Source organism: Zingiber officinale, chromosome 3B (genome assembly GCF_018446385.1).
Source record: "Zingiber officinale cultivar Zhangliang chromosome 3B, Zo_v1.1, whole genome shotgun sequence".
Taxonomy (NCBI): Eukaryota; Viridiplantae; Streptophyta; class Magnoliopsida; order Zingiberales; family Zingiberaceae; genus Zingiber; species Zingiber officinale.
The window spans coordinates 84,389,821-84,461,909 of NC_055991.1; the positions used below are offsets into that span (position 1 = coordinate 84,389,821).

Below are 72,089 nucleotides of genomic sequence, written 5' to 3' on the forward strand. Positions count from 1 at the left end.
CAATAGATTGGGATTGGATCGTTGATGCAGGTTTTAGCCGTTAGCGTGCGATTGCTTCGACACTTCTTCATCTCCTCTCTACGGACGATCATAGCATCTCTCCACAGTGATCTTTTCTTCCTCACCGCCAGTTCTTGAAGGTTCTTGGAGGCACATCCAAGTCAAGAAGCGAGTTACAATAAGAAGAAGAAGAAGCTAGGGTTTCATTGTAATCTTGTAAGATTTACTTGTATTTTGCTTCTTTCTTTCTTATTGTTGTATTGTGAGCTTGTAAGGCTTCTCCGCCTTCGGTAGTTACCGTAAAGGAGTGTTTTCACAATGGAGGATGCGCGAGTGTGTGAATCCTTGGATTAGTCACCTCTTCTTGAGGTGGATACCAAGTAAATCCTTATTGTTAGTGTTGTAGTTTTTGTTTCTTATATTATCCGCTGCACATCATCATCAAGGTGCAAGCAATGACAAGCACGAAGAGCGCGATGAGCTATTCACCCCCCCCCCCCCTCTAGCTACTTTTCGACCCTAACAATCTACACTCGAGCTGGAGGCTTTTGTGGGCTCTGCCTGCCCTTGGATTTCCCCCCAGGCTTAGTCGATCGGAGGAGGTTACCCGCCAAATCTTACTATAGCTGATAAAGTTTGGCGATTATGCTAAGTCACTTCATAGTTTAGACGTGTTGGAAGTTATTGACGCTCCAATGCCTCCATTTTGAAGGTATGCATCGTATCCTAGTCATTTTTGTTGGTGCGGTTAGCACTAAACGGTCTAACCCAGGTTTTGATGAATGACAAAATAGGTTAAGTTAGTTTTACTGTTAATCTAACACTCTGACCGAGTGTGTAGGAAAAGCCTAGACAGGTCAACGGGTTGATCGGATGTTTGGCACGAAGCCCAGCTAGGTCAACGGGTCGACCGGATAGCTGGCATGAAGTCCAAACTGATCGATGGGTTGACCGGACGTTTGGCACGAAGTCCAGCTAGGTCAACGGGCTGACTGGATAACTGGCCCGAAGTCTAGACGAGTCGAAGGGCTGATCGGACGTCTGGCAGGTAAGTAAAGGTAAGTCACTGGAGGGGAGTGGCTATGAGGACGCATTCCCGGGAAGGGAATTTAGGTGCTGATCCGACTTAGAACCATTTCAGAACTCCAAGTCGAGATCGTGACTAGATTCCGGTCTCGAAAAGACGGAATCTAAGTCATACTCTTTCCATTGAATTATTAACTGTGCTAATGATCTATTTTGCAGGAGATATAATTGCCTCGGACTGAAGTTTTTCTTGCAGGAAGGAGTCTTCTGGAAACTTGGGTTTGGGCGCTCGGTAGGTACCTAGGCGCCCGGAGGTCCGGGCGCCCGGGAGGTACCCAGGCGCCCGGAGGTCAGAGCGCCCGGGAGGTACCCAAGCGCCCGGAGGTCCGAGCGCCCGGGAGGTACCTGGGCGCCCTGAGGCGGAATTTTATCCCCAACATCGCTGTGTCACGTGGAGCTCGCTGGTTGGGTTGGCTACATCATGGTCGAGGTACCCTGAAGGTTCCAGGCGCCCCGAGCCTCCTATATAAGGAGGGTCAAAGCTGAAGTTCCAACAACAACTCAGCATTCAAGATCTGCTCTCCTGTGCTCCCGCAACGCTGCGAAAGCTCTCCGACGACGCGCTTTTCTTTTTAGTTCTTAGTTTCTGTCGGTATTCTCTTTTCTAATAATTCCTGTAGTCAATTCTTGTAATCACTTTCCGAATTATTAGTGAATTGTCCGTCGAAAGCACCCTTGTGTGCGGGCCTTGGAGTAGGAGTCGTCAAAGGCTCCGAACCAAAGGCTCCGAACCAAGTAAAAAAGAACTTGTGTTAGCCTTGCAATTCTCTTCCTTATTCTTTTTCCGCTGCTTAACTCGCTTCGAAATATTTGTTATCGATATTCACCCCCCCTTCTATCGATTCTTCACGATCCAACAAGTAGTATCAGAGCAGATACCGCTCTGATTTGGTGCAACCACCAATCAGGCAAAGGGGGTGTTTTTTAAAGAAAAATTTAAATATCGTTGATCTTTAAAATAAAACCTTACACCTTTCATTTTTTTTTCCTCCAAAATTGTTTTTGAAAAATACATCGTCATCTTTTCACCATTGCTTAATATTGACAAAATATTATATTTTCAAAATTTTGAAATAATATTTTTTTATTAATATTTTATTATTTTTCTCGAAATTAGTGTAATATTATAATTTTTTTCCAGCACTGCTAATCCAAGACCAAGTCTTGGCACCACTTTTTAGTTTTCCATCTTCAGCATTCAATGACTCTTCAAGAAAGACGGAACCCCCACGAACCACCACCATACGATCAAGAAGATTTCAACTACTGGAAGCGATTAATGGAATGCTTCTTATGAAGCTTAGATTTTGATTATGTGCTAATATTGAGAAAACCTTTTCAGCACATGTGTTGGACTACCTCAAATCCGAATATGCTTCAGACTAGGCTTACACCCATTCTACAATTCTATGGGAGTAGAGGGTTCTGACTTAGAAGGTACTATGTTCACTGTCATTTCTAGTGTATATCCCCAAAATGAATTTAGTAATTTTGAATAACTCATCATTAATCTAACCATTTCCATAAGAGTCATGTTCCTTCGTTCTGTCACACCATTCTGTTAGGGTGTACCCGGTGCAGACAGTTGGGATTGAATCCCGACTTCTGATAAGTGACTCCTAAACTCTCTTAAGAGGTACTCGCCACTACGATCTCACCGTAGTGTCTTGATACTTTTACCTTGATGTTTCTCCACATCAACCTTGTATTCTTTGAACTTATCAAAGTACTTAGACTTGCGGCGTATTAAGTAAATGTACCCGTATCTCGAATAGTCGTCTATAAAAGAGACGAAATATTCGAAACCACCTCTTGCCTAGATAGTCATATGTCCACACAAATCAGAATGAACCAATTCCTACACATCTTTGGCTCTATACCCCTTAGACTTAAAAAGTCTCTTGGTTATTTTTCCTTACAAGTAAGATTTGTAGGTTGGAAAATTTTCCAACACCAATGAACCCAAAAGTTCATCAGCTATTATTCTTTGAATCATACTCAAATTAATATGACCTAGCCTTAGATGCCAAAGATATGATTGGTTCATTTATGAAGGTTGCTTTCTCTTATTAGTGTTAGAAGATGTATTATTAATTTTCATTTGTTGCATCGTGAGAGTTTTTGAATTTAGAATATATAAATTGCCAACTAACGTACCAGAACAGATAACTTCCCTATTTTTCTTGATAATAACTCTGTTATCAAAAGAGACAGAATATCAAGTTCTTTGAATAGTTTAGAAATTGAAATCAATTTCTTTCTAAACTTGGTACGTAAAAATAATTTCTCAAAATCCATGTTTTATTCCTATCAGAGAATAAACTTCTCCCACTGCAACAACTGCTACTTTTGCAGCAATGCCCATATGAACGGTGATTTCCCCTTCATATAGTTGTTGGGTTTCCTGGAGCCCCTGCAATGAATTGCAGACATGATTAGCGGCTCCCGTATCTACACACCAGGTACCGGTAGATAATACCACTAAACATGCTTCAACAATTAATGAATAAAATACACCTTTATTGTTCTTAGTTCTGAAAGGACAGTCCACCTTATTGTCCAAGTTTTGTTTTCAATCATTATAATTGGGACTACTAAGTCTATTCTATAGTATAACAGCTAGGGGATTCAAAAACATTTGAAATCCTAAGAATCACAAAAATATTTGGTCAAGACCAACACCTCAAAATCCCTATGAATTTTGTATGCCACGTTAGTGTGGACGTATACAAATTCAAACAATTTTAGAGGAGATTTTATCCATTAATTTTATTATCTTGTCAACCTATCTTTATGACAAATAAAATTAATAGTTAGTCTGTCTTTGATCAAATATTTGGTCAAAACTTTAGAATTTAAAATAATATTGATTTCTCAAAACATTTAAATTCACCAACACCTCAAACATCGTGATTTTGTATGCCACGTTAGTGTGGACGTATACAAATTCAGACATTTGTAAGAGGAGGGTATTATCCATTAATTATCTTGTCAACCTTAAATTATCTCAAACACCATGAATTTTGTATGCCACGTTAGTGTGGATGTATACAAATTCAAACATTTGTAAGAGGGGGTTTTACCTAGCTTTATGACAAATTAATAGTTGGTTTTCCTTTGGTAACACAAATAATAGCAGTGACTCCGTTGGGGAGGATACTATTAAATACGCCTAAGTATATACCATTACTTGATACTTAGTCCATTAAATAAGATTGTGCCCCTTTAGTTGGAGAACATCACACGCTCCTAAATAATTTTCTATAACCATCCATAAAGGAAGTTTGATCTAGTGATTCGCAAACAAACTCATCCATTGTGGAGGGAGGCACTCAGAGCCAACACGTAAGTTTGTTGCATCACTTACAAACCAGTAATGGAGACCATGGAATTTATTTACTAATCTCTCTCCCACTTAGTTTTTTTAAGATGAGGATTTTATCATGCAAGCACACATCACAACAAATAAAAAGCAATAAATATGGAAAAATAATTTTTCAACAATTATGACCTCTTCTATCACAATCCTCTGTGTGTCATCAGCCCTAGCAGTCGTCAAACTTGCCGCCAGCCCTAGGGCACATGTCGTCGCGTCCATCGAGCTTCCTTTTCCGTTGTACCTCTGGTCCTCAAATAGCACCATGTCTCGCAATGATACAATCCACGACAAAAATAGAATTTTACATATATCGATCCTATATTCCACAAGGAAATGTACATGTAATCTAGATCGAAACAAAAATGTAAAATCCTAAAACTAACACAGCTCCTGCTGTATTTAATACATATAATCATGCACACACATAAAATGCCCTCGACATGTCCGAGGGTCCAATCACACACAATCACATTAGGGCCATAATAGTTGGATCTAGGATGCCTGCAACCACAGAGTTAAATCTATTTGCACATCCTACTATTATCATGTCTAAAATATGTATGACATGTGCATAATTAAACTGAAAACCAAACACACAGAGGCAAACCCTAGCTCTGATCCAATTGTTGGTTGCTACTCAGAATATCGTACTGGTTCCCCTGTACAAAAATTTTGTACAAGTCCCAAACCTTCCCTAACAACCTATTGTGTTCTTTAGAAATTAAATTTGAAATCGCAAACAGAACTTAACATTATTGATTTCAAATTCAACTTATCTGTTCTTAGAGGTTTAGACTTGGATCACAAACGATGCTTAACAGTATTAATCCAAATCCACCCATGTTACAAATTTGATTAAATATTTATTCCAGAGATCGACTTCCAGGTTAAACATGGCGAGGCACTAGGCCTTCTTGGTTATGGGAGTATCCACCACTTCCTAGATAAAGCCTTTTAACGAAATTCAATATTTAATCTCCTTATAGTAACCCTAAGTTTAACCACTAAGAACAATCAAATCACAAGATAAAAAAAAAACACAAAATCGAATCATAAATTCGAAACCTAGAATCCTTAGTTTCTTGTATTTGGTATTTCAAAATCCATACAAAGAAAACTAGTATGATGCGGAATAAGACAACTAGTTATACCTTTCTTTGTAGCTTATGGACCTCACGATCTTCTATTGTATTCCTCTTCTTATCTTGGACATCGTGTGGGTGACGATCTACCAAGATGAGACTCCACCAAAACCTTCTTCTTCCTTCCAAGTTTCAGCCACCAACAATCTCCTAGAGATGAAGAACTTCAGCCACCAACCAAGCTCCAAGGGATGCTAAGAAACAATACCTCCTATCTCTCCTTCTTCCTCTAACAAGAATCGGCCACCTTGAACTCCTTGAGATGAGATGCCGCCGGCCACCAAGGAAGAAGAATAGGAGGAAGAGGAGGGCCGACCACCACCAAGAAAGAGAGGAGAGGAATAATAGATGTGTTGTAAGGTGAGGCACTTCTACCCTTTCTTTTATATTCCTTGGTCTTGGCAAATAAGGAAAGTTTTAAACATAATTAAAACTTCCTTATATTCCTTGCCAATGTCTAAAAAGGAAAATTTAATTAAAAACTTCCTTATAAACCTTTAATGGTCGGCCTCTACCTTGTCCTCCAAACAAGGAAAGTTTTAAACAAAAAATTAAAACTTCCATAATTATTTCCGATAAAAAATTTTAATTAAAAAATTTCTTTCTTTAAATCCCTTCATGGTTGGTTATAAAAGGAAAGTTTTATAAATTAAAATCTCTCTTTTAAAACATGTGATGGTTTCAAAAATGAAAGTTTTATAAAAAATTAAAATCTTCCTTTAAACTACAAATAAAGAAAGATATCAAACATTTCTCTTAATCCTTTGTAGAAAGCTATAAAAGGAAATATTTATAATTGTAAACTCTCTTTTTAAACCATGGCTTCCACATAAGGAAAGATTTAAAATTTATCAAAAAATTAAAATCTTCCTTTTAACTACAAATAAGGAAAGATATCAAACCTTTCTCATAATCCTTTATAGAAAGATATAAAAGGAAAGATTTATAATTTTAAACTCTCTTTCAATGTGAATGTGGTCGACCACCCTTGCTTGAACTCCAAGCTAGGGCCAGCCACAAGTTGAACCCATCTAACCTTGGTTTGGCAGGCCCTAGCTTGGGCTCCAAGCTTGGCTTGGCTGGCCACCTTAAGGTGGGTAAGAAGTTGGGTTTGGTGGATATAAGACTTTATAAATAAAAAGATACAATAGGGACCGAGAGGAGGAATTGGTTTTGGTCTCCCGATGAGCTTGAGCTTCCCCTGTTCGCCCCGAACACCCAACTCAAGTTCATCAATAATATCTCATTCCATTAAAGAGTTATTATTGTACTACCGCACCAATCCCATATTACTATATGGGTTCCTTCTTATCATGAGTGTGTTAGTCTCCCTGTGTTTAAGATATAGAATGTCCACTAATTAAATGAGTTACTGACAACTCACTTAATTAATATCTAGCTCTAAGAGTAGTACCACTCAACTTCATTGTCATGTCGGACTAGGTCCACCTGCAGGGTTTACATGACAATCCTTATGAGCTCCTCAAGGGAACATCATCAACCTAGATTACTAGGACACAGTTTCATTTTATAATCAACAACACACCATATAAATAATATCATTTCCCAACTTATCGGGCATATTGATTTAACAAGCTAAATCACACCCTTTGATAAATTAAAGAAATAAATATTAAGTATATGTGCTTGTTATTATATCATGATTAAGAGTACACACTTCCATAATAACAGAGGTATTATTCTTTTATATAGTTAATATAAAAAGAAACTACCTCAAATGATCCTGCTCAATACACTCATAGTGTATTAGTGTAATTTATTAGTCAAGATAAACTAATACCAAATTACACTACAACCACTCCAATGGTTTGTCTCATTCCATCTTGGTCGATAGCAACTATTTATAATTTATAAGGAACTGATAACATGAACTTCTGTGTGTGACACCACACACCATGTTATCTACAATACAAATTAATTAAACAACTACACTTAGCATAAATGTAGACATTTAACCAATGTGATTCTTATTTCTAAATAAATGTTTATACAAAGCTAGGCTTTTAGTATACACTCTAACAGGAAACACGTGGTGATTCTGAAGGATAGCCAGAGTGGAAGACTGCTTGAGAAGGCTGGAAAAGGGGTTCGACTGAGCCCTTTTCTAGATGACCGAAATCACCCAGAGCGGAACTGGAGTGGAAGACCTGGACAGGAAGTCAATTCTATGTTGACCCTGGTCCGGGCACCCACAGCTATTTTGGGCGCTTGACCCATACCAGAAAACTTATCAAAATGTTTACTGTTTCAATTCGGTTCAACGCGGATAAAATTCTATCCACGTCCAAGTGCCTAGAACCCTTCCAGGTGCTCCGATCAGGGCTATAAATACAGTCCTAATCCCACAAGCAAAAAAATTAACACTTGTAAATGATCTATTTTCAGTTTAGCTTTATAATTAAGTGCGTTAACTACTGTAAGAGACTTCTTAGCCTAAAGGAGACTTTAGTGGACATTTTCAATATCTTGGATTAGCAATCTTCTGATTGTAAACTAAGTAAAATCTCTGTGTCTCTCTTCTTTTAATTTGCTTACTATTTTTGTACAAGTGTTTATGTTCATTAAGCTATAAAGTTCGAGAAAGGTATTTGTTTTTTATTTCAGGCTATTCAACCCCCTCTAGCCAGCCACAAGGGACCTTAAAGTGGTATCAGAGTCATGATACTTCAGAAGGACTAACCTCCGACGGAAGCGAGATGGTCGGACCAAGTATCTATCCACCGAAGTTTGAGGGGGAGTTCAGAATTTGGAGAAGAAAGATGGAGGTATTTTTCAAAATGGATTTTGATTTATTACTAATATTAAAATATGGTTTTGAGCTCCAAAAGATAAAGAAGAATATCAATGGACCAAGAAGGAGCAAGCAGAATATCTGGAATAGGGCTCACCCGAACTTAATTTCCGGCCTTCTCCTTGAGTAGCCTTCCTCCCCGGCTTCTCGTCCCTCGAACGTCGCATACGTTCTTCTCATCCATCGGTGTACTCTTCCGCGACACCTCATCCCTCGGACGCACCGAGCTCATCGGCTCTCTTCTGTGTCGTCCTTCTCACTAGCCGCGTCTTCCGCTTGGCTTCCTGTGCTCCTAAGCTCCTGCACACTTAGATATAGGAGTTAAACCAAACAGGACCTAAATTAACTTGTTTGATCACATCAAAATAACCTTGGGGTTCCAACACCTATGTTCCATGTTCCAAATCTTAGATTATTAATTTTCCTATCATATTTGTTCTTATCCAACCTATGGTGTGAGAACTCTTGCCTATTTAACACTACACTCAAGTTCTCATGGAGATGTAGTGGGCATTGCTGAGACTTTACAATTGGACCATGTACCATGTAACGCGAACTCTTGCATATTTAGCACTACACCCGAGTTTAGGAGATGTAGCGGTCCTTGTCGAGACATTATAGTCGGACCCTGCAACACGTTCTTTCCGGAGAACAACCTTGCATTAGCACAATAGTTTAATGGATCCATTCGTTGAATATTTGTCATAGTTTTGACACTGGCTAGCAACCTAACGCAACCCTCATCCTTTATCCGGGCTTGGGACCAGCCATGACCGATCGTCATGGGTGGAGTTTGACTCAGGGGGAATAAATAAGAAAATTGTTCAACCAACTTGATTAATCAACTATGCATGCTTAAGATTAGATTTACTTTTCTGCTTAGTTTAGAACTGTTAGTTAAAAAGGTTTACCAAACCCTCATAACATAGTATCGGAATAAATTGGGATGATAGTATGCCAAGGAAGTCTTGTCGAAGGCATGTCTACACTGAATCTTGTGTATTTTACCTGGTGCACTAAACTTAGTAGATCTGACCGAAGCTACCTCAGTCAAACATGGGCTAGTTAGATCAAAATCTAGTATTAAGTTTTTTAGGTAGGACTAATTTGGAAAGTATTCGCAAAGTGGTCCATTGTTGATATACAAGAAAGTCAAATTTCTCGCCACTGATTGAAAACTTATCCTTAGGAAACTTGATTGATTAACCAAAATTAAGTTTGAATCTAACATGCGCTAAACAATCTTTTTAATAAGTTTTAAAATTAAATTAAGTAAACCTAATCAAAACATTAATTCTATATTTAATCTAAATTAATTAAAACTTTTTTTAAAATCTTTTTAAAACTTAATATTTTTTCTTTTTTTTTTAAAAAAAAACTTAATTTAAAAACTTTTTTTTTTAAAAAAAAAATCTTAATTAAAAATCTTTTTAAAAACTTAATTAAAAAAATATTTTTTTAAAAAAAAAATTAATTATTTTTTTAACTTAATTAAAAATCTTTTAAAACTTAATTAAAATAAAAAACTATTTTAAAACTTAATGACAAATATTTTTTAAAAAGGGTAATTTAAAACTTAATATAGTCATTGATAACTTAATAATTAACATAAAACATTAATACTTAAGAAGAAAATCGACTCAATCGACCGTACGCCCGATTCGGTCGACCAAACTCATCATTTAACTTTGAATCGCGTCCCGAATCGACTAAGTCGAGCAATTATTTGTTAGGTCGACCTAAAAATTTGTTTGGTCAACCGAAAACATAAGTTCACCCGTGAGAATTCAACCTATCTTTAATTGTTCGGTCGACCGAACACCATATTCAGTTGACCAAAAACCTAAATTCAACCTCATCTAGAGCTCAAAAAAATCTACCATGATCAATTTATCAGTCGACTGAAAAATCAGATCGATCGATCAAAAACCAATCGCCTACATATGGTTGGTCGGAAACGCGGCGTTTTAAGGGACGGTCGACCGAACCCCTTATCGGTCGACCGATCGAGGTCTATAAAACAAATACTTAGACAGAAGCTGAGTCTCATCTGGACCTCTTCTTACCTTCTTCTCCTTCTCCACCTTCCAATCTTATTTCGCCGCCTACAACATTTCTCATACCACGATTATGCCTCATTAATCTCTATCCAAACTTCCTTTCTTTTTTAAATTATCATTTGTTTATTTCATGTCTTTAACTATAGTGAAAAGAGTCGTACAATTGTACAAAGGGAGACTAGCTCCTTAAATCCCAACCAAGACCCTAGATTTTCAACTAAGGATCTAAGTTAATCATTTTCAAATATAAAAAATTTAAAGTGATAGGAACTCGTTGTCTTGACCTTCAATTCTATCAAACATATTGTCCAAAGGACATCGACATTACGCAACATTTTTAACTTGACAGTATTGTCTTCTGTCGACATGCACATAATCCTATTCTGTGTTCTAAGTTTTACCATAACTTATGTGAAATTGATCTTCATCACTATAGGACTAGAGTCACAACTAGAGAAATGCTATTTGACCTTGATATGTTTCTCAGATTTTTACGAATTCGACCTTTTGTTAATCCCATCTTTTTTAGTGCTTCCCTTCCTGACATCCTACCCACCCCTTTCGCTCATTTGACTTTTGATCTCATGTGCGCTAACTTCTTTGAGGAGACGCGTCCCAAAAAGATGTCAACCGTACCACTAAGTTCACATGACAATGCCCTTTACAAGATGATTGTGTCTTGCATTTGCCCTCTATCTTCTAGAGATCAGGGGGTTCTACGTCCAGTGCATCTTTTTCTAGTGTATGCACTGAGGCATCGACTTGACTTTGACTTGAGTTACTGGGTGTTCAAATATATTATCTATTATTCGGGGTACAACACTTCGAATAAAGTTCATATGATCTAGCGCCATGTCCTCACTACTTACATTGCTTCTCTAGGGGCAGTTCATCGGGGTGAACTAATTGAGTTATCTGATTTTGATCTTGTTGGGATTCGACAATTGTCCTTGGTTGGGATTAGGACTAGTGAAGAGGGACTTGTGTACAAGCGAACCCATCCACGATATGTTCCACCTATAGCCGAGGAAGATGAAGCTGAGGATGAGCCGATTGCAGTTGAGGAGCATCATCAACCGCCCTTTAATCCAAGATTTGCATTAACACCTTTTTTCGATGCTGCTCAGGGCAGCTCTTACACACCTTCCTCCACCAACCAGTGATTTCTTTAGTCATCTTTGAGACAATATTTTTGGATGGTTCAACTCCTTAGAAACCAAGATAATCGATCAGTATAACTCCTCCAAGGACAAATTGCAAATTTTCGGCAAGAGATGACTGATCGAGCTGATGCTTTTGATAGGGAGCAGTGTAGAATGTTTGATTATCTTCGTGCTACAGATGATGACGAGGACAAGTGACTTTTGGGACTAGATACCTATTTTGATACACTTATGACTATGCATGTATTTGATATTTGTTAGTTATGGGTACTTTTTATTTATGTGACTTTTAATCTACTCTTCAATTGATTTATGCATATGCTTTATAGAATAAGTTTCTTTATTTTCGAAAATTTTTAATTAGTTTTTCAAAATTATGTTTTCAAAATTCTCATTTCAAAATTTATTTTCAAAATAGTGTTCAAAATATTTTATCTTTTCGGAGTAGCCTAGGACTTACCATAGAATTGCATGTTCCTATAGTCTTAGAAATTAACATCTCACAAGCACAGTAGGGTACCTTGCTTGTGTTTGTTGAAACATAGAACGGTGTAAGATACTTAAGATTTAGCCTAAGATTTCAGATGCTTATGTTAATGCATCACTATAAATATGAGCTTTAAACAAAATACATTGATCAATTTAAGTACTCTAGCTAGTAACAAACTAGTTAGACCAAACGCTCAAATTGACCATCTTGAATCAGCAGTTGCTATCTTGTGGTAGTTAGTTAAGTATGATGGTTAGATATTTCATCATAAGAATATTTTTTTATTTTTAAAATCATGTTTGGACTTTTAGGTACTCTTCAATTTTAGGGGGAGATTTAATGTCAATTTTAAAATTTTCAAGAATAAGAAAATTCAAACTTAATTTTTCAAAATTCTTCTTTTTTAAAATTTTTAAATTCCAAAATTATTTTTACCCTTTATCTTTATAAAAATTTTCAAAACTATTTTCAAATGATTTTTACCCTTTAAATTTCAAAATTATTTTTACCCTTTATTATATATTTAAAATATTTATATAATAACCGAATAGAAGAAGTTAATAGATGATTAAATATATATCCTATTGAAATTGTATTATAAATCTTTTAGAATTTATCCTTATAGAAACAATTATCTTGTAGATAAAAATAAAATTAAGATCTTTATTTAAAGAGTTAAATAAACATCTAAAAATTAAAAATATTACTTTTCCTATTAATTGGCAATACTAATCAATAAAAAAAAGGAAAAAAGATAACTAAAATCTAATAGAAGAAAACCTATATATCTTGAATGATCATAGTGAAAAGTTTCGTCTTTAATAGAATTTTAAATGTTGTCGGTACTTTGGACTTTTTCTTAAATGCTTATAATGGTCGAAACAATGTCGAGAATTTTAGAACTGCCCAAACAATGATTTACAACTAACCAAAGTATAAAACTTTAGTTTTAAGGATGTTTCACCCTATCGTATGATTTGAGCACTGACATAAAAAAAGAACATACCTAAATTTCGCTCGACAATTCCAATCGGAGATTGCCATGAGGAAGGTCGTGTTTCGATAGTTAGGATTTCGATGGTGGAGAGGGGAGGGTCGTTTATCTTTGTTGAATTGCTACATTGTACTGGGAACCAGAAACACAATGTTGAAAATGGCATGGTATTTAGATTTATGTTTGAGAAGAAGTTGCACTGTTATGTTTGACGAAGAAGTTGCACTGTTACCGACTGTTAGCATTGGTTCGAATGCCCATCGTGAAGAGAAATCAAACATGACTCAGATTTCTATTTCAATTCGGATACACGCGACAACCACAAGATAAAAGACAGGAAGGTAAAATTGTTATCCCATACATCATTTGATAATTTTTAATACATGAAATGGACATTTGGCAAACTTAGTTACGCGGTTAGGTAAAAACCTGTTCTTTCAACGAAAGAGATCCTAAGCTAGAAGTCTTCTTCTTTCCCCATGTCCCCTCATCATCCTCTCCAACAGCAACCTTCCCCCTCTCTTTCTCCTCTCCTCTCCCTTTTCTGTCTCCTTCCCTGAACCCACTGCTCGTCGTCGACCATCTTCCCTCTTCCCTGATGTGTGGCCAGATAGTCAACATCAAATACAGTCCAAGTTGAATATAAAATGCAACAGATCGATCGATTTCGACCATCTCCGAATCAAATCCCTCTTCGTCGTTTGCATCTTCGCCATGTCCTCGTTCCTGGTACACAACAGCGGCGTCGCCATCTTCGGCTTCTGCATGTTCCTCTGCCTTCTCTACGCTCTACTTTTCAGGAGCTGCGTCCGCCACCGGCGCAGCGCCTCCACCGGCGAGGTCGACGACTTGGCGCTTCGCGAAGCCGGACTCAGTCAGCCGACCATTGACGCGCTGCCGAGCTTCGTGTACCGCGGCCGCGGCGAAAGCAAAGACGGCGCCGCTTCCGCCACCGTCGACTGTGCGGTCTGCCTAGGCCAAGTGGCGGAGGGGGAGATGGTGAGGCAGCTGCCGACCTGCCGCCACGCCTTCCACATCGAGTGCATTGACAAGTGGCTGCGCTCCCACTCGCTCTGCCCGCTTTGCCGTGCCGACACAAAGCCGCCGCCGCCGCCGCTGCCGGAATAAAAGACGGCGTCTCTTGGTTGTCGTGGAAGGCCAAACGACGGGACAAAGAGGCTACTTTGACCCCGCCTCAGGGAATTCTCATGTTAGCTCACAGAATTTGGAGAATTATATTTTAGTCCTGTAACTTTGTAAATCATGCCGTCTTATTTGTTAATATTGAATCCTGGGTATTTTTTTTAAAATTCTGGGTAGAAATGTCAAATGTACAAACGACTTGAGAAAGAAATAACGTCGCTGTTGGTGATTGTGGCAGCTGTAGTGGAATTAAATAATTTCAGCTGAGTGATTTGCATGGGTTATTATTATTATTTTTCAAGTTAATCTTACGATCCACATCTTTTCAGTAATTCATCTATCAAATAAATTCAAAACATATTCAAAAGTCAATCTCTAAAACATTTATTTAAAAATTCAAACTTGATCCTCGTAATTCCATTAATTTTGATTGAAATCTAGATTTAACGCAATGATAAAATTATTATGAGGACTTCGAATTATGAAAATAATCATTATATATAATAGGCTTACTATGACCTGACTTTTCTGAATCTCATATTAACCAGAGCTTCATATAATGGATTGTTTTTTTTAATTAGCATCACGAATCAATCTGATTAATTCTGAACGATTTATCTCGTGAAAATTTTCTATTAACCATCAACTAAATAGAAAAAGTGCATAGATTGATCATCCTGACAGCCAATATTCTTACGTTGGCTATCCATTGAAAAGAAAATCCCTCGTAATAAACCACAACAACTGAATTTCAAACTGCATATGACCATATGCCTAATATATTGTTAGAGGATCTAACTGTACACCTTGCCCCAGGGGCAAAAGCAATAATATTTATGGTAAATGATATTTCCTCTCAATTTATCTATTTAGTAAATTTAAAATAATATTTACAAGTTAATTTCTGAGATATTTATTTCATTTGCAATTCAATTTTTTTAATTATTATTATTCCTCTGAATACTTTGTCAACTATCCGACACGCCTGAGGGGGTGTGATTGCATGTCTTACTAGATTCATATACAATAACATTTAAATTTACGGCAGGCTTAAATTCTGCCAGGTAACGATAACATATAGCTAAAAAGAACTCACAAAATGACTCAAGATTGATCTAAATTCAAATGGAATTGAGTTTAAGTGCACCTGCTGCCTGGAAGTGGTGAAGCATTTGCCTGCTTCGTTGCCTTCTTTACCGGTGTTTACTCTTCCCTGCAAGAATGGGCATGATATGCAATTGTCTGTTAAACGCCTGGTTGAATAGGACGCGAGTTTGTATCGCAGATATGACGGGCATCCATGCCAAGGCTGCTATCGGTGCGAAAAGAAGACAGCCCATTGCGTAGTCATAAGCATAAGCGACTACTTGGATAATGTTCCATAGACCTGAATACTCGAGTTTCGACCTGAATACATGAGAGATCTGCAACGAAAACAACCGCCACTATTTGAGCAAAAGGTGGAACCGTCACCCTAGCGGCCCCCTGAGCTTGATTCGACCAGAATACATGAGAGATCTGCAACGAAAACAACCGCCACTATGAATGAACAAGAGGAAGATTTCATGAAGCAGAAGTTTGACTTGACTTACCAACAAGAGTCCCCAGCCAGTGGGTATAAATGCAAGACAGCATACAAAAAGATCCATAAAAGAGAGCTGGTTTATGGTTGAGAGAATGATAATGCAGCTTATGACGCTCAGGAACAAGACCATTTTGAAAAGCCTGAAAAAAAGATGATGCTTCGCGCTGAGTTGGCTACGTCCTACATCGACCAACTGCAATGTAGCAATGCTGATGTGATTAATCAATTCAAGGATAGCTATGAATTTGGGATTGTGTATACCTTAACGAGTGAAAAGACGACGACGATGACAAACCAGGAAAGCACATAAACCAGGATGGTTTTGTTATCTTGTGAGATGTCTAGGTGATAGACAAGGCCATATTGATAGATGAAAAAGCGAAGGGAAATGAGAATTTCCATTATGGAAGAAGTCCACCCGGAATGCTTAAGATGACTGTATTCAGCATTCCACCATGATTCCCAGCACTTGTTTGGTTTTATGCCGATGCCGCCCTGATTCTTCATCCATTTGTTCCAGTCCATCCAGTCCTCGACGATCTTTCTCCAGGCAAATCCGGATGGATTGAAGAGGAAAGGTGTGAACAACCAAGTTCCTGCCATGAACCAGGAAGAGTATGTGATCATGAAGTAAGCCATTGTGCTCTGGTATGATTTCCTGAATAGGTTGTAGACAGTCAGGAGGCAAATTAACTCAAATCCTTTGACGAAATGACTCCGCGAGTACAATTGGTAGTTCTCCGAAAAGCTAGCATGGAAAACTACAAATTTACGGCCTGTCGGTCGATATTTGGCGCCACCATGGAGAATAGTTCTTCCAAAGAAATGTGCCTTTGTCCCAAGTGAAAACGTGAAGAAAATGGAGGCCAATTGCAATTGCATGAGGATGAAGTCACTCAAGGCAACACGGATCCCCTTCTCTAAGCCAAGCTCCACCACCATCGGCAACCCTGTAAGAAGTCCCAGTTGGAGGAAAGACTGGGATGCAAGTGCAGTTTCTAAGGACTTCACATTTCGCACTCGAGCCTCAGTGATGAGTGCCTTCTCCAGCCCACTGAGAACAAGGTATAGTTGCCCGTAGAGGAAAACATAAAGCCCAAAAATAGATATCTGCCAAATTGCAAAGTATATTAAACCAAATTGTTAAAATTTTCAGATATGTATTGTTACACCAGTTCAGTATCATTCTAACAAATATCAAATCTATCAACCAACAAGATGTTTACAGAATATGATCTAAATAGCATGAGGACATAGATCAACAATAATAATCTAAGTCTTATTTCATTAGATGGACTGGTTATATGGATCCTTATGTGTCATTGGGCTCTATCCCCTACTATATTATTATTTATATTTAAATAAATTTTATCTATTATTACTAATAGCCTTTTTTTTGTCTTCCTCTTCTTCCTCATTTGATGTGCATATTTGTTATAATTTCATATCGTCTAACTGAGTATTTATTAGTGTATATGTTTGTACCATCTTAAACATATCTTCTGGAACTTTCTCTCAATAGATGCAACCTTTACTTTTTCTCTAATATTTTTATTTCTTATTTTGTCCATATATCCGCACATCCATCTTAACATCTTCATCTCTACGGCTCTCATCTCCTATTCATGTGCTCGAGTCATAGCTTAACATTCAATTCCATATAACATAATAAGATTTTTTAAAAACTTTGTTTTAAGTCTTAGAAGTACGATCACAATGAGAGCATGCATCATGGAAGACAAATATGAGGGACAGTAAACTACCAGTAGTAGAGCATATTGATATTGAGTATTTCACCAAAGCAATTGTCGAAATCTCCACAGAAGAAAAGGAAAAGGAAAAGGAAAAGATGGATTAAGTAGTAAAGTTATGACGTACCAAGCTATTGAAGTAAAACCCAACTGTTGTGAAATAACACGAAAGCATCCGGAAAAAGTCGAAGCGTCGTCCAAGCCGGTATATGTCACGGCTGAGAGATTGCTCACTGTTTCCATTTGCTACCTTAGCTTCAAATTTTGATATCTGATTAAGCCCAACGTCGCGTCCTTTGCCAACCTGCATATACTCTTTGTAAGTTATATAACCCCTGCGTAATGTGGAATTAAATCCTGCAAAGAAAGAACAGCAAATTAGTTATTAACGATCATTGGAGCAAGAACTTGACCGAGAAAAGAATTCAATTACCAGCAAAGACATCCTCGCTTAAGTTAATAGTTTTAGAAGCTTTGCTTACACCACCTCTCGTTAGATGAAACAACCGGTCAAACAGATCTGGGTGTCCATAGTGAAACCGTACCCTGAATAATATCAGATCCATTACGTGCTGACTGACAATCCGAGAAGATAAACTATGATCCTTACCTGAGCGGATTTGCAAGAAACCTCTGCCCGATAGTGACAAAGCTAGTCTCTTGATAAGACATAAAACCAGCAAGAGATGATACACTACAATTATTAAGAACAAACTATAAATATAGATACTTTTATGTTGAATTATTATTGCTCTCTGAGTTTTCTTTGACCTGCCAGTAAATATGTGCTCTCTGAGACCAACTATAGTTGGTGGATGTTTTCCACGACGTCTCAAAAATTCTTGAAGAACATTTCTAATTTTGTAAGCTTCTTCTAGGTAATTATCCTGAGAAACAATAACATTCAGTGAATAGAAGAAATTGATAAGTAATATTGGAAAGTGTATATCACATACTTGGTTCATATCAATTGTTTGAAGTGCTTCACCACGAGTGAAAATAATTGCATGGTTCTGATTCTCAGGTTTCCCTTCACCAATAATTGGAGGACCAGGAAGCTTGATGCGATAAATCTCCTATAGGTGTTAAAGCAAATGAAATCTTGTACTCAACAGGAAAAGAATCAAATGAAATCCATATTATAGTTATCACAGTTCTTAACAAATTATTAGCAGAGGTTAACATAAAGACACAAAAATCTTAAGGCCCTACATTTTGAAGCATCATTCTTAATGGTAGTCATAGTTGCCAACAAGACAAATACCTGATCCGGAATTATTATCCGCCTTTACCAAACAGAAGAATAAATTTTTCTGAGAAACTTTTTTCAATACATTTGAAACATCCATAAGAAAGTTGGGTTTTCTCACCATAAGGTACACTCAAACTGATATTAGTCTTAAATACAAATTGAAGATGGACATTGAACAACCAAATCAGTCCCAGTATCTATTATTTAGGACCACTTGCACTAATGGATCCCAAATGGAATGTTGACGCAAAACAATAATATAAATATCAAAATGAATCTTGGCTAGTAATTTTTTTAATGGATTCTCAGGATACCTTTGAGTTGCTTCCATCCTATGCAGATCTCTTCTTCCTATTGTAGATGTTAGTCTTGTAGAATTACTTGCTAAACAATCTCTGGTAAAATATTTGATCCATTAATTCTTATTGCATCAACCAAATCAGAAGAATTTCACAATTTTAATGTTACAATTGTAAGATATATGAACATGTTCGCAATTGTACCACAGGAAGGGCACCCCAATTTTAATGCAACAACTACAGGAAGGGAGCCTTAGAGCAATGATAAAGTTGTCATTGTGTGATCTTGTAATACAGGATAAGGTTGCATACAATAAACCTAATATGGTTCGCCCCTTCTCCGAGATCCTACATCGATGGGAGTTTTGTGCACCGAGCCACTCTTTTTTTACTAGAGTTAGTTTGAATTTGGGATTTATTCTAAGAACCACTTGGCTTGAATTTGATCTGTTTGAAGTTTTTGCTCCCAAGTGTTCCAGTAAAACCAAAATCTAGCAGCAAGGATGAAACTTTACCCAATCATATACCTCAACACTTAATAAATTATGTACTATCTAGTACATCACATACTGGAACACTTGCACAACGCAGGGTATATCTCAGTAGTATTTTGCCTTGAAGCATATTAATGCAGAACTATTTACTAGAAGTATCAACTCTCGGTGGCTAAATTATAACATAGCGCATTGGAGGGAAACACAACATACTTTCCTAAAACAAAAGATGATTATAGCATAGATACCTGAATGACAACATATTACGAACTTTAGGAGCACAAGGCATATCCATAAATAGAGATGTTGCAAAGAATGAAATACGTCGTCTAGCCTCCAAATTAGTTGGAATGTCCATAGCTTTTTCTTTGACAGTGAGCAACAGATATATTCGTTTAACCTGGCAAAACAATGCTCTCAGAAAAAGTAATTACATAATGAAGATCAGATATGCAAATCAAAATTAACCTGTTCTTTTAAAGCACCATTATCTGGAAGGGGAAAACATATTGCACACATAGGGAAGTTTGAAGCAAACAACTCTGGTGGATGATCTTGAAAAAATATGTTCCCATCTGAGACATCATTCTCAGCGCAATTGATCATATCTAAGATTCTGTCAATAAAAATCCATCAATAATAGTTCAACAAAATGACGGTAAAAACTACTGATGTACCTCACCTCGAACAATTTACCATCATATCTTTTGTCAATATATCTACAATATCTTGAAGTATTATGACCACTTTCTCTCGATCATCTGGTTTATTGTTAAACTTCACGAGGATAGGTAACAGATATAAGAAGCAACTTCTGATGAAGCATTAGAATCATGGTTAAAGAATTTAAGTACATGATGAAGTAGAATACCAGAAGTTCAACCAGATGGATAAACTTATCATGTAGAACAGGAAGCTCATTCATCTGAAAATCCACCAGAAGTCTTGATTTTTTAAGACTTGATTCGATCTCATCAAATATTGTCTCCAAAACCCTAAAAGAATAAGTATAGATGTTTTGGTAGATATAAGAATTTGTCAGACTGATAGTTGAGAGAAACATTAAGAGAAATAATGTGCAGAGCAAACTCCTTACCGTTTTTCTAGGTCACCAACAACAAGGAACTTGAAGATAGTTTTGAGTGAATTGTAACACTCTTTAATAGCACTGACCATATATCTATCTTTGTTTATTTTCCAATGGAGTTGTTCGTATTCTCCCACAAACTCCTTAGTCATATTCACTGCAGTTGAAAACTAAAACAGAAAGGACTCCCAAGTCATAAATTGGATGTTAAAAGATATGCTATTCCAAAAACAAAGGTTACCTTACTTGTCAGAAGAAATAAAGGCCACCTAATGGATTGGGAAGTCAAGTTTGAAGAAAGTGGCATGATCATTAAATCCATGTCCCTATCATCACAAGTTAAACAGTGATAAAATGGGGTAATAATAATTTCAATTTTAACTGAATAAATTAACATGTACCTGTTGCTTATTAAATCCTCAGAACGGAAGCTACTGACAATTTGATTCCACACAAAAGAAAATCTAGGAATGTCGGCCTTTACAAGTTTTAAATCCTAAGCAAAAGATAGATACAAGTAAAAAAAACGGAAAATCAAATTGATAATTAGTATGAAGAGAGTTGCAAAGAAGTCATTCACCTTGAAAATTTTGTTTTGCAAAAATTTTCGGAAACTTCCCTTATCTTCTTTTTGTGATTGTGATGAGTGAGGAACAAAAAAGGCATTGAACCTAGAGGGTAACAAGTGGAACCGACTTCTCACCATTCCCATTGTACGAATCTGAAATTAAATGACATAGGCAACGGGTAAGCATTAGGACATTCAGAGTGAAAGAGAACCAGAATCTCACCTCGCCAAGATGATGGACAATGCCATAAACACCACCAAAGATTGTACAAAATATAGAATACCAAATCTGTGTATCCATAAAATAGACCTGAAATGATAATCAAAAATAGAGAATCAAGTTCAGAAATTCCAAGTGTTAGTTAGAGCCCTAGAGCCAATCATATGATGATTGTTGTATGGACTCATTGTATCATATTCCTATGTATATAAAGGCATTTGTTTTGGTTATTATACTTACTTGTATTGGTGTCAAATAACTAAGTATAATAGCATCCTTGAGTAGAAGGTTCCTATCTATATCAATCGATTGGTTGAATCGATAGTGAAATGATATAGAGAACACTACTATTAATCATTCCTAGTCAAGTATTAACATTCAGGGATAATGTTAATGCGACGAGACTAGCATGTAGGTCAACTCGATGACTTGATCTCACAAGTCATGGATATAGAGATATCAAGTTGACACATGGGTATGCATTGGAGAATGTATACTGAATGACCCGCCATGAGAAAGTATCATGGATCGTTATATGAGTGTCATATACTTTCTCATGTGGCTATTAGTATGACTATTAGTCCTGGACCTGAAGTTACCATGGTTCCCTACATAAGGAGTTACATACTTTGGCTTCGTCAAACGTCACCCGTAACTGGGTGGACTATAAAGGCGATTACTGGGTATGTAACAAATTATGCGGAGGGATGTGAGTGATGTAGATGGGATCTATCCCTCCTATATAACGGGAGTGACATCGTTATTCTTGATAGAGTGAGACTACTAAGTGCATGGTCATGCCCAAGTGAGTCAATATGAAATATTGAGCTCATTTGATTATAGTGAGTCTACTTGGAGTTCAAGATTTAGATTGATCAGAGGATGACACCGTCTATGCCTCAAATTGATCAATCTAGATGTCAAGGATAGAAGGACACTTGTCATATATTGTGAAAAGTCACAATTAGTAGTCACAAGGTGATGTTGGATCTCAGCATTCTTGTAACTTGGGTAACAATGATGTATTGCTAGATGCCACTCATTGTTTATGTTTCTAAATAAGATTTAGAAACATTGCCAACGTTACAAGAACTTATTGGGTCACACACAAAGAACGAGTGGATGGAGATTAGGTTCATATGATGAACCAATTGGATTAGGTTCATATGAACCAAAATTGGATTAACAGTAATCCGAATTAGACTTATTGGGTTAGACTCAATTGAATTCAATTGTTGAATAAGTCTAATTTATAGTTGATTCATTGAGTCAATTTATATTAATGAATTGTGATTCATTAAATTGAAATTGACTTGAATCAAAGATTGGATTTAACTCAACAAGGAAGATGTGTGGTCAAGTTTGACTTGACCAAATGGGAAGTTGAAACATCAAGTTTGACTTGACTAAATGCCACTTCATGAAGGATGACTCATCCTACATGGCATGCCAACAAATACATTCTTGCCACATCATCTCCACATCATCAAGGGAGAGCAAGAGGCATGGAATGTCCATGTGTGGCCGGCCATATGAATGCAAGATTCATTGGCATTGAATGTAATTTATTGGCATTCCATGTGTGGCCGGCCATATGTTAACATTGAATGTAATTTATTGGCATTCCATGTGTGGCCGGCCAAATGAATATGAGATTCATTAGCATTGATTTGGGTGTGATGATTATTGTCTTCTTCCTCCTTAGCTCCTTCTTGTTCTCATTCTCTTCTTGGCCGAGAGTTTCAAGCAAGGGAGAATAAGGTGAGTGAGTTTAATCCAAGAAGAAAGGTAAGTGAAAGTCACATAGAGAGTTTTAGAGGAGTGTATCCTCTCTTCTTTTTCCCTCCTTTCTTCTTCCAATCCCACCCGAGAGCCCTAGGGAGTGCTAGCACACTTGTGGTGCTCTCTTCTCCATCCTTGAGTGTTAGAGAACACTTCTTGTTCGTGTGGATACTACTAGAGGTGTGTACGCTTGAACACACTCGAGATTCGAAGGACCTTGGACGAGCGGGATTTGCAAAGGGCTTCGCTTCAAAGGTATAACACTCACCATGTAGATCTAAAGTAGATCGATCTAGAGTAGGAAATAAGTACAAGAATTTTTAATTTTTCGCACGGATCCGTGGCTAGCATTCGGGGTTTCCGCAACGCAAAAAGCGATTTTTGCAGCTCGAATTGCTAACACCAAGTAAATTTATTGAGACAAATAATGAAAAAAAATTAAACAATAGATGACGTATATTTAATTTCTAAAAGGGAAGATCTGTACAAGAAGTACTGGGGTCCAAACTGCAAGAATTGCACCGGCATTGCTTTTGGCTGCAAATGAAGAAAATTTTTAGTCTTAAACATAAGATTACGTTTTATGTACTCAAAATGAAAAGACACCTTTTGGAAAAAGTTCATGCCAATCATAGTTATTAACGCTAACTTTCATTATTTGCTTTGTTGGTTGTACAAGAGGTTTTATCTGCATTGAACAATGTCACAATTAGATAGAGACTCAAATGATCATGGAAGCAAACTGAGTGAACTAGAAAAGAAAATAATAATAATAATAAAATCAGAGTTAATAGTAGTTGAAACAAGTTACTATGTTGACCATTAGTGCATTTATATAACATTGGCAATAATCCAAGACGTTGGTACTCAAATAATCATTAATGTATTATATACCCCCCAAGTACTATGCCAAAAATATTTTGAAATTAAAAACTTTAATGAAGTAGAATTGAAATTGAATAAATGAAATGTAATTTTAATAATTAAAAGGAATAAAGAAAATAGCCAAGATGGATGGATATGAAATTCCCCTAAGAGTTTGGATATCATGATCTATTATTCAACAGGGAGATATTAATAAAGATCTAGTTAATAGGATAGAGTAAGGGGAGAAGATAGATGAAGTTTTGTGAATTTTATATATCATGGTAAGACTCACCAGACCTTGTAGATCAAAATGTTGCATATTTTAGGAAGCATGTAATAGAAAAGAGTGACTTACTAGGCAAAATTAAATTAAAAAATACTAATATTTGCAAGTGATATAATAAGTTTGACGGAATGTTAATATTATTTATCCATGTATCCATGAAGGAATGATATCCATGTACTATTCTATACCACCGAAATGCAAACAAATCAACAACAAAAAATAGACAAGATTTTAGAAATCAACATCCAGTGGTTTTCAAAAAATTGAAACTAAAACAGATATTAACTGTGCTTTCTATTGTCGCCATTTGATTATCAAGACAAAATGTGGGAAAAAAAAATTGCACCGAGGAAAGAATCTATTGACAACAAACATAAGTTGGACAGTTATTGTAAGACAAAAAGATGTCTTAACTTATCGTGTGCAGGAAAATATTAAATTCTACTTTTTTTTAAAGAAATCCAAAGAGTTTTTTGGCCCCAGCCTTTCTGCTCAAAAATAAAGTTCAACAACAACTATTGTCAATAAACTTTCTTTGGCATTTTTTAAGAAAAATTTGATGATAATAAAATATTAAATTTTCCTGGAATATTCAAGATTTGGATTTGCTTCAAAAAAAAGATGATAACTGTAAGGTTCATATTAAAAAAATGATTCAATCAAATTGCATGCATCCAAAAGTAGAATTATTCAAAATATCTTGCAAGAATGAAAGCACACAGAATTTTTTATAATTGTACCTTCACCAACCTAACATGTTTGGTAAATTTTTTCACTTTCATCGAAACATAATAACAACATTTTTATGCACATTCTTTTCTGCATGGAAATCTTGAATCTAATTTAAGTCAGCATGGGCATCAACAATTTAAGTGTGCACTTGACATCTAAAGAAATTTAGATGGAAATTCAATGTTAATTTTTCATCAAGTTGCAATAAGGATATAAATGAATTCCCTGATTTGACTCAATAAGAAAACAAAACCATGAAGGTATCACAATCTAGATTGCATAAAGCATAGTTACACTTCTTAGTATTGCCGCATGAATAACTACTAAATTAAATGTTCAAACAATGGCATTCTTTAGATGTGTCAGTCAATCTCAGCCTCATATTTAATTACCTCAAAATGATAGCTGAATAAGAACTTGCTGAACAATAGAATAGACCAAAAGATTGTATACCTGTATGTGTGGGTGAAAGAGAGTTAGTTGATGGATCTAATACTGTTATATAAACTGATAGGTCAGAAAATTACTTCAGAAGAGACACTTGGCCCTCTTGCATCCCTCGTCCAACATATAATCGAGGCTACAAAAGAATATTTTCATCAGCATGAATAAATAGGCCAGTGGGATTGAACAACCAAGTCTAGTCATCATGATCTATTGAATGAAAATGTGGTGAAGAAAATAGGAGTAAAATGGTAGGTTAAGCAAAGGATTGTGCTGTAACAAACAAACCTTGTGAATATAAAACAAAAAGACTTGCCAAAAACTATTTAATATAACCGATGGTTTGAGTTACATAACCAATTAGGTTTTTAGTTTGGCAATTATCATTTTTCTATCAAGTTCAAACATTAAGTCAAACTGACATGACAGAGCTCCCAAATTCTACTCAGAATCATAACTTTTATGTGGGAAACCTCCATCAAAATAATAGTTCTGAAAACAAAGAGCAAAATAATACTTGCCCATAAAGTTTGGAGTAGAGGATTTGTTATCTATTGCCAAAATAATTTTTTTATTTTAAATTAATAGTTCCAACCCCACCTAGTGGGATAAGACTTGGTTGTTGTTGTTGTAATATTTTAAATTAATAGTTATTTTTTATGGACAATGAAGATTTTATCCAATATGTAGGTATTCAAGTGAGGAAAATTACTAGGATCTAGTGCATGCAAATCCATCATGTGGATAAGAAACGAGCATGGTAAGACTAATGAATAAAGCTCGATATCGATTAGCATTGATCTAATACCACAAATAAAACTCATATAAATGTTCACTTAGCAACTTGAGCATGTCCTTTGAACAAAGACATTTTTTATTAGATATTGAGGAGAAATCATGCGTATTATATTAGATGGTGAACTTACTTGAGCCCACCAAGAAAGAAATTTGCAGATCCGCCAATTTGAGATTTCAATATAAGTAATTACAGCAGGAAAGAAAAATAATGTCATTCCTAGAACGTTGCTGATCAAATAAATTGCAACCACAATCATGTACGGTGATAAGCAGAATAGATAAAGATTGCTCTGAGATAGTTTTGTTGAGCAAACAGAATTTCTTTGAGAAGTAGAATAAGCTGTTGGAAGTGTTATCGTCCATATTCCACAAATACAGAATTTAAGAGCAAATCTTAGTTTCTGATAGAAGCCCAGTGTATGCCTTGCTTTCCATGTAAATGCAATGTCAAGAGTCACTGAAATTAAAATATGATTAACAGAACCAGTCAGCACAGCATCTCTGATATTGACAAAACTATTCAATCAATGGACAGTATTTTATTCAAAGTTAATTCAGAGAAGGAAAGCACAACCTTGCATAAGCCTAAGCACTGCATTTGTCACAAAAATACTTAATATATCCTCAAAAATTGAAGGATCAAGTAATTCTAGAGGAGTTTCTAAGTCATGCCACGCCATGATTATCATAACCTGCAAATAATGTCAAATGTGTATTGAGGAAAAAAAAAAATCTTTCTTCAAACAGCTAAATTTAGAAGTCACATAAAACCTGGAGAGCAAGTACAAGAAATGTCCACATTCGATCAAAACTTCTGAATAGATGCCAAAATGATCTAATCTCTACGAAGTTAGTCTTGCCCACCCATTTCTGTGTTGAAAATGTAGTTGGCATCTCCTGAATGACACATCAAACTTAATATTAATGTAGAATAGCATATTAATAACAAAAATCAAATATAATTCAAACCATCACTTAAGTCAAACTACAATGATATTTGTCCCATAATAAAGCAAAATTGAGTTTGTGAATAACTTCGGCGATTACCATCATCCCTAGCCAGAGCAAAGAATAATAAGTATAATTTATATTTTTCAAGTACTTCCAAGAAAAAAATATCTATAAAACTTTTTATTGTTGTCTATTGTAGTTGCCAGCCCAACTCACAGGTAAAGATGTAGAATATGAATTAAAGTGCATATTTTTTATTCAAGAATATGGAATTACCATTAAGAAACTAATGTTATATATTCCAAACTACAAAGCAGAATGCAAAAAACTATAGCATTTGATAAAATCTTAATGGCATGATAAAAAAAGTCCTACAACTCGATTTAGATAGAACATAGTCTTTGTGTAGTAAAACTTCAAATTGCCCAAATAGAGCAAGCAACTCTTGAACACTAAGTTAGAAGTGAAGTGGAAACTTTTGCAAGACCTCGGCAGTATTTTGACTACAGAAATTTGGTGGTGTATAAAAAAAGTCATTATCAAGACGCATGGGCCAACCGATCTTAAAACAATCAACAGACCTGCAGTAGAGAAGAAAAGAGGATTAGCAATTCCTCCTAACACTCTTTTATGCACTGGATGAAAACTTTAACAAATATTGCTTACCAAAAGAATTCATTCAAATCATCATAGTTTCTCCATGTAGAATGATCAGCGTTCCCATTTTTACTATTCTTGGCTTCCTTAAATAATAAGGAAGATATAAGAATAATTAAAGGAGGACTACATAACAAGGAACATGAGAACAGATATGTGAACCTCATGTATGACTTTGTAAATAGGAGTGACTACGTTGCTGAGAAAAGATTCATGCTCTCCTCCATATGCAGGTATGGCTTTCTCTCCAGTATTCAAGTCAATAGCACCAGATAGCACCCCGTATAAATCATATGCCATCTGAAATGAAAAAATTATGAAATCATATAAATTAAAAAAACATATAAAAGTAACAAACGGATGTGTAAAGAAATAGGAACTTATTTGATCCAATGTTACACTTATTAAGCCCAAGTACTAGATACTATTGCTCTGCTCCATGTATTTTCAAAAACTGCATGATGTTAGTATTGCCACCCTAATTGTTAATGACTACTTTCTCATGTTAACATTTTTCTGTTTCCGAAGCTATAAACCATGAAAATTGAACAACTGAAAGAATTTACATGAAATTTGGACAACTTTAAAATGAGAATCTAGAACACTTATAGAACGTAGAAATACAAAATGAATAAAACGGATGTATGGAACATCTTGCCAGATGAAATATGTAGCATAGGCACTCTGGCATTAGCCGCAAGTTAGCAGCTTCACCCCATATAAGCAGATAAAGAGCAATATATAACAATTTATATTGTTGTATTTCCTGCTTGACAGATGGCAACCTGAGGGCATCATGAAAGTAGAAGAGACATAATGTTAGCACAAGTAAAATAAGCTTATGAATATCTTAGTGTCAAGAAAGTCAACAGGAGAGGATTCAGAATGTCTTACAAAATGTTGCTCCGTCGCCCTAAAAACTTACACCATTTCCGATAATTTTCAAATATTTTCAACATAAGTTCATGTACTGCTCTATCATCAAGCTGAGAAAAAATATAAATATTGTAACAAATGCATATTCACGAAAATAAAATAGTTGAGAATTAGATTGAGAAGATGGTACCTTCAACATGGATGTTGGCTTTGGACTGAGCCTACCATGTATATTAGCAAGTAGTAAGATAAGATGTTCCCGCTGATTAGCTACATTGCCTTTCTAGAAAACAGATCAGCAATATAAGCTACAGCACATCGTTGAATTAAGATGTAAGGATACTTAAAAGAAACCTCAAACTATCCACATAATGCATGAACTAAACCTTGTGTTAGTATTCTACCTGAAAGCCAAACCAACATTGGAGCCACTCTAGTATATCTCTGCTGGCACCCATCTCCTGAGAATCCTTTGCTATTGGAAGACCTCGAACATTAAGAACGGCAGAAACTGCAGCCTCAATCTATAAATATAAATATATAAGTTAAAAATGTATTCTGATAGGAGCAGAGGACATTAGATTAAAGGTTAAAGTGTTGGAAGTCAAAATGTATTTGTTAGTTGTAGCGCCCATGTGGCCATGTAAGATGTAGAGGTACATAGCCGCCGACACCTTCCTCTTCTTAACTTTCTCCCAACCCCTCTCCCGCGACGTTCTTTTCATCGTCTTTTCGCGAAGCCCACCGCAGAAGCCTGGTGCGAGCGTCTCCTTTGTTAGGAGCACCCGAACACCGCGAACTCTTCTGCGCGAGTATATCCTTCTTCCGCATATCATCGGCGAAGTTGAAGGTCCTTTTTGAGTCACACACGGAACCTGCTCGCATGCATTTGCTCGTTTGTCGCCTCGCATTCGCGTCCTTCCTCATAATCGTGTTCCAGCAACATAGGGCAACCGTGACATTATCTGGACCTTAAGAAATAGCTTGACCTGTGTTCACACTCCATCCAACAACAGTCTGCTTTCTCTACCGGCAGATTGTTGTGTCCGGATTGCTGTTAGGTTTTGGCCCAAAACAGTAAGTCCAGACCACAGCAACAGCCATTAGCACAATCTGAAGCCCGAATCTCTCTTTGTTGGACCAATTGTATTATTGGCGTGAGTAGTAATGTCAAATTTTTCAAGGAAGACAACACTAAGCTCATTGTGGTCAATCCAATGGACCATTTCTCCAAGCCAAGTCCCTTCTTCTTATTCAATTCTAGTTATACCTCAATCTAGTTCCATCTGTTGAGTATTCAATGCTCCTTTGGGTCCAAATGACTGTCAGTGTTCCAAGTATTTTATATCTAAAGTTTTCATCAAATCTATTGTTTATGAGCAAGCTTACTAGATTACTAAATTAACACTATTTTTGTTTCTATTCAGGTTTAAAGGACAGACAAGATAATTGGCATCGGAAATGAGTTAGCTACAATGTTAGAGGTTATTTCTCTATATTTCCCTCACAATTTGGCATTTTTATCAAATGTCTATACAGTAATAATACTAGGAAAAAGGTGTCTCATTCTTTTGAATAGTTTCTATTGTCATGGAATATAAAACAAACCTCAAACTGAATTGCTATCTAACCTCTGGAAGATGCATAATTGATTGTTGTCCGCTTCCAGGATCAATTGGAAGAATATTATATGGAGCGTAAGAGCCAATCTTTTCATCAATGTCAATGGCAGCCACAAACTGTGAATTTGTAAGGTATAATTAACACAGAAAAAAAATCTGAGTGTTCTTTCTAGTTTATCGTAGGCTAAGGTATTGAGGTTTTATAAAGGGCAAAGCTTGAAACCTCAGGGCCAGCTCCAGATACGACTGCCTTCAACACTTCATGCAACACAGATGAAACTTCACCTGCTTTCATGTTTTTCCTGGTGATGAAAAAGTTAATTGGAAATTAGAAAGATATTAACAAACAAGATACAACATAGAAAAATCACTGAGAATGGTGATCTTTTTAGTCAACACTCAACAATAACTATATATATTCATACGTATTGTAGAAAGATCTCAGTTCCCGAGCATCACTTTTCTCCTTCCTCAAAAATTTGGTGATTTTTTCATCCTGAAACGAAGAGCCAAAGATACATATTTTTTAAATTGAAACGGGTTAAAGGGGAAAAAGAGTTCAGAATATTGCAAACAAAGTGCCATCAGTTCCTCAAAATATGCACAAGAAAATCAAATAATGTGACGATCGTCTTTAAAAGTGAAGAATGTTGGAAATATTTGAAAAAGAAACGAAATCTCCAATAATGTAATGCGAATTTATCAAATAGCTTCAGATCAAATCTAAAGATCCATTAATACGAGCACCTTGACCAATTGTTTTGAACAAAAGGGAAGTCTCAATCGCACCAAAGACGGACATCTTGTTAAGATAAATAAAAGATCATGAGCATCAAGGTCTTCCTCTGTAGATGTTGTTATTGCTTTCATTCCAAATCATCCAAATTCTTACAAAACTGAATATCTGTGATAATTTTCTTATTGCTTTCCTACCAACCAACCAAGCTTGGTTTCAGAAACAACCTACACTGGCCCTAAGTGGCTGTGCTTCAATGGAAGGAGATGTGGACTGAGGTTCCTAAGTCTCTTTGGAAAAGGGTGATAAGACTTGAAGGAAGTTGATTTGGCGCAAAATCTCCATGCCAAACTCCAGTGCCTCCATCAGTAATACAATTGCAGTTACATTTAAAAGAGAATGAACCTGAGTTAGTCATATACCGAAAAAGAGGACAGAAATGGGAGACTAAATTTATTTTGTGAATCTAAAAATTCTATAGCAATTTATTAGAGTGAGCTTCCCAGGGATTGTCACCAACTAGTGCTAGATCGATTTATGTTCACTAAATTTTGAGAAAACTTTAAGCAACTGAATCATTTTCCTGCAAATTTTAAGAACCTGTTCAAGTCTCTGAAGAAGTGCAGTTTTGAACTGTCGAACACCTCGTCCGCTTGATTTGGGATCCAGATTGTGTGCTTTCTCAAACGCATGAAATCGGCCTGTTATGGAAATTCCAATGCCAATCTTTCATTATTTTCTTCAATTTTTTCAAAAATATCGAGAGAGAGAAAAAACTACGCCCAAATTATGGAGGCGGAAGAAAGAAGGTATCTGTTGCTTACAAATGTACGCGACGCGGGGGGACTCGGCCTCGATCTGGTTGGCCACTCGGAGGAAGCGGCGCACCTCAGAGACAAGAGTGGGAGGGATCTTCTCGCTGTCGAAAGGCTCAGGCGCGTAGTCTGCGAGCGACCTCGATCGGATCCTCGGCGGACGGTAGGACGGCCCTTCGGCGGGCACGATCTCGTCCGCCATGCCAAGTCGCAGGACGAGGAGGAGGAAGGAGCTGATAATGGATTCCGACTGCGATCGATCCCCATGGATGCAGATCCGAGGAGGTAGATATATAGGAGGTGAATCGAGAAGGATATGCGTCGTCTACTGCTACTGCTGCTGCTTTTGGAGGGTGGAGTGCTTTTGCTTTTGCTTTTGATTTCTTAACGCTGTTGTTGTCGCAAGGGATGGGGGAAGAAGAAAAAGGGCGGAAAAGGAAAGGTTTTTTTTGAATGCCCAGATTTATTTTATTTTATTTTATTTATGGAAAATTTTAGCGCATTTAACAAATCACCCCCTCAGATTTAAAAATAATTCAAAACAGGTACAAAATTTGGATGTTTATTAAATGATATACGTATTTTTAAAAATATCTCTATTATAAGTATATTGCAATGGTTTATTATTATTATTTTTTAACCAGGTTTACAGTAACTAATTTGTGAGATGGACGATCCAGCCTTATAGATTGGTGATTGGATAAATTTGAAAAGTACAGATAGATTTTAATATGGAGGTTTAGTATCACGAATGGTTCAAGTACCGTGAGCATATGATATGTTATATACGAAAATTGAATCCTTGTTATATAATATATCATCCTACCACTTACCATTGCATTGTACTCCGAGAAGCTATAATGATTTGTTCTTGCTGGAATCAAATTGAATCAAGTTAAAAAATTAAAATTTTAATTATTTAATCAACGACTTAGTTTTAAAAGTATGGATTCATGTTTCATGAACGTAATTGTACTAGCCTCCGGGTAAGTTGATTAGTACGGAGCAGAGTTACTATCTTAGGACAAGGGTTCGAATCTCGATAAAATCGAGGAAAAAAAGTCCTTTGGTCAATTACAATTTCCTGATTTATCTTCTCATAAATGATAATGGAGCCGATCGTGGATGACGAATTCCACTTTTTTTTGTTTTGCTACCATACCATAAACGTAATTGTACTATGTTTATATTCATATATATTTTTAACATTTTGAGATTTTTAAACCATCTAACTGTTGCATTATCCTCTAAATCTATCCATATTTAAAGTTTATTAAAATAATTAAAGATTTTTTACTAAAAATGTTTAATTTTCCTTTTGGCAATCAGAAATCTTTAGGACCTTAAAATGTTTTTTTTTTATAAAAGTGTTTAATAAAATCACTAAAAATTATAATTTTTATGGAGATTTGGGAGCATTTTAAATACACCGTTCAATAAATATCAAAGTTGCATGTAGATTTTAGGTATGTTTTAAAATTTAACGTATGATTTGATAAATTATCAATAAATTTATTTTTTAAATATATATTTTAAAATTATTTTTTTAACTAATGATCACTTATTCAAATTAAGAAAATAATTTTTATGATAATCGTATTAACCTCATTGATTATTCCTGAAATGATTAGGAAATAAGAAAATAATCTTTTTAAATTGAGAAGTACAGAAAAATTCTTATAAATACATCGTAGTTGGTGTTCGAATTATGAGTACCTGGATAACAACATGAATATCCAACACCATGACCCCAAGGACCAAAAAAAAAAAAATAGTCTTTTATGTACAAAGAATAGGTTGTATACAATAAATTCATTCTAAGTGTGCTCAACCATTAGCACTTGTTTGAAAAAGGAAAAAAAAAAAATAGTCTCTAATAATTCTCCAATATTATATACTCCAAGATGTCATGTGCCAAACCAATGGGACCGTTAAAAGGGAGAAAGAACTTGAATTGAATTGCTTTTGTAAATAATGGCATTGCCACTATCCTCATTCTTTTACTCATGATCCCAATCCCATGAATCTTTTGATGCATGAAGGTAGATTGTGTGGGCCAAGGCATACCAAATGGGAGATTGTCTCTCTTTGCTTACTTTACTGTCTTTGGCCACTTCCTTAGCGCTTAAGTCATCAATTTTCATTGCGCTTCCATGGGTTGTTTGGTCTTTTCGCATGGGACTTATGAGGCGAACTAGCATGAAGAGGGCTTCGCGTGGGAAGGTTTTGTTGTCGTCTCGCTGTAGGGATTCACGTAGGAAGGCAGCGTGGGAAACTCCTGGTAAACAAGGGCGACCTAGAGGGAAAACATCTAGACTTCTTGGCAAGGGCGAGGTTTCTTGACAAACGAGGAAGAACTATAGATGAGGTCTCCTGACAGACAAGGAAGATTCAGAGATGACCATTTTTTTGGGGTTGTTGTCAATGATCTAATTGACTGGGGTCAATACAAGTCGATTTAAATGTTGGTCGACTAGGAGTCAAGCGAAGATATTTTGCTCACAAATAAAAGGATAAAGCTTACTTAATCGTCTTTATGGGATACTCAATTAGTTAGAGGATTATAGATTTAATATAATAAGATAGAGATTAATTTTTGATGAACACATATTCTAAAAAAAATCTTTTTTCATCCTCTAATCATTTAACGATGAATTATAAATTAATCATGTAATTTCTCTTCCTCCATATAATCTTCATTAAAATAAGCATAGCCACCTTACTGTAATAAAACTTAATCATATAATACTAAATTGAAACTTGTTTAAAGCCAAGTTAAAGGCAATAAATAAAAGGTTAAGGGGAGATAGTCAAATTTGGCAAAAAGGCTTAAGAAAAGGAGAACGTGTTCATTGCTCTCTTTGTTTTATCTTTAGTTGTATTATTATTATTTGCTTTGTTGTTTCTTTGTTTGAAATTTTGTAAGTGATTGCTAGACAATTTATTTTCAGAGATATTAGGAAAATTATAAAATTAAAATTATATAAAAGTAATTCTAACTTATATGTTAAAATGACCTGAGCGAATAATCTTAGATTGCCATCGGGGTTGGTTCTACCAAGCTTCTGGTGGTCCGAGTTGCAGAGTTGATGTGGTGCGTAGCAGAATTGAGAGTCGATCATCGAATCGAGAAGAAAATTCGCTAACTAAGATACCGAGGCATGCATTCAACGCAATTTCCTTGAAACTGATTCGTCCGACCTCCAGCTGTGCTTCGGGTTCTCTCAGGTCCTCTGTTTTCCAGAATACAACGGTAAAACTACGCATGCAACCAAGTACCGGTTGTTCATAGCAAACTGAGGATGCACCCGAGTGCTATCACTAGTAGTTTAGCCAAACAGATGCACGACTAAGAAAAGAATCGGGGAATAAAGGTGGAGGAATTCTTTTACTTTCGCTTTCGCTCTCGCTCTTTCTTCGCTCAAGATCTAGTCTCCTTATATAGGAGCTCTCACCTTATCTGCAATGAATGACCAAATTATGGTCATTTAAGGCTAGATTTGATGTCACCATTAATGAGTTTAATGTCTTCATTAATGTCGAGATATTAAGGAATCATTATTAATGAGTTTAATGACGTCATTAATGTCTAGACGTTACAAAGTCACCATTAATGAGTTTAATATCACCATTAATGTCGAGATGTTACAGAATTGCTATTAATTTTATATTAATATTTCTATTACACTCTTGAGCTGGTAGCAAAATGTTAGTTCATTCACTTGGGCAAATCTTGCCTCGACCGGTCCAACATTCAACATGCGTAGGTCATGCTCGCACACGAGTCAACCTTAGTTCAATACAATTCAGGCCCTGAATTTACACCCACCCATACATACCCATGCGTGAGAGAGTCTCTCCCCATGCATATGTTTACGATATTAATGTATGTACCATAATTTAAACCAATAATAAAGCCAAGTGACTTCTAATGTGGGACTAAGAACTCATGCACAATAGAGTCTCTTCGTCTCCACCTCTTTATTTCATTCACATTTCCAACAATCCTCATATGAATGCAATACATGGTATGTGATAGTATTCAACAGTTGAGTCAAGTATAGGATAAATAATTTTACCCTTTGAACCTTCCCTTATGAAGATTTGTTTACTTACTAGCTGACAGTAGACATGATGTCTTTAAACTGTTCTACCGTTTATGTAATCATTGACAAATCTCACCGAAGAATCTCCCTTATACAACTCAGTTCTCATGAGTGTGTTCGTTCTTAGCCATGAACACGTCTAGTTTTGTGAGAAGCTCTAAGAATTGTGACTCCAATTCTTTTCGAAACGACCCCACTTCTTTCTCACATAGGTAATCCCTCGAGAGTAACCATCTACTCTTCTTGATCATTAAAAGTCCATCGGCTTACCCTAGTCTGGTCACTATTTTATTATATTATCCCCCACAATGTATCTAGTCAATGTAAATTAGTTATCCTTTTGAACCTAGTTCTTGGGATCTCCAGTCAACATAGGTTGGGTGTCCTCTGCATTGATCGCTAACAACGGGATCATACCCATTCTTCGTGATGAGCTTCCAACTAACTCTTGATTTAACTCTTTGGTTACCGGATCCGCTAGGTTATCCTTTGACTTCACATAGTCAATAGTGATAACTTCCATTGAGAGTAGTTGTCTAATGGTATTATGTCTACGACGTATATGTCTAGACTTACTTTATTGATTGACTATCACAATGTATGGAAATTGCCAACACAGGTATTGACCATCTTAGAATATCTTCTAAGAATTATCATAGTCATTCGGCCTCTTTACCGCATTTGTCAAGAGCTATAAACTCAAATTTTATCGTGGATCTGGTTATTACTATTTGCTTAGAAGATTTCTAGGAAATGACTACACCTCCCAGAGTGAATACATATACACTCATAGACTTAGAGTCTTTTATATTAGATATCCAACTTGCATCGATGTATCCTTCGATCACAGTAGGATATCTAGTATAGTGCAGTCTATATTCACGAGTATACCTCAAGTATCTCAGCACTCTTGCTATCTCTTTCCAGTGCTTAATACCTAGATTACTCATGTATTTACTCAGTTTACTTACTACGTAGGTCAAGTGTGGTCGTGTACAACTTATCAGGTACATCATATTGGTACAATATCCCTAGGTTAAGGTTGACCTGGTTGACTAAGCTTGAGTTGGCTCAAACTTGAGTCTTGATGTTTGGGTTTCGATGTTTGATAATACATAGAGACTGCAGATGCAATCATCCGATTGGGGAGATTGGATTCAATTCTCCTCTGGTCAAGGACTGACCAGTTAGGTGTGAAGAAGAGTCAAGTATGTCAAAAGGTTGATCGAATACTTGACTAAGAAAGTCCTAACTAGAGGTTAGGTAAGGAAAAATCCTGGTGAGTGGAGCCAGGTGAAAGACCTAGTGAGTGAAGTTAGATAGGTGAAAATTATGGTGAGTGAAGCCAGGTGAAAAACCTAGTGAGTGAAGCTAGGCAGGTGAAAGTCTCGATGAGTGAAGTTGGGTAGTGGAAAAATCCTGGTGAATGAAGTCATGTGAAAATCCTAGTGAGTGAGCTAGGTGAAAGTCCTGGTAAGTGAAGCCAGGCAGATGGAAAGTCCTGGTGAGTGAAGCCAAGCAGATGGAAAGTCCTGGTGAGTGAGGTCAAGCAAATGAAAAGTCCTAGTGAGTGAAGGTAGACAGATGGAAAGACTTGGTGAGTGAAGCCAGGCACGTGAAGATCCAAGTGGGTCAAGGTTGACCGGACACCTAGTGTTGAGAAGCCCAAGTAGGTCGAAGGATTGACCGGATACTTGGCACGAGGAAATCCAAATGGGTCAAGAGTGACTGGACATCTGGTGGAAGTCCAAGTGGGTCATGGTGGACCGGACACTTGGCACGAGACGGTAAGTTCAAGTGGGTCAAGGTAGACCGGACACTTGGCACGAGGAGAAAAATCCAAGTGGGTCAAAGGATTGATCAAACACTTGATGAAGAAGTCCCAGCAGGTCAAGGTTGACCAGATGCTAGGCAGAAAGAGTCCCAACAGGTCACGGTTAACTAGATGTTAGATTTGGAAACCTTGGACTTGAGTTTAGGCCAGTCAAGGTTGGGGCAATCGATCGGTCGATTGATTGACCCAAGCCTAATCGATCAATCGATCGATTGGGAGAGTGTTGTGACAAGCAGCGGCCCAATTGATCAGTCGATCGATTGGGAGCAATTGTCGCGAGCACAGACAACTTCCCAATCGATCAGTTGATCGATTGGGCAACGCCAATCGATTGACTGATCGATTAAGGCTGGGTTTATCGCGCGAGTCGCGATAAATTCTAAATCGATCGATCGATCGATTCAGGATTCTACAGTAGAGCACAAAGGCACTCTAAATCGATCAACCGATCAATTCAAGCCTCCCCAATTGATTGGGTTGTGACCGTTGCAAAGAAGCGTCGGGTTTAAAGCCATCTTCCTCGCAACGATTCCACACCTCTTCCTCTCCACTTCTTGCGATTACTCTCACAAGTTCATGCCAGGTTTTGAAGCTTTTTAGAGCAAAGTGTTGCTGCACTTCCAAGGTCAAGAGTTGTTCCACACAAGGAGAAGCAAGCTAGGGTTTTGTAAATCTTGTAAGATTTGTATTGTGTAAGCTTGTTTTTCTTTCTTCTTGTATTGAGAGTTTGTAAAAGGCTTCTCCATCTTCAGTAGTTACCGTAAAGGAGTGTTTTCATAGTGAATGCGTGAGTGAGGGTCGGATCCTTAGATTAGTTACCTCTTCTTGAGGTGGATACCAAGTAAATCCTCGTGTTAGCATTGTGAGTCTTGTTTCGAGTCTTTTCTCTGCATATCAACAACAACGAAGCAAGCAAACGAAGTGCGACGAGCTATTCCCCCCCCCCCCCCCCGCCTCTAGCTACAAATCGATCCTAACACATCAGACTTCTAATCACTTGAAAGTACTCTATCTGAAAAATACTTTCACCTTGATTTTACGATAGATATTGACTCATATCTATCGATATTCATGCCAACGCAATATTATCTTTGGTGAATTTCTCAAGAATTTTATCCATGTAATGGGACTAACTAAGAACAAGTCCTTCTGTCATTCTAAGAATTTTGATTTCTAGAATCACATCAGCTAGGCTCATGTCTTTCATGTAAAATTTTGAGTTTAACATATCTTTAGTGGATTTGATTTTCTTATCATTACTTCCAATGATAAGTATGTCATCTACATATAGGCACAAGATGACGTAATAATTCTTTATAACTTTCATGTAAACACATTATCACAATCATTGATCTTAAATCCACATTTTATCATGGCATTATCAAATTTCTCATGCCGCTACTTTGGTGCTTGTTTCAAGTCATATAATTGTTGGTGCGGTTAGCACTAACGATTTAACCCAGGTTTTGATGAATGACAAATCAGGTTAAGTTAGTTTGTTGTTGTCTGACACTCTGATCGAGTGTGCAGGAGAAGTCCAGACAGGTCGACGGGCTGACCAGATGTCTAGCACGAAGCCCAGCTAGGTCGACGGGCTGACCGGATAGCTGGCACGAAGTCCAAGCGGGTCGACGGGCTGACCGGACGCTTAGGTACGAAGTCCAGCTAGGTCGACGGGCTGACCGGATAGCTGGCACGAAGTCTAGACGGGTCGACGGGCTGACCGGACGTCTGGCAGGTAAGTGAGGTAAGTCACTGGAGGGGAGTGACTGCGAGGACGCGTTCCCAGGAAGGAAACATTAGGCGTCGATCCGACTTAGATCCATTTCGGATATCTAAGTCGAGATCATGACTAGATTCCGGTCTCAGAAAGACGGAATCTAAGTCATACTCTTTTCTATTACTTTGTTGAACTTTAACTGTGCTAACAATCTGTTTTACAGGATATATATTTGCCTCGGACTAACTCTATTTTGCAGGAGAAGGAGTTCCTGGAAATAGGAGGTCCGGGCGCCCGGAGGTAAGTTTTATCCAAACTCGCGCGTCGCCACGTGGAGCTTGCTGGTTGGACCTGCCACGTCCCATCAGGGCTCCCGGAAGGGATCCGGGGCGCCCCGAGTCTCATATAAAAGGAGGGTCAGAGGGGAGCTTCAAAGAACAACAAAAAGAAAGTCTTCTACTGCTTGCTCTACTGCTCTGCGCTTCTGCGACGCTAACAAAGCTCTGACAATACGCTCCTTTCCTTTTTTATTAAATTCTTGTCGGTATTTGTTTTAACTTTCATTAGCATTCATTGTACTATTTTTGTAATCATTATTTCGAATTGCTAGTGAATTGCTCAACGAAAGTACTCACGGAGTACAGGCCTTTGAGTAGGAGTCGTCACAGGCTCCGAGCGAAGTAAAAATCCACTGTGTTCAATTTTCTTTTTCCGCTGCATTTATACTCTCTTTAACACTATTTTTCGAATCGATATTCACCCCCCCTCTATCGACGTTTCACGATCCAACAAGTGGTATCAGAGCAGGTACCGCTCTGATTTGGTGCAACCACCAATCAGGCAAAGGGGGGACTTTTTGAAAGAAAAATTAGATATCGTTTGTCTTTAAAATAAAACCTTACACCTTTCGTTTTTCTCTCCAAAACTATTTTTGAAAATTGCATCGCCATCTCTTCACCATTGCTTAGTATTGACAAGATATTACATTTTCAAAAATTTGAAATAATATTTTTTATTAATATTTTAATAATATTTTTGTAATACCCCGGTTTTGAGATTCTGGTTAAATATGGCTTAAAAGGTTAGATGGTACTATCCATATCACCAAGGTGCACCTTCCTTTTCGGAAGCCCAAGTATAAGAACTCCAAAGTTAAGCGTGCTTGGCTTGGAGAAATCTAAGGATGGGTGACCTCCTGGGAAGTTTTCCAGGGTGCGTGTAAGTGAGGACAAAGCACGCTGAAAATGATTTCTGGTGGTCTGTGGAGTTAGTCGTCAACCTGATGGGCAATTCTGGCGGCATTCCTGGTTTGGTCCGGGTGGGGCCGGCCCGGGCCGGGGCGTTACAGATGGTATCAGAGCAACCTTGCGACCGTGAGTGAGCCTGTGGCAGGAGCACCCAGGGCACCACCTAGCGAGGGAGATTCTGGGATTTGTTTGTGGTGTGATTCTTCGTTACACAACGAGGACGTTGTGTCTTTAAGTGGGGGTGATTGTAATACCCCGGTTTTGAGATTCTGGTTAAATATGGCTTAAAAGGTTAGATGGTACTATCCATATCACCAATGTGCACCTTCCTTTTCGGAAGCCCAAGCATAAGAACTCCAAAGTTAAGCGTGCTTGGCTTGGAGAAATCTAAGGATGTGTGACCTCCTGGGAAGTTTTCCAGGGTGCGTGTAAGTGAGGACAAAGCACGTTGAAAAGGATTTCTGGTGGTCTGTGGAGTTAGTCGTCAACCCGATGGACAATTCTGGCGGCGTTCCTGGTTCGGTCCGGGTGGGGCCGGCCCGGGCCGGGGCATTACAATTTTATTAGTTTTTTCGAAAATAGTGAAATATTATTTTTTTCAGCACTGCTAATCCAAGACCAAGTCTTGGGATCTTTTGTTTGTTTCTCTGTGTGCAAGAAATTATGACTCTTCTAGAAGGACGGAACCCCTGCGAACCACCACCCTACGATCATAAAGACTTCAACTACTGGAAGCGATTAATGGAATGCTTCTTAGGAAGCGTAGACATCGATTATATGCTAATTTTGAGGAAACCTTCTCAAAATTCGGAACTGAACAAAAAGGTAAGTAACATTATTTGTAATGTTTTACCTAACAATATTTTATGCAGATTAGAAAAGTACAAGAATGCATATGAGCTGTGGACCCAGTTGATCAAGCTTCACGAGACGCCGATGGAGCTAGAAGAACAAGTTAAAGTCAAATATGAACTCGAGTCAAGTCCAACAGAGAAGCCTACTGAATTAGGGGTTGCGCTCAAGGTTAGTAATATTTACCAAAATACCCCTGCTAATAATAGTTTAAATAATCAGCATGATGATAAGTATGAAATTAGTCCAAGTATGGTGCATGATAATCTAGATTTAAATGATTTAAATTCAAAATCATAAAATAATCTAGACTCTAATCAAGTCAATCAAGACTCTGATCAATTTGGCATCAACATTGACTTGGTCAAATAGAACAATGACCAAATCACTTCAAATAATTTAATTAATTCAGAAAATTTGAAATTAGGTGAGTATTTAGACATAAATAAGTCAAACATTAAAATAAATTTGAATTTAAATGCTAAAAATGAGAAAATGGATAAAATCAATAAATACCTTGATAAAATATTTAATAATCAAGATAAAATCAGTCTAGAAAATGCTATCCAAAACTAAGATAATTTAATTAATAAAAAATTAAACTTTAAAGATAAACTGTTAAGAAAATATAATTCAAACAGTTTAGTTAATTCAAATTTAAAAATAAATAAAAATTTAAGCTTTAAAAATAAGCTATTAAAGAAAGATAATTCAATTAACCCAATAAATTTGAAATTGAAAGAAAATTTAAATATTAAATACACTCTCTTAAAGAAAGATAATTTGACCAATTTAATTAATTCAAAATTAAAAACTTAAATTTAAATTACAAATTAAATATTAAAACTTAACTAAAACCAACTCTAAATCTTAAATTAAAGGCCAATAATTCAGGGGAGACTCCAGAATAGCTGGCACCTCCAAAACTAACTCACCCGACAGGATAACCCAAATAAACTAACCCGACAGGGTAATTATGATTAGTTAAAAAGGGACCCAGTTTAACTTGAATCATGGTACTGGTGAAATTTTTTGATGATAGTACGTTGGGGAAACTTGGGCATCGCATGTCTAGAAAGATATGACTTCAATCTGGTGCATTTGGCCAAGTGGAACAGACTGAAGCTACCTTTAAACGGATCCTAACTAGTTAGACCAAGGTTTAGTACTAAGCTCCGTGGATAGGACTATTCGAAAAACCTCGAAAGGTTGGTTACTTCTAATGACGTCCAAGTGACTCACCAAGCTTAGAAGTTTATCCGAATAATGCCTATTTGTTGAGACCAAAGCTAAACCTGAATCTAACACAAGTTAAACCAAACTCTATAAGTAAATCTAATTCATCTCACAAAATCATAGGATTCCCTGATTAAAAACTTAGATCAGGTGAGATGACTAAGGATTAAATTTAATTAAATTTCATATTAAAATTAATTAAAATTAAACTTTGAATTTTAAATTAAAATTAAATTTCAAATTAAAATAAAATTAATTAAAATTAAATTTCGAATTAATTAAAAATTAAATTTCTAATTAAAAACTAAATTATTTTTTTTAACTTTAAAAATTATTTTATAAATTAAATTAACTTTAAAAATTATTTTAAAATTAAATTAACTTTAAAAATTATTTTAAAATTAAATTAACTTTAAAAAATTATTTTAAAAATTAAACTAACTTTTAAAAAATTATTTTAAAAATTAAATTAACTTTAAATATTATTTTAAAATTAAATTAACTTTAAAAATTATTTTAAAATTAAATTAACTTTAAAAATTATTTCAAAATTAAATTAACTTTAAAAATTATTTTAAAATTAAATTAACTTTAAAAATTATTTTAAAAATTAAATTAACTTTAAAAATTATTTTAAAAATTCTTTAAAAACTATTTTAAAAATTCTTTAAAAATCTATTTTGAAATTTTTTTAAAAACTATTTTAAAAATTCTTCAAAAAATCTATTTTAAAAATTATTTAAAACTATTTTAAAAATTCTTTAAAAATTATTTTAAAAATTCTTTAAAAATCGATTTTAAAAATTCTTTAAAAATCTATTTTAAAAATTCTTTAAAAACTATTTTTAAAATTCTTTAAAAATCTATTTAAAAAATTCTTTAAAAACTATTTTAAAAATTATTTAAAAATTTATTTTAAAAATTCTTTAAAAACTATTTTAAAAATTCTTTAAAATCTATTTTAAAAATTCTTTAAAAATCTATTTTTAAAATTCTTTAAAAACTATTTTAAAAATTCTTTAAAAATCAATTTTGAAAATTCTTTAAAAACTATTTTAAAAATTCTTTAAAAATGTATTTTGAAAATTCTTTAAAAACTATTTTGAAAACTCTTTAAAAAATCTATTTTAAAAATTCTTTAAAAACTGTTTTAATAATTCTTTAAAAGCTGTTTTAAGAATTCTTTAAAAACTATTTTAAAAATTCTTTAAAAACTATTTCTTTAAAAATCTATTTTAAAAATTCTTTAAAAACTGTTTTAAAAATTCTTTAAAATCTATTTTAAAAATTCTATAAAAAATCATTTTAAAAAATTCTTTTAAAAAATTTTAAAAATCATTTAAAAAAATTCTTTTAAATATTATTTTTCACTTTAATAAATTTTGTTAACTTTTAAAAAATAATAATAATAATAAATTTATTTTTATAAATTATTTTCACTTTAAAAATTACTATTTAGACTTTAAACTTATTTTTATTCTTAAATATTATTTTTGAACTTAATTTAACTTAACTGAAACTTAATATTGAAATTACAATTAAATTTTTTAACTTATACTTAAAATTAATCTTAAACTTAAATTAATCGCTAATATTAATTTAAATCAAACGTATGTTAACTGTCCAACATATTATAAAAATAATTTTAAATTCCTTTTAAACACCGTTTTAGAAATCCCATTAGAAATTCCTTTAAAAAAAATTAATAATAATAATAATAAATAAATAAATAATAATGACAATAGTAATAATAATAAAAATCTTCTAAACTTATTTAAAACTTATACACCTATCTTAAAAACTTAAATTCCATTAAGTTAAACTTTAATCTAATTATGTATAACTTAATTATTTAAATCTAACCTTAGTTGAGAACTAAAATTGACTTGAATTAAACCTTACTTAACTGTGTTTAATAACTTTAACTTCATGCTAACTTCAAACTAAATTAATCCCACTTAAAAGGAAGTAAATAAAAAAAATAATTATAACTAACACTTTCATTGACCAACTCAATCAATTAATATGAAATTTAAATTATTTTATTAAGTATTAAATTATTAAATCAAGTAAAAATTAATCAATAAATTATTGATAATGGCCAACTGTTTTTGATTTAATAAAGTTTATCTTATTAAACCTTAAACTTAAGCTTAAGCGCCTGAATCTAATATTAATTATTGATTAATCAAACTCAAATAAACAATTATATCAAGGATACAGAGATAAATATGTAAATAATATAAGTGTTACCAAATCCCCTAGAACACTTAGGTAGACAAATGTGTTAGGGCTTGAAATTTAACACATTCAAACCTTAGCATTATATTAAGGGGGAGTAATAAATAAGGAGGATTAATAAATTAAAGGAGTATCAAATTCAGGGGGAGGTTTATTTTCCTTAAGTGTTATTTTTTAATCTTCTCTTTAAAATCTCTCTAGAAAATTCTACCTCAATTTTAAAAAAAAAATTCTACTTTGAATATTTTTAGCAAATATTTTCAAAATGTTATGTCAGGTTCAGGGGAGGAATTAATTAAAATTTTTCCTTTATTTAAAATATTTTAAAATTTGTGTTTGAAAAATATTTTCTTAAAAATCTCTTAAACCTATTTTTGAAAACTAACTCTTATAAAACTAAGTTGTTTTAAAGAATTGGGTTTTACTTTTTAATTGACAATTGATTTTGAAAATTAGATTTAACTTAGTTTGAAAATTGAATTTAAAAATCTAGTTTTTAAAATTTGATTATATTTAATTTTGACAATTTGATTTGAAAGTTAAATTTTACAAAAATTAGTCTTAAAAATTGCTTTGTTATTGAAAATTGTGGAAATTAGATTTTTCAAAACTTAAGTTTACAAACTAAGCTTCTCAAAATCATTTTCCTCAATTTTGAAAATTAAATATTTTACAAACTTAGTGTTGAAAAATAAATTTCAATCAGTTTTGAAAAATAGATTTTTCAAACTTAGTTTTGGAATTTTGATTTTTTTTTAAAAAAAACTTATGTTTGAAAACTTAAATTTTTAACTTTGACCTTAAAAAATATACTTGAAAAATTAGCTATCTTTCAAAATTATAAAGTTATAAATCAGCTATTTTTCAAGACTTCATTTTTTTAAGGATTTAAGAAATAAAGGCAAAACTATCGTTTAATTTTAAACTCCCCTAGGTTAACTTGACATTTTTTCTTCTACCTTGTCTGAAGTCTATATTTATGCTTACTTGACATTTGTTCTTTTGATGAATGACAAAGGGGGAGGATTAGGTGGTTAAGTTAGCTAAACCAAACTGAAAATACAAACTAACTTAAAAATCCACATAAATGCATGTTGTTACTTGTTCTTTTCTTGCATATGTTTTCACTAACTTAACCAGGTCATTCCATCAAAAAGGGGGAGATTATTAGTGCGGTTAGCACTAACGATTTAACCCAGGTTTTGATGAATGATAAATCAGGTTAAGTTAGTTTGTTGTTGTCTGACACTCTGATCGAGTGTGCAGGAGAAGTCCAGACAGGTCGACGGGCTGACCGGATGTCTGGCACGAAGCCCAGCTAGGTCGACGGGCTGACCGGATAGCTGACACGAAGTTCAAGCAGGTCGACGGGATGACCGGACACTTAGGCACGAAGTCCAGCTAGGTCGACGGGCTGACCGGATAGTTGGCACGAAGTCCAGACGGGTCGACGGGCTAACCGGACGTCTGGCAGGTAAGTGAGGTAAGTCACTGGAGGGGGGTGACTGCGAGGAAGCATTCCTGGGAAGGGAAAATTAGGCGTCGATCCGACTTAGATCCATATCAGATATCTAAGTCGAGATCGTGACTAGATTCCGGTCTCGGAAAGACGGAATCTAAGTCATACTCTTTTCTATTACTTTGTTGAACTTTAATTGTGCTAACAATCTGTTTTACAGGATATATATTTGCCTCGGACTAACTCTATTTTGTAGGAGAAGGAGTTCCTGGAAATAGGAGGTCCGGGCGCCCGGAGGTAAGTTTTATCCAAACTCGCGCGTTGCCACGTGGAGCTTGCTGGTTGGACCTGCCACGTCCCACCAGGGCGCTCGGAAGGGATCCTGGGCACCCCGAGCCTCATATAAAAGGAGGGTCAGAGGGGAGCTTTAAAGAACAACAAAAAGAAAGTCTTCTACTGCTTGCTCTACTGCTCTGCGCTTCTGCGACGCTAACAAAGCTCCGACAATACGCTCCTTTCCTTTTTTATTAAATTCTTGTCGGTATTTGTTTTAACTTTCATTAGCATTCATTGTACTATTTTTGTAATCATTATTTCGAATTGCTAGTGAATTGCCCAACGAAAGTACTCACGGAGTACGGGCCTTCGAGTAGGAGTCATCACAGGCTCCGAACGAAGTAAAAATCCACTGTGTTCAATTTTCTTATTTCGCTGCGTTTATACTCTCTTTAACACTATTTTTTGAATCGATATTCACCCCACCTCTATCGACGTTTCACGATCCAACAATAATGACTTCACCAATCTACAAACCTTATTTTCCTATCTTGGCATAGAAAACCCTTCAGGTTGCTCCATGTAGATTTCTTCTTCTAAATCTCCATTTAGAAATTTTTTTTTACATCCATCTGATGTATTTCATGATTCCATAGAGTGACTATAACCAAAAATACTCTAATGGAAGTTATTCTCAACACCTGAGGATACATATCAAAGTAATCAAGGTCTTCTCATTGTCGATATTCTTTAATTATCAATCTGGTCTTATACTTATTATTAGTTGGAGCCCTAGAGCCAATCATTTGATGATTGTTGTATAGACTCATTGTATCATATTTCTTATGTATATAAATGCATTTGTTTATGGTTATTATACTTACTTGTATTGGTGCCAAATAACTAAGTATAATAGCGTCCTTGAGTAGAAAGTTCTTACCTATATCAATCAATTGGTTGAATCGATAGTGAGATGATATATGGAACACTACTCTTAATCATTCCTAGTCAAGTATTAACATTCAGGGACAATGTTAATGCGATGAGACTAGCATGTAGGTCAACTCGATGACTTGATCTCACAAGTCATGGATATAGAGATATCAAGTTGACACATGGGTATGCATTGGAGAATGTATACTGAATAACCCGCCATGAGAAAATATCATGGATCGTTATATGAGTGTCATATACTTTCTCATGTGGCTATTAGTATGACTATTAGTTCTTGGACCTGAAGTCACCATGGTTCCCTACATAATGAGTTACATACTTTGGCTTCGTCAAATGTCACCCGTAACTGGGTGGACTATAAAGGCGATTACTGGGTATGTAACAAATTATGCGGAGGGATGTGAGTGATGTAGATGGGATCTATCCCTCCTATATGATGGGAGTGACATCATTATTCTTAATAGAGTGAGACCACTAAGTGCATGGCCATGCCCAAATGAGTCAATATGAGATGTTGAGCTCATTTGATTAAGTGAGTCTACTTGGAGTTCAAGATTTAGATTGATTAGAGGATGACACGGTCTATGCCTCACATTGATCAATCTAGATGTCTAGGATAGAAGGACATTGTCACATATTGTGAACAGTCACAATTAGTAGTCACAAGGTGATGTTGGATCTCAACATTCTTGTAACTTGGGTAGTAATGATGTGTTGCTAGATACCGCTCATTACTTATGCTTCTAAATGAGTTCAGGAGCATTGCCAACGTTACAAGAACTTATAGGGTCACACACAAAGGGCAATTAGATGGAGATTAGGTTCATTTGATGAACCAAGAGGATTAGGTTCATGTGATGAACCAAATTGGATTAAGAGTAATCCAAAGTAAACTAATTGAGTTAGACTCAATTTGGTTCATATGTTAAATGAGTCTAATTTAGACTTAGACTCATTTAGCTAATTTAATTCAATGAATAGAGATTCATTAAATTAAAATTGACTTGAACCAATGGTTAGATTTGATCAACCATGGGAGAGAAGTGGTCAAGTTTGATTTGACTTGAGAGGAAGATGAAAGGTCAAGTGTGACTTGACCATTACCACCTCATTTGTGAGTTGGCATTAAGTGGACTAATGATTATGTGCCACATCATCAAGGCTAGCACATGTGTGTGCCACCTCATGAGGGAGATCAAGAGTTGTGACTCTTGAAATCCCATGGAGGTTTATAAGCCTCAAAAGGTGGCCGGCCACTAAATTCACTAGTGTGAATTTCATTTGGTTTTGGTAACCTCCTTCTTCTTCCTCTCTACCTTTCTTCTCTCCCTCTCATCCACCATTGCTGATCCTCTAAGGTTGCTAGCACATCTTTAGAGGTTCTCTCCATCGATTTGTTCGTGTGGATACACATAGAGTGTTATACACTTGACAACCTTGAGATCCGACGAACCTTGGATGAGCGGGATTTGTGAAGGGCTTCGCATCAAGGGTAATCTCTTTTTCTTTATAGATCTAGTGTAGATCTAGGTTAGAGAAACTCGTACACATAGAAAATTTTGTCTTATAACTTCGCACGGATCCGGTGGCATGGGATTCGGGGTTTCTGCAACGCAAAAGCGATTTTTATGGCCTGAAAAACCCAACACTTATCAATTGTGCTATCTGACTTCATTTTCTTAAAAATCCACTTGCAACCTAGTAGTTTACTTCCCGGAGGAAGATCTATAAATTTTCAAGTGTGATTTTGCAAGATAAATTCTATCTCAGATGTAATTACTTCTCTCCAGTGGGATCCATCAAAAAAGCTTACAACTCAGAGTAACTTCGGGGCTCACTTTCTAATATAAAAGTGATAAAATCTGATCCGTAAGATTTTTCCACTCTAGTTATTTTGCTCTGTCTAAGCTCAACCTCGACTGGTTCATCATCTTCTTCTTCACCTTGTATTTCATATAACCATTTTGAGGAGCTAGCATCCTCTTAGGTCGTATACAAAAATTTATACTCGAAGAATGAGACATTTCTTGATTCTATTATCGAATTCTTATGTATATCTGGCATTTGTGATTCATACACCAAATTGATACGTATTGCTATTATGTGCATATCCAATAAATATGCAATCAATAGTCTTTGGTCATATCTTAATCCTTTTCATATCAGACACCAACACTTTGACAAGACACCCCCATATTCATAAATATTTATAGAACGGTTGTCTTTCATTCCACAAATCATAAAGGCTCTTATCTATCTTCTTTCAGGGTACCTTATTTAAAAGGTATCTGTTAACACAGCTTCCCTCCACATGAACTCTGCCAATCCAGAGCTCAATAGAAGAGCATTCATCATCTCCTTTAGAATTTGATTCTTCCACTCAACAACTCTATTTTGTTGAGGAGTATAAGGAGTTGTTATTTCGTGTCTGATCCCATGTTCAACACACAACTCAGTGAATGGTGATGCATATTCACCGCCTCAGTCACTTTAAACCACTTTAATCTTCTTATTAAGTTGGTTTTCAACCTCATTCTTATATAGAGTAAATTTCTCTATAGCTTCATCCTTACTTTTGAGAAGATACACATAACAATATTTTGTGTTATCATTTATAAAAGTGATGAAGTATTTATTCCCACCACGTGTTGGTGTACCTTTGAGGTCACATACATCGGTGTGAATTAGCTCAAGTGGTCCGTTGTTTCTCTCAACATGTTGAAATGATGACCTTGTCATTTTTGCTTCAACACAAATCTCACACTTGTGTTTTGAGTTAAGGTGGAATGTAGGTATGCTTCACATATTTATTAATCTACGTAACATATTATAGTTAAGATGTCTTAGTCTACCATGCCACAAATAAGTGGAAGAACTTTTATCTTTATTTATCTCAGGCTTAATGGACATTACATTGATCTTAAACAACTCATCAGATACACAACCCCTTCTACAAACATTCCATTCTTTGACAATGCAACTCTATCTGAATTAAAAATAATGCGAAAGTCATGCTTGCTTAATAATGATCTGGACACTAGATTCTTCCAAATATTTGGAACATACAATACATTGTTCAGAGTAAGGTACTTGCCCGAGGTCATCTTCAACTCTACTTTTCCTTGACCCATGATGTTTGAGGTTGCTGAGTTCTCCATGCACAGCTTGTCTCCATTGACTTCTTCAAAATTGTAGAGTAGTTCCTTATTACAGCAGACATGTGTAGTGGCTCCAGTATCGATCTACCATTGTCACGGGTTTGAACCGACCAGGTTCAGTTTGGAGACCACGTTATAGAGGTCGTCTATTTCTGGTCTCTCATTCAGGTTGGCCTCCTACTTCTTCTTCGGCTTTTCTGCATTCCAAAGATTTGTGACCAACTCGACCATAGTTGAAGTACTTCCTAGAGAATTTCTTAATGCCTCATCTGGGTCCCATTTTGAAAGTCTTTGGGTTATTCTGCTTCGAGTTTTGACCGTGCTCAACCATGTTGGCTTTCACAATAGCCTAAGAGAATAACTTTCTCTCTGAACTCTTATTGTCTTCTTCTATGCGAATTCTAACAATGAGTTCTTCCACATTCATCTCCTTCCGCTTATGTTTCAGGTAGTTCTTGAAGTCTTTCCAACCTAGAGGCAACTTCTCAATAATAGCAACCACTTGAAAGGTTTCCAGAATCATCCCTTCTAAGTGGATCTTGTGCAAGATCACTTGAATCTCCTGGACTTGGATGATCATGGTCTTGGAGTCAACCATCTTGTAGTCTAGGAATCGCCCCATGATAAACTTCTTAGCCCCTGCATCCTCCGTCTTGTACTTCTTGTCTAGGGACTCCCACAGCTTCTTAGTCATTCTCTTCATGCTATACACAGCATACAATGAGTCAACAAGGCAGTTGAGGATGTAGTTTCAGTAAAGGAACTCAGAATGAGTCCATGCCTCCATTGCATTGATGGTCTGCTCATCAACATCCTCATCACGCTTGGGAGGGTCATCGGTCAAGAATTGAGCTAAATTGGGCATGGTCAAGTAGAAGAACATCTTCTGTTGCCATCTCTTGAAGTTCACTCCAGTGAACTTCTCTGGCCTTTTCCCATAGTTGATTGGTACAGTTTCAATCAGGGTGGAGGGGGCCTTAAGGTGTTGTCTATTGCACCTCAACACTTTGTTCTGTGGTCGTCTCAACAGAACTCGAGTCTGTTGCACCTCATCACTAATGTCAATCACCACAGTGTCCTAAATCATAAGCATGGGCATAACTCTCAAACTTATTTTGTGGTAGAGTCTTTGTCAAAGGATCCGCTAGAATCCTTTCAGTGGAAATTTTCTTGAGTTGTATCTCTTTCCTACAAATGATCTCCTTAATCAGATGATAGCGGCGAAACACGTGTTTTGATCACTGATGAGACCTAGGTTCCTTTGCTTGCGTAATAGCTCCAGTGTTGTTGTAGTAAACATGTAATGCTTCAACAATGGACGGAACTACTCCAAGTTCGACAATGAACTTCTTGATCCAAATTGCTTCCTTTGCTACTTTCGAAGTTGCAATATATTCTACCTCACATGTAGAATCTGTAACGGTGTCTTTCTTGGAACTTTTCCAATTAACTGTGCCTCCATTTAATATGAATATGAATCTAAACTGGGACTTGGAGTCATTTTTGTCCCTCTGAAAACTTGCATCTGTATATCTGCGTATGATCATATCACCATCTCCATATACTAAGAACATATCCTTAATTCTTCTCAAGTACTTAAGGATCGTCATGACAGTCATCCAGTGATCCATTCCTAGATCAGATTGGTGTTTACTTGTAACACTCAGAGCATACGATACATTGGGCCTAGTACATAACATAGCATACATGATAAATCCTATTGTGGATACATAAGGTATCTTATCCATGTAAATCATCTTGTCTTCTGTGTGTGGGCACATAGATTTTAAAAGGTGAATTCTATGCCTCGTAGGTATGAAATCTTTCTTGGATTCAAACATGCTAAAACTATTTTAGTACTCTGTCTATATATGTCAACTGTGAAATACCAAGCAACCTTTTCGATCTATTTCTATAGATTTTCATCCTGAAAATGTAAGTTACTTCTCCCATGTCTTTCATGGAGAATGTTTTGGACAACCAATATTAACTGACTGTAGAACTAGCACATCATTTCCTATAAACAATATGTCAGGAATATGACCACACTCTCACTAACCTTTTGATACACACAAAGGCCATCTGGATTTTATGAGAAATTAAATTCTTTAATTGCCTCATCAAAATGGATATTCCAACTCTTGGATGTTTGCTTTAGTCCATAAATAGACCGCTGAAGCTTACATACTTTATTTTTTGTCAACAGATATGAAACCTTCGAGTTGTATTATATACACGTCCTTGAGTATATTTCCATTAAGGAAAGTTGTTTTCACATCCATTTGCCATATCTCATAATCATGATGAGCTGATATGGTCAGGAGTATTTGAATGGATTTAAGCATGATCACAGGTGAGAAAATTTCGTCATAGTAAATGACTTGCCTTTGACGATAGTCTTTCACTACCAACCTTGCCTTGTAGGTAATTACATTACCATCCATGTCAGTTTTGTTCTTGAAAACCCACTTGCACCCTATAGCCGTTATGCCCTTAGGAGGGTCCACCAAATTCTAAACTTGGTTTTCGTACATGGAATCCATTTATGACTTTATGGCTATAAGCCACTTATTCTTTTCTGAACTATTCAAAGCCTCTTTGTAATCAGTAGGTTCCTTATCCTCAATGAGTAACACGTCATTTGATTCTTTTACAAGAGATCCATATCTCTCAGGAATATTGCATGTCTTACCTGATTTATGAGGAGGTTGTGTCATAATTGGTTGTGGTTCTTGACTAGGCATCTCATTAGTATTTATTAGAGTCTCTTGAACTTCATCAAGTTCAACCATACTTCCACTTGCTTCTTGTAAGAGAAATTATTTCTCTAGGAAGGTAGCATACCTTGAAACAAACATGTTTTGTTCCAATGGGTGATATAATTGGTAACCCTTAGTTTCCTTAGGGTATCCAATAAATAAATACTTATCAGACTTAGCATCCAACTTATCTAATATAGTCCTCTTCGCATAAGCAGGACATCCCCATATCTTCAAATAAGATATGAAGAGTTTCTTACTTGTCCATACCTTATATGGAGTAGTTGAGATTGCGTTCGTCAGAACTCTGTTTAGTAAGTAAATAACTGTCATGAGTGTATAACCCCAAAAGATTTTGGAAAAATTTACATGATTCATCATTAACCTAACCATGCCCAACAATGTTCAGTTACGTTTTTCTGATACACCATTATGTTTTGGCATATATGACGGAGTTCATTAAGACAATATACCATTGTCACTTAAATAATCTTAAAACTCTTGGCTTAAATACTCATCACCTCGATCGGATTGAAGTATCTTGATATTTCTACCAAGTTGTTTCTCTAGTTTATTTCTAAATTATCTAAACTTTTTAAAGGCTTCAGACTTGTGTTTCATTAGATACACATACCTATAACAAGAGTGATCATCAATGAAAGTAATGAAGCAGCTATAACCTCCTAGTGCGTGAGTTGACACTAGTCCACATACATCGGTATGTACGAGCCCAAGTAACTCATCAACTCGTTCACCCTTTCCAGAAAAAGGTAACTTTGTCATCTTGCCTTTTAAACATAAATCACATGTATCAAATGTATTTAATTCAAATGATTCAAGAACTACAATCTTTTATAATTTGGACATGTGTTTCTTTCTTATATAATCAAGGCGACAATGCCACGAGGAAGAGGTTAATTGATTATCAAATCGGGCGCGTTTATTGCTCGTATCGATATTGAATGCGTCACTAGATGTATCTAATGCATAGATGTCATTCCATAAAGTTTAAGTGTTATAAAGAACACCATTAAATGTTATATAACAATAATTGTTATTAAAAGTCAAATGGAAACCTTTTCTATTTAAGCAAGAAATAGAAACAATATTCTTTATTAATGTGAGAACAAAATAACAATTATCTAGTTCTAAGACAAGTCCACTAGAAAGTTGTAACAAGTATGTTCTGACGGTGATTGCAACAACCTTTGCTCCATTCCCAACTCACAGATTTGTTTCTCCCTTGACGAGTCTTCTGCTATTCCTTAGTCCTGTATGTCATTACATATCTGTGAGCCACACTAAGTATCAAATATCCAAGTGTCTGAGGAAATAGCATGACAATTAATAACGAAAATACCTAAAGAGGATCGACTTCAGATGCCTTATTCTTCTTCATAGACTCAAGATAGTTCTTGTAATTTCTTCGCCAGTGTCCCATCTTTCCACAATGATGGAATGGACCCTTTTGTACCAGTTCTACTTGTTGGTTGCTACTCGGAATACCGTCCTAGTTCCCCTGTACAAAAATTTATACAAGCATAGAACTATCCTAGTTACCCATGTGTTCTACTAAAGTTAAATTTGGATTGCAAACGATGCTTAACATTATTAATCCAAAATTTTCCTTTAGGAGTTAAACTTGAATTGGGAACGAAACTTAACATTCTTATTTCAAGTTCAACCGATGTGATCTTCCTAAGTTAAACCATATTACAGAAGTTGATCAAATATCTATTTCAAGGATCGGCTTCCAGGTCAAACGTGGCGAGGCACTAGGCCTTCTTGGGTATGCGATCATCCACCACTGCCTAGACAAAGACTTTCAAAGAAATCAGATATTTAAACTTCTCACAGTAAACAAGGTTTAACAATAGAGACCTCAATAGAAACACATTATCGAAACATGAAATCGAAATGAAAATCGATAACAAAAATGATAATTAAAATTGATAACCTCTTGTGTTTGGTTTTACAAGATCTATACAAAAGGATGCACTAGTTATGATGCGGAAACTTATAACTATTTATACCTCTTGTAACTTATAGACCTCTTGATCTTCTATTGTATTCCTCTTCTTATCTCGGACGTTGTGTGGGCGATGGTCTACCAAGACGAGAATCCACCCAAGCCTTCTTCTTCCTTTCAAGTTTCGGCCACCAACTTTCTCCAAGAGATGATGAAGTTAGGCCACCAACTTTCCTCCAAGGGATGCTAGATAAGAGAACCTCCTTCTCTTCTTCTTCTCCTATAAGCAACCGGCCATCAATGGATCTCCACACCAATATGCCGCTGGCCACCAAGAGGAAAAACAAAGGAGAAGAGAGAAAGAGTAAGGGCCGACCACCACCAAGGAAGAGAGGAGAGGAATAGAAGATGTATTGTTGTGAGGTGAGACACCTCTACTCTCTCTTTTATGTTCCTTGGTCTTGGCAAATAAGGAAAGTTTTAAACATAATTAAAACTTCCTTATATTCCTTGCCAATGAATAAAAAAAAAGTTTTAAAACAAAAAATTAAAACTTCCTTTTCTTCTTGTCATGGTCGGCCACATGCTTGTTCTCCAAGCAAGGAAAGATTTTAAACAAAAAATTAAAATCTCTCTTTTAAAAATCCCTTTTGTGGATAGTTCTAAAAGAAATGTTTTATAAATTAAAATCTCTCTCTTTTAAATCCTTTTATGGATATCTATAAAAGATAAGATTTAAAATAAAACATGGTTTCAAGAAAGGAAAGTTTTATCTAAAAATTAAAATCTTTCTTTCATATTATAGATAACTACAAATAAGGAAAGATTTCAAATCTCTCTTTTTTTCCTTTATAGAAAGGTATAAAATGAAAGATTTTAAAATTTTAAAACTCTCTTTTAAAACCAACATAAAAGGAAAGTTTTCAACAAAATAAAAACTTCCTTTTATTTCCTTTTATGACCGATCTAAAAAAGGAAAGTTTTATATTAAAATCATCCTTTTAAATCCTTTTAATGGATCTCTATAAAAGGAAAGATTTTACAAAATAAAACTTCCTTTTGAATTCAATGTGGCCGGCCACCCTTGCTTGGGCTCCAAGCTAGGGCCGGCCACAACTTGAACCCATCGAACCTTGGTTTTGCTGGCCCTAGCTTAGGCTCCAAGCTTGGCTTGGCCGGCCACCTTAAGGTGGGTAAGAAGTTGGGTTTGGGTGGATATAAGACTTTATAAATAAGAGGCTACAATAGGGACCGAGAGGAGGAATTGGTTTTGGTCTCCCGATGAGCTTAAGCTTCCCGTATTCACCCCAAACACTCAATTCAAGTTCATCAATAATATCTCATTCTACTAAAGAGTTATTATTACACTACCGCACCAATCCCATATTACTATATGAGCTCCTTCTTATCATGAGTGTGTTAGTCTCCCTGTGTTTAAGATATCAAATGTCCATTAATTAAATGAGTTACTGACAACTCACTTAATTAATATCTAGCTCAAAGAGTAATACCACTCAACTTCATTGTCATGCCGGACTAGGTCCACCTGCAGGGTTTACATGACAATCCTTATGAGCTCCTTAAGGGGGCATCATCAACCTAGATTACTAGGACACAGTTTCATTCTATAATCAACAACACACCATATAAATAATATAATTTTTCAACTTATCGGGCCTATTGATTTAATGAGCTAAATCACACCCTTTGATAAATCAAAGAAATAAATATTAAGTATACGTGCTTGTTATTATATCATGATTAAGAGTACACACTTCCATAATAACAGAGGTATTGTTCTTTTATATAGTCAGTATAAAAAGATACTACCTCAAATGGTCCTGCTCAATACACTCATAGTGTACTAGTGTAATTTATTAGTCAAGATAAACTAATACATAATTACACTACAACCACTCCAATGGTTTGTCTTATTCCATCTTGGTTGTGAATAATTGTTTATAATTTATAAGGAACTGATAACATGAACTTCTGTGTGTCTCCTCACACCATGTTATCTTTAATATAAATTTAATGGACAACTACACTTAGCATAAATGTAGACATTTGACTAATGTGATTCTTAAATATTTATACAAAAAGCTAGACTTTTAGTATACACTCTAACAATCTCCCACTTATACTAAAAGACTATGGTGCCATATACCTTGTCATACATCTGATTCCCAACCCTTCAACATGCCCATCAAAGCTCTTGCCTTAAAGGCCTTAGTGAAAGGATCTCCCAGGTTATCATCTGATGCAATCTAGGCGGCAACAACTTCTCCTCGTTATACAATGTCTCGTATTGGGTGGTACTTGCGCTCTATGTGTTTACTTGCCTTATGGGCTCGTGGTTCCTTCGAGTTTGACACTGCACCACTTATTATCATAATACACTGTAATAGTTTTTGGGCAAACCAGGAATCACATCTAAGTCCATCATGAAGTTTCTGAGCCATACAGCTTCTATGGCTGCCTCAGAGGCTGCCACATACTCAGCTTCCATGGTGGAGTTCGAAAAGCATCTATGCTTATCACTCCTCCATTGTTATGGCTTTACCTCCTAAAGTAAACACAAAACCCCGAGGTCGACTTACTATTGTCCCTATCTGATTGGAAGTCAAAATCCGTGTAACCCACAGGGATCAAATCATCTGCTTGGTAAACCAGCATATAATCTCTATACTTTACGGCAGTCTAATGTCCTTGTCTTTGTTAGAGTGTATACTAAAAGCCTAGCTTTTTGTAAACATTTATTTTTGAAATAAAGAATCACATTAGTCAAATGTCTACATTTATATGCTAAGTGTAGTTGTTCAATTACTTTATATTATTGATAACATAGTGTGTGGTGTCACACACAGAAGATCATGTTATCAATTCCTTATAAATTATAAACAGTAGCTCATGACTAAGATAGAAAAGAACAAACCATTGAAATAGTCGTAGTGTAATTTGGTATTAGTTTATTTTAACTATAAAATTACACTAGTACACTCTGAGTGTATTGAGCAGGATCATTTAAGGTAAGTTCTTTTTATACTGACTGCATAAAAGAACAAGACCTTTATTATTATGGAAGGGTATGCTCTTAATACTGATATAATAACAAGCACATATATCTAGTATTTATTTCTTTGACTTATCAAAGGGTGTGATTTAGTTCGATAAATCAATAGACCCGATAAGTTGGGAAATGATATTATTTATAGTGTGTGATGTTGATTATAGAATGAAACTGTGTCCTAGTAATCTAGGTTGATGATGTCCCCAAGAGGATCTCATAAGGATTGTCATGTGAACCCTGCAGGTGGACTTAGTCTGACATGACGATAAGGTTGAGTGGTACTACTCTTGGAGCTAGATATTAATTAAGTGAGTTATCAGTAACTCATTTAATTAGTGGACATTCTATATCTTAAACACAGGGAGACTAACACACTCATGATAAGAAGGAGTCCAAAATATAATTTGGGATTGGTGCGGTAGTTCAATAATAATTCTTTAGTGGTATGAATTATTATTGATGAAATTAAATTGAGTGTTCGGGGCGAACGCGTGAAGCTTAATTTCATCGGGAGACCAAAACCAATTCCTCCTCTCGGTCCCTATCGTAGCCTCTTATTTATAAAGTATTATACCCACCCATACCCACCTGCTTACCCATCTTAAGGTGGCCGACCAAGCCTAGCTTGGAGCCCAAGCTAGGGCTATCCAAACCAAGGTGAGTTGGTTTCATTAGGTGGTCGGCCCTAGCTTGAACCCAAGCTTGGTGTGGCCGACCACAATAAATTAAAAAGGTTTTAATTTTTTAAAATCTTTCTTATGTGGAAGCCATGGTTTTAAAAGAGAGTTTAAAATTTAAATCTTTTCTTTTATAGTTTTCTATAAAAGATTAAGTAAAAGGTTTGATATCTTTCCTTATTTGTAGTTAAAAGGAAGATTTTAATTTTTGATAAAACTTTCCTTTTTTGTAACCATCCTCATGATTTAATAGAGTTTTAAAATTAAATCTTTCCTTTTATAGTTTCTACAAAAGATTAAGAAAAGATTTGATATCTTTCCTTATTTGTAGATTGAAAGGAATATTTTAATTTTAGAGAAAACTTTCCTTTTTGTAAATCATCCACATGTTTTAATAGAGAGATTTTAATTTATAAAAGTTTCCTTTTATGACCAACTATGAAGGGAATTTTCAAAAGAGAAATTTTTATTTAAAAATTTTCGGAAACAAATTAGGAAGTTTTAATTTTGTGTTTTAAACTTTCCTTTTTTGGAGGGATTAAAGTGACCGACCATATATAGTTTGAAAAGGAAATTTTATTAAACTTTCCTTTCATTGGCAAAGAGAATAAGGAAGTTTTAATAAAACTTTCCTTATTTGCCAAGACCAAGGAATATAAAAGAGAGGGTAGAGGTGCCTCACCTCAGAACAATATCTCTTCTATTATTTCCTCTCTTCCTTGGTTGGTGGCCGACCCCTCTCTTCCTCTCCCTCTCCTATTCTTCTTCCTTGGCCGGCGACATCTTTATCTCAAGGAGCTTGGTTGGTGGCCGGATCTTGCTAAAGGAAGAAGAAGAGATAGGAGGTCTTGTTTCTTAGCATCCCTTGGAGCTTGGTGGTGGCCGAACCTCATCTTCTCTTGGAGTTCTTCTGGTGGCCGAAACTTACTTGGAGAAGAAGGAAGCTTGGGTGGTTCTCGTCTTGGTAGATCGTCGCCCACACGACGTCCGAGATAAGAAGAGGAATACGATAGAAGATCAAGAGGTTGTTGCTTACAAAGAAAAGTATAACTAGTAATTCTATTCCGCATCATACTAGTTTTTTTTTTGTATAGATTTTGAAATACCAAACACAAGAGGCATATGATTCTAGGTTTCGAATTTGTGATTCAAGTTTGTGTTCTTTTGTTTTTTTCGATCTTGTGATTCTATTGTTCCTTTTGGTTAAACCTAGGGTTACTATAAGGAAATTAAATATTAAATTTTGTTGAAAGGCTTTGTCTAGGAAGTGGTGGATGCTCCTATACCCAAGAAGGCTTAGTGCCTCGCCATGTTTAACCCGGAAGCCAATCTCTGAAATTAATATTTAATTGAATTTGTAACATGGGTGGATTTAGATCAATAATGTTAAGTATCGTTTGCGATCCAAGTCTAAACCTCTAAGAACAAATAAGTTAAATTTGGAATCAATAATGTTAAGTTCCGGTTGCGATTCCTAATTTAATTTCTAAAGAACACAATAGGTTGTTAGGAATGGTTCAGGACTTGTACAAAATTTTTGTACAGGGGAATTGGTACGATATTCCAAGTATCAACCAACAGTCTTGGATTAATTGGATATCTGCTAACCATGCCCACAGAAAAACAAATATCCGGTTTCGTGCATAACATAGCATACATTAGGCTTCCTACAGCTGAAGCATAAGGAACTGCCTTTATATCTTCTATCTCTTTTGATGTCTTCGGAGACATCTCTTTAGATAAAGATACTCCATGCCTAAAAGGTAGAAAACCTTTCTTGGAATCTTGCATGCTAAAACGAGCTAGGATCGTATCGATATATGAAGCTTGGGATAAGCACAACATTCTTTTCTTGCGATCCCTTATTACCTTGATCCTGAGAATATGTGTGCATTCTCCCAAGTCCTTCATATCGAATTACTTGGACAACCATACTCTTACTTCCGACAACACTTTGATATTATTTCCAACTAACAAAATGTCATCTACGTATAGTACAAGAAATCCACCACGTTTCCATCACACTTCTTCTTTACACAAGACTCATCCGGATACTGAATAAATCTATATGACTGGATTACTTCATTAAACCGGATGTTCCAAGACCTTGAAGCTTGCTTTAGTCCATAAATAGACTGATTGAGCTTACATACTAGATGCTCTTTGCTCTTTGCAATAAACCCCTCTGGTTGCTACATATGGATGTTTTCTTCAAGACTTTCATTAAGGAAAGCTGTCTTGACATCCATTTTCCAAACCTCATAATCCATATGAGCAACAATAGATAAGAGTATCCGGATAGACTTAAGCATAGCTACTGGCGGAAAGGTTTCCTCATAATCAATTCCCTCTTTCTGAGTATACCCCTTCTCAACAAGCCTTGCTTTGAAGGTTTCCACCTTCCCGTTTGTCCCTCTTTTCCTTTTGTAGATCCATTTATATCTAATAGCTTTTACACTATTTGAAGGTTCTACTAGCTCCCAAACTTTGTTAGAATACATAGATTCTTTTTTTGAATTCATTGCTCTTTGCCAAGATATTACATCTTTATCTTGAGTGCTTCGTCATATGTACGGGGATCAGGTTCATGTTTACCTGGGATTAAGTCCGACGACTCTTCTAAAAATATGAATCTTTCAGGTTGCCTAACAACCCTCCCACTACGACGAGGCACTGTCTGTAGTTGTGTATCATTTGTGACACGTGTTGCAGTTTCTTGTGGTATCTCATCTTGTACTGTTGGTACTAGATTATGTTGGAACCCCAAGGTTGTTTTGGTGTGATCAACAAGTTAAGTTAGGTCCTGCGTTGTTTCTAACCTTGTGTCTAAGTGTGCAGGAGCTTAGGAGCACAGGTACTCGAGCGGAAGACGCAGCTAGCGAGAAGGATGGCACGCGGTGCGTCCGAGGGACGAGGTGCTGCGGAAGAGTACACCGGCGGACGAGAAGGAAGTGCGCGCGGTGGTTCCAAGGTACGAAAGTCGGAGCGGAAGATTGCTCGGGGAGCAAGAGACGCAGCTAGCGCGAAGGTCGGCACGGGGTGCGACCGAGGAACGAAGTCTGCGGATGAGTACGCTGGTGGACTAGAAGGGACACGCGGCAATTCTGAGGGACGAGAAGCCGGAGGGAAGCACGCTCTAGAAGACCGGAGGTGAGCCCTATTCCGGATGTCAGAGATCACCCAAGCAAGCGGAGTCGGAGCAGAAAGACCCGGACCAGAGGCGAGCTGAACCGAAGAAGAGAGCACGGACCAAAAGTCAACTGGGTTGACTTTTGGCTCCGGGGCGCCCGAAACTGTCCGGGGCGCCCGGAAGTGACTTTTTCACAAGATCGAGCTTTGACTCGATCCAACCGTTGGGGGATAAATTTTATCCCCCCAGGGCGCCCGGAACCCTTCCAGGTGCCCCGACCAAGGCTATAAATATAGCCTTGGTCCAGAAGCTTTTCAACAATCACGATCATTCTATTTCCAAACACTTGTATGCTTTAGTTGTAGTTAAGCTTCTGTTTTCTGTGCCTAAACGCTGTAAGAGGCTTCTCCGCCTGAAGGAGTTTTTGAGCTTAATCTTCCTTGGATTAACAACCACATCGGTTGTAACTAAGTAAACATCTGGTGCCTCGTCTTTTCTTTTATGCTTCTATTTATCTGCTTAATTCATTTTACAAGTGTTAGCTTAATCGTTTGAGGAAGGGTTGTCTGTTTTTAATTGACAGGTTATTTACCAACCCTTATAGCCGGCCCAACGGTCCTACAAGTGGTATCAGAGCCGAGGACTAACCGCCGTCTGAAGCAACAATGGCCGGAGCTAGCGACTACCCACCAGCATTCGAGGGGGAGCTTTCTTCATGGAAGCAACAAATGAAGGTATTCCTTAACTCTGATATTGGTATTTCTCTAATAATGAAAACAGGTTATGAAGCACCGAAAGACACGAACGGAGAGAAAATCGACATACGCCTCTGGAACGAGAAGCAACGTGAAGAGTCCATGGCAAATGCTCGGGCAGAGTTTCACATTCTAAGCGCAATACCAACTAAAGATTTCGACAGAGTCGGAGAGTACAAAAGCGCGAAAGAACTTTGGGAAAAGCTCTTAATGCTCTATGAAGAACCGGTTGAAGTCGTCTCCTCAATAGACATCGAGTCGTCATCACAAGAATCCGAGACGGAAGAAATTACCAAGACAGCCCCAATAGCCAAAGTACATCCCGAGATCGATAAAGGGGGAGAATCTTTGGAAGAAATTAATTCAACAAGGGGAGAACCAACGGCCGACGAGGTAAGTAAGGTATGACCTCTACCCTCTGAACAACTGATTCAATTAATCAAATTACCTGAAGATTTTTGCGAACCAAAATTTGAATTATCGAAAGAACTTTTCAGATTAGAAAATCTTCGGTCGAATAATTGTTGCAAATTACAAAATATTTTTACGAAAGAATTATGCAACTTAGAAATATTATCGAAAACTTTTCCCGGATCTAAAAATTTCGAATTACAAATTACTTTACTGAAAAAGTTTTGTGAATTAGAAATTGATTCATCAAACAAAATTTTCAGATTAAGAAATCTATTATTAATAGATTCCTGCAAACTCTTATTGTTAAAAAATTCTTGCAAATTACAAAATATTCCTTCAAATGAATTTTGCACATTGCCGAAAGAATTGTTTATATTGTCAAAAAATTTTATCAAGTTAAAATCTATGCCATCTAAATATTTCTGTGAAATTGAAATTCAAATAGAAATTAACATGATACAAATTTCTGCATGTATAATCTTTGTGGCATTAAATCTAAAAAAGATTGATTTAAGAAATTATGATAAGTTAAAATGGAAATTTAAAACTTTCTGATAAATAGAATTAAGAACCAAATAAATAAATAAATGCATAGAAATTTTTTTAAAAATGTTTAAATTTTCTTGCATAAAAGTCTTTTGGGCTTAGAAAGTTTTTTTTTAACTTAGAAACTTTTCAAAAAGCTATTGTTGACTTAGAAATATTTTAACAGATAACTTTTCAAAATTTTCTATGTCTTTGAACCCTTAGAATTTTAAACCCCATTTTTATTGTGATCAAAGGGGGAGAAGAAGAAGTATAAGTCTAGGGGGAGGTAGAGAAAAAATTAGAAATTAAAATTTTTTGTTGGAATTTAATTTTTTCTATCTTATTGCACTTAATTGCAATAAATTGTTTAATTTCATATCTATTTTTGACCCTAGCTTAACTTGGGTTGATCACACCAAAAAGGGGGAGATTGTTGGAACCCCAAGGTTGTTTTGGTGTGATCAACAAGTTAGGTTAGGTCCTGCGTTGTTTCTAACCTTGTGTCTAAGTGTGCAGGAGCTTAGGAGCACAGGTACTCGAGCGGAAGACGCAGCTAGCGAGAAGGATGGCACGCGGTGTGTCCGAGGGACGAGGTGCTGCGGAAGAGTACACCGGCGGATGAGAAGGAAGTGCGTGCGGTGGTTCCGAGGTACGGAAGATTGCTCGGGAGCAAGAGACGCAGCTAGCGAAAAGGTCGGCACGGGGTGCGACCGAGGGACCAAGTCTGCGGATGAGTACACTGGTGGACGAGAAGGGACACGCGGAGGGACGAGAAGCCGGGAGGAAGCACGCTCGAGAAGACCGGAAGATGGGTTGGGTGAGCCCTATTCCGGATGTCGAGATCACCCAAGCAAGCGGAGCAGAAGACCCGGACCGAGGCGAGTGAACCAGAGAAGAGACACGGACCAAAAGTCAACCGAGTTGACTTTTTGCGCCGAGCGCCCGGAAGTGACTTTTTCACGGATCGAGCTTTGACTCGATCCAACCGTTGAGGGATAAATTTTATCCCCAGGGCGACCCTTCTAGGCGCCCCACCAAGGCTATAAATATAGCCTTGGTCCGAGCTTTCAACAATCACGATCATTCTATTTCCAAACACTTGTATGCTTTAGTTGTAGTTAAGCTTCTGTTTTCTGTGCCTAAACGCTGTAAGAGGCTTCTCCGCCTGAAGGAGTTTTTGAGCTTAATCTTCCTTGGATTAACAACCACATCGGTTGTAACCAAGTAAACATCTGGTGCCTCGTCTTTTCTTTTATGCTTCTATTTATCTGCTTAATTCATTTTACAAGTGTTAGCTTAATCGTTCGAGGAAGGGTTGTCTGTTTTTAATTGACAGGTTATTTACCAACCCTTATAGCCGGCCCAACGGTCCTACAGATTAGACATATCCTTTATTATTTCCTAAGAACAAATTTACTTATGGGCTTATGATTCATTGCATAGTCCTCTTCTAAAAATCGGGCATTGGTGCTAACAATGACCTTCTGATTTTTAGGACTATAAACCTCCTTTCGTTTCTCTAGGATAACCCACAAACAAGTGAACTCCTATTCAGTGTCTCCCTTCAGCATATATGTTGGACTACCCCAAATCCGAATATTCTTCAGACTAGGCTTACACTCATTCTATAATTCTTTGGGAGTAGAGGGTTCTGACTTATAAGGTACTATATTCACTTCCGTTTCCAGAGTATATCCTCAAAATGAATTTGGTAATTTTGAATAACTCATCATTGATTTCTATAAGAGTCTTATTCCTTCGTTCTACCACACCATTCTATTGGAGTGTACCAGGTGCAGTCAGTTAGGATTGAATCTCGACTTCTGATAAGTGACTCCTGAACTCTCCTAAGAGGTACTCGCCACTACGATCTCACTGTAGTGTCTTGATACTTTTACCATGATGTTTCTCGACATTAACCTTGTACTCTTTGAACTTATCAAAGCACTCAGACTTGCGGCACATCAAGTAAATGTACCCGTATCTCGAATAGTCATATATAAAAGAGACGAAATATTTGAAACCACCTCTTACCTGGATAGTCATAGGTCCACACAAATCGAATGAACCAATTCCAACACATCTTTGGTTCTATACCCCTAAGACTTAAAAGGCCTTTTGGTCATTTTTCCTTCCAAGTAAGACTCGCAGGTTGGAAAGTTTTCCACCACCAATGAACCCAAAAGTTCATCGGCTATTATCCTTTGAATCCTACTCAAGTTAATATGACCTAGCCTTAGATGCCAAAGATATGATTGGTTCATTTTCGAAGGTTGCTTTCTCTTATTAGAGTTAGAAGATGTGTTATTAATTTCCATTTGTTGCATTATAGGAGTTTTTGGATTTATAAATTGCCAACCAACGTACCAGAACAGATAACTTCCCTATTTTTATTGATAATAACTTTGTTATCAAAAGAGTCAGAATATCAAGTTCTTTGAATAGTTTAGAAACTGAAATTAAGTTTTTTCTAAACTTGGTACGTAAAGACAATTTCTCAAAATCCATGTTTTATTCCTATCAGAGGATAAACATCTCCCACTACAACAGCTGTTACTTTTGCAGCAGTACCCATGTAGACGGTGATTTCCCCTTCATGTAGTTGTCGGGTTTCCTGGAACCCTGCAATGAATTGCAGACATGATCAGTAGCTCCCGTATATACACACCAGGTACCGATAGATAACACCACTAGATATGTTTCAATAACTAATAAATAAAATACACCTTTATTGTTCTTAGTTCTAAGAGGGCAGTCCACCTTAGTGTCCATATTTTGTTTCCAATCATTATAATTGGGACTACTAAGTCTATTCTATAGTATAACGGCTAGGGGATTGAAAAATATTTGAAATCCTAAGAATCACAAAAATATTTGGTCAAGACCAACACTTCAAAATCCCCGTGAATTTTGTATGCCACGTTAGTGTGGACGTATACAAATTCAAACATTTATAAGAGAAGATTTTATCCATTAATTTTATTATCTTATCAATCTATCTTTATGACAAATAAAATTAATAGTTGGTATGTCTTCGATCAAATATTTTGGTCAAAACTTTAGAATTTAAAATAATATTGATTCCTCAAAATAATATCATTTAAATTCACCAACACCTCAAACACCGTGACTTTTGTATGCCACGTTAGTGTGGACGTATACAAATTCAGACATTTGTAAGAGGAGAGTCTTACCCATTAATTATCTTGTCAACCTTAAATTACCTCAAACACCATGAATTTTGTATGCCACGTTAGTGTGGACGTACACAAATTCAATTGTTTGTAAGAGGAGGTTTTACCCATTTTATTTTATCAACCTAACTTTATGACAAATAAAATTACCTCAAACACCGTGAATTTTATATGTCATGTTAGTGTGGACGTATACTAATTCAGACATTTGTAAGAGGGGGTTTTACCTAGGTTTATGACAAATTAATAGTTGGTATTCCTTTGGTCACACAAATAATAGCAGTGACTCTGTTGGGGAGGATACTATTAAATGCGCCTAAGTGTTTACCATTACTTGATACTTAGTCCATTAAATAGGATTGTGCCACTTCAGTTGGAGAAGATCACACGCTCCTAAATAATTTCCTATAATCATCCATTTAGGAAGTTTGATCTAGTGATTGCAAACAAACTCATCCGTTGTAGAGGGAGGCACTCAGAGCCAACACGTAAGTTTGTTTGCATCACTTATAAACCAGTAACGGAGACCGTGGAATTTATTTACTAATCCCTCTCCCACTTAGTTTTTTTAAGATGAGGATTTTAACATGCAAACACACACATCACAGCAAATAAAAGCAATAAATATGGAAAAATAATTTTCCAACTATTATGGCATTTTCCATCATTGTCCTCCATGTGCTGCCAACCCTAGCTGCTGGCATCTTTAGCCACCGCAATCGGGTCTAGTTGTCGCATTTATCTTGTTTCTTTTTCCGCTGCGCCTGTAGTCCTCAAATAGCACCACGCCTTGCAAAGATACGATCAGTGACAAAAATAGAATTTTACATTTATCGATCCTATATTCCATGAAGGAGTGTACATAGAGTCTAGATCGAACAATAATGTAAAATCCTAAAACTAATACAGCTACTAGTGTATTTAATACATACAATCATGCACACACATAAAATGCCCTCGACATGTCCGAGGGTCCAATCACACACAATCACAATAGGCCATAATAGTTGGAGCCTGCAACCACAGAGTTAATCTATTTGCACATCCTACTATTATCCTGCCTAAAATATATATGACATGTGCATAATTAAACTAAAACCAAACACATAGAGGTTAAAACCTAGCTCTGATACCAAATGTTGGTTGCTACTCGGAATACCATCCTAGTTCCCCTATACAAAAATTTGTACAAGCATAGAACTATCCTAGCTACCCATGTGTTCTACTAAAGTTAAATTTGGATTGCAAATGATGCTTAACATTATTAATCCAAATTTTCCCTTTAGGAGTTAAACTTGAATTGGGAACGAAACTTAACATTCTTACTTCAAGTTCAACCGATGTGATCTTCCTAAGTTAAACCATATTACAGAAGTTGATCAAATATCTATTTCAAGGATCGGCTTCCAGGTCAAACGTGGCGAGACACTAGGCCTTCTTGGGTATGCGATCATCCACCACTACCTAGACAAAGACTTTCAAAGAAATCAGATATTTAAACTTCTCACAGTAAACAAGGTTTAACAATAGAGACCTCAATAGAAACACATTATCGAAACATGAAATCGAAATGAAAATCGATAACAAAAATGATAATTAAAATCGATAACTTCTTGTGTTTGGTTTTACAAGATCTATACAAAAGGATGCACTAGTTATGATGTGGAAACTTATAACTATTTGTACCTCTTGTAACTCATAGACCTCTTGATCTTCTATTGTATTTCTCTTTTTATCTCGGACATTGTGTGAGCGACGATCTACCAAAATGAAAATCCACCCAAGCCTTCTTCTTCCTTTCAAGTTTTAGCCATCAACTTTCTCCAAGAGATGATGAAGTTCGGCCACCAACTTTCCTCCAAGGGATGCTAGACAAGAGAACCTCCTTCTCTTCCTCTTCTCCTTTAAGCAACCGACCATCAATGGATATCCACACCAATATGCTGTCGGCCACCAAGAGGGGAAACAAAGGAGAAGAGAGAAAGAGTAAGGGTCGGCCATCACCAAGGAAGAGAGGAGAGGAATAGAAGATGTATTGTTGTGAGGTGAGACACCTCTACCCTCTCTTTTATATTCCTTGGTCTAGGCAAATAAGGAAAGTTTTAAACATAATTAAAACTTCCTTATATTCCTTGCCAATGACTAAAAAAAAAGTTTTAAAACAAAAAATTAAAACTTCATTTTCTTCTTGTCATGGCCGACCACATGCTTGTTCTTTAAGCAAGGAAAGATTTTAAACAAAAAATTAAAATCTCTCTTTTAAAAATCCCTTTTTTGGATAGTTCTAAAAGAAATGTTTTATAAATTAAAATCTCTCTCTTTTAAATCCTTTTATGGATATCAATAAAAGATAAGATTTAAAATAAAACATGGTTTCAAGAAAGGAAAGTTTTATCAAAAAATTAAAATCTTTCTTTCATATTATAGATAACTACAAATAAGGAAAGATTTCAAATCTCTCTTTTTTTCCTTTGTAGAAAGCTATAAAATGAAATATTTTAAAATTTTAAAACTCTCTTTTAAAACCAACATAAAATGAAAGTTTTCAACAAAATAAAAACTTCCTTTTATTTCCTTTTATGACCGATCTAAAAAAGGAAAGTTTTATATTAAAATCATCCTTTTAAATCCTTTTAATGGATCTCTATAAAAAGAAAGGTTTTACAAAATAAAACTTCCTTTTGAATTCAATGTGGCCGGCCACCCTTGCTTGGGCTCCAAGCTAGGGCTGACCACAACTTGAACCCATCTAACCTTGGTTTGGCCGGCCCTAGCTTAGGCTCCAAGCTTGGCTTGGCCGGCCAACTTAAGTTGGGTAAGAAGTTGGGTTTGGGTGGATATAAGACTTTATAAATAAGAGGTTACAATAGGGAGGAGGAATTAGTTTTGGTCTCCCGATGAGCTTGAGCTTCCCGTATTCACCCCAAACACCCAACTCAAGTTCATCTATAATATCTCATTCCACTAAAGAGTTATTATTGCACTACTGCACCAATCCCATATTACTATATGAGCTCCTTCTTATCATGAGTGTGTTAGTCTCCCTGTGTTTAAGATATCGAATGCCCATTAATTAAATGAGTTACTGACAACTCACTTAATTAATATCTAGCTTAAAGAGTAGTACCACTCAACTTCATTGTCATGCCGGACTAGGTCCACCTGCAGGGTTTACATGACAATCCTTATGAGCTTCTCAAGGGGGCATCATCAACCTAGATTACTAGGACACAGTTTCATTCTATAATCAACAACACACCATATAAATAATATCATTTTCCAACTTATCGGGCCTATTGATTTAACGAGTTAAATCGCACCCTTTGATAAATTAAAGAAATAAATATTAAGTATACATGCTTGTTATTATATCATGATTAAGTGTACACACTTCCATAATAACAGAGGTATTGTTCTTTTATATAGTCAGTATAAAAAGATACTACCTCAAATGGTCCTGCTCAATACACTCATAATGTACTAGTGTAATTTATTAGTCAAGATAAACTAATATCTAATTACACTACAACCACTCCAGCGAAAACGCCGATTATCAATGCACCGGAACAAGCCGAAGAACATAGCCGTGCACTCCTTGCACAACCGTGTGACCAAACAGAAGGGGAGCAGTGAACGGTCGTGCAATCCTTGCACGACCATGCGGCCGTGCAATCCTTGCACGACCATGCGGCCGTGCAATCCTTGCACGACCATGCGACCGTGCAATCCTTGCACGACCATGCGGCCGAGACTTAGGCAAATCAACACACGGCTGTGCAACCCTGCACGGTCGTGCTACCCCGAGACCGAGATCAGGAAGTGCTCGGTCGTGCATCCTTGCATGGCTGTGCAACAGGGACCAAGGCCAAACACCACACGGTCGTGCAGCGCCATCAGAGAAGGAATTGAACACGGCCGTGCCATCTTGGCATGGTCATGTTGCCGCAGCAGAACCCTAGTCTATATAAGGGTTTTAACCCTTTTTCTCAAGGGCGAGAGCGCTAGCAAGTGAGCCGTTAGTTTGGGAAACATCTTGGAGCCATCCTACGCCATCTTGGACCTCCGTCCAGCGATCTTCCACCATCGCATCGACTCCAGAAGCAGAGGATTGGACCCAAAGGCCACTCGTCAACATAGGATAAGCATATTCTTTCCTTCTTTCCCCGTGTCTGAAGATTGTATGTTTATCTACGTTATATTTTTGGGTATTTCTCCGACACTTATGGAGTAGATCCTTTGTTCTAGGATTAGGGAGTAGTTATGGCTCAGTTTGATGTAAAACTCGTATTATACTTACACTCATTGGATGATCTTTTATGCATTGTCTCAATTGCATGTTGCTTAATTGCGTAGAACTTGTTAACCTCGTAGAGGGATTATTCCTAGATCGTACACCCAAGGAGCCCTAGTGACAGGGAT

The 72,089-nt window shown here is 36.2% G+C and overlaps 2 protein-coding genes across 2 annotated transcripts; one reads left to right on the forward strand and one right to left on the reverse strand.

Annotated features, from left to right (window-relative positions):
- The first annotated feature begins 13,624 nt into the window (after window positions 1-13,624).
- LOC122056686 (RING-H2 finger protein ATL32-like) lies at window positions 13,625-14,531 on the forward strand. The gene has a single exon (XM_042618756.1). The coding sequence runs from the start codon at window positions 13,841-13,843 to the stop codon at window positions 14,252-14,254; it is 414 nt and encodes a 137-aa protein (XP_042474690.1). The 5' UTR covers window positions 13,625-13,840; the 3' UTR covers window positions 14,255-14,531.
- A 922-nt stretch (window positions 14,532-15,453) lies between these two features.
- Window positions 15,454-32,377, reverse strand: LOC122054982 (putative callose synthase 8). Its single transcript, XM_042616386.1, has 36 exons — window positions 32,101-32,377; window positions 31,877-31,977; window positions 30,966-31,036; window positions 30,764-30,842; window positions 30,550-30,657; window positions 29,323-29,442; window positions 29,109-29,201; window positions 28,937-29,028; window positions 28,701-28,827; window positions 28,205-28,342; window positions 28,052-28,128; window positions 27,873-27,966; window positions 27,206-27,331; window positions 27,009-27,126; window positions 26,563-26,891; window positions 25,720-25,772; window positions 25,585-25,645; window positions 23,914-23,995; window positions 23,795-23,844; window positions 21,529-21,615; window positions 21,318-21,458; window positions 21,139-21,233; window positions 20,979-21,063; window positions 20,747-20,907; window positions 20,522-20,645; window positions 20,333-20,427; window positions 20,119-20,266; window positions 19,871-20,050; window positions 18,562-18,681; window positions 18,377-18,492; window positions 18,216-18,299; window positions 18,039-18,151; window positions 17,733-17,962; window positions 16,116-16,964; window positions 15,862-16,047; window positions 15,454-15,693 (listed from the first exon to the last, which is right to left on the reverse strand). Exons 1-36 carry the CDS (start codon window positions 32,291-32,293, stop codon window positions 15,463-15,465), a joined length of 5,157 nt encoding a protein of 1,718 aa, XP_042472320.1. The 5' UTR covers window positions 32,294-32,377; the 3' UTR covers window positions 15,454-15,462.
- Between the last annotated feature and the right edge of the window lie 39,712 nt (window positions 32,378-72,089).

Excerpts from the sequence above, each read along its gene's own strand:
- LOC122056686 (XM_042618756.1), top strand. The coding sequence starts at position 13,841 with ATGTCCTCGTTCCTGGTACACAACAGCGGCGTCGCCATCTTCGGCTTC.
- LOC122054982 (XM_042616386.1), bottom strand. The coding sequence starts at position 32,293 with ATGGCGGACGAGATCGTGCCCGCCGAAGGGCCGTCCTACCGTCCGCCG. Across the intron at positions 20,051-20,118 it reads ATGGTGCTTTAAAAGAACAG|GTTAAACGAATATATCTGTT; the intron begins GTTAATTTTGAT and ends TTGTTTTGCCAG. Across the intron at positions 16,965-17,732 it reads GGTTTTACTTCAATAGCTTG|ATATCTATTTTTGGGCTTTA; the intron begins GTACGTCATAAC and ends GCAATTTGGCAG.